The sequence below is a fragment of the Pelophylax lessonae genome, assembly GCF_965119305.1.
Source record: "Pelophylax lessonae genome assembly, chromosome: 2".
NCBI lineage: Eukaryota > Metazoa > Chordata > Amphibia > Anura > Ranidae > Pelophylax > Pelophylax lessonae.
The window spans coordinates 256,342,254-256,414,342 of NC_138769.1; the positions used below are offsets into that span (position 1 = coordinate 256,342,254).

Genomic DNA, 72,089 nt, shown 5'->3' on the forward strand with positions numbered 1-72,089 from the left:
ATTGAGTACTATGTATGAGCTCACCGCTTTGAGAAATGTGGTAGATGAATTGCGTACGGACTGTGAAAGTTGGAAAGATGAAGCCCAACGTGTCCAGCAGCAGTTAAAGGAGAAAGAAGCCTGTGTGGCAGAATTACATTCCCAGAAACTAGCCAATGAGGTGAAGGCTCTTATGCAGGGAAAAGGAGATTCTGAACACAAGAGAAAAAAAGTAGAGGCACAGCTGCAGGAATCGCAAGTCAAGGTGTCAGAAGGTGACCGAGTGTGTGCTAAGCTGTCAGAGAAGGCAAACCGACTGCAGGTTGAGTTGGACAATGTTACAAATCAGCTTTCTCAAGCAGACAGCATATCTAGAGAAATTGCCAAGGATTTCTCTATCTTGGAATCACAGCTGCAAGACACGCAGGAACTCTTACAGGAAGAGAGATGTCAAAGGCTGAGTTTTAGCACAAAGCTCAAACAAATGGAAGATGAGAAAAATGGCTTCCTGGAACAATTAAAAGAGGAAGAGGAAGCAAAGAAAAACCTATCAGAGCAAGTCGCAACATTGCAAGCTCAGATAGGAGATATGAAAAAACGCATGGAAGAAAGCGTTGCTTCATTAGAAAATGTTGAAGATATTAAAAAGAAGTTTGATCAGATGTTTGGTGAGGAGAAGACTGTGTCTGCAAAATATGCAGAAGAACGTGACCGCGCAAAAGCAGAGGCGCGTGATAAAGAGAGCAAAGCCCTGTTCTTGGCTCGCTCCTTGGAGGAAGCTCTAGAGGCTAAGGCTGAACTAGATAGAGTTAACAAACAGCTGTGTACAGAGATGGAAGATTTGGTCAGCTCCAAGGATGATGTTGGGAAAAGCGTTCAAGAGCTAGAAAAGTCTAAGCGAGCCTTAGAACAGCAAGTAGAAGAGATGAAGACTCAGTTGCAGGAATTTGAAGAGGAATTACAGGCAACAGAGGATCTGTCCCAAAGAGGGGATAGTGTGCCTGATGCAGTATATAAAAGGATCAGTGTTTTGGGGTCTGTCCTGAGTGAGCATCAGAAATTTGACATGTTGCTTGACTCACCCCTTTGGAATAAACCGTTCCTTCAAAAACTTCAAGCATTGGAAAATGTATCATTAGAGCTTCAGCAAACAAAGGAGCTGTGTAAGAAATGTGGTGATTTCTCAGTTCAGGCTGAAAACCTAGTGGAGAAAACTAAAGCAAGTGATATAAAACTTGGAGAAAAAAACAAACACCACCTAGTGGAGAAAACTAAGGCTGTTGATGAAAACGTGAAGCAAATGAATTTCAAGTGCCTTTCAGGGAATATTTCCAAAATGGAACTGGTGAAAAACAGGTGGCAGAAGTTTGAACGTGATCTTGAGATACATTCCATGGGGAGTTCAGATAAAGAAAAGGAACTAGGTGACCTTGAACGGTCAAATAGTTCAGCAGAAAGTGCATTGAAGAAACCTGTAATAGACTGTGTTGTTGCCTTTGACCCATATGTTGGTGGAAGGAAAGTTGATGATCTGGTTGGCTACTTCTGTGAAGAGTTTGGCAAGAAATATAAACTGGATATCAAATCAAATAGTAGGCCTTTACTGCGACTCGCTCAGGAGGGCGAAAAGCTTAAGAAGTTGATGAGTGCAAATGCTTCAGATCTGCCTCTAAATATGAAATGTTTGGTGAATGATATTGATGTCTCTGGAAAAAGGAACGGGGGTCACTTTGAAGAAATGGGTGACAACCTGTTGTCGCAAATGGAAGATCCTCTGCACAGCATCTTAGAGCAAGCCAAGCTCAACAAGGAAGATCATTCCCTTTTACAACAAAAAGTCAATGATTGTGTACAGCTGTATGGAGAGGCAATTCAAGTCACAGAGGGACGTCAAGAGTCCCTGTCCAAATTAGGAGAATTCTTAAGAATACATGCAGACTCTCTAGGGGTCCTTTAAACCTTAAAAGAAACAGTAGTGGGAACAGTCAGCGTGGATAAAGACAAAACGGGTCCACCAGAAAAAGTACAGATATTACTTGGAACAAAGCTAAGTGAAGCAGAGGTTCTCAAAGTTTTGTGGAAATCATTTATTGATTGCAGAGAAAGGCGGCTCAAGACTGTTGAAGACATTAAGACTAGCACAATTGAGTTGCCTTTGGATCACGGTCCTCCATGGCGGATAGGACAGACGGTTATGCAGGACAAGCTGTCTGACATTTATGAGAAATCTGTCAATGAAGATGACAGAAATAGTTTCATCCTGAAGCTTGAAGGTACAGAGAAATGGCTATATGAAGATGGAGAGGATCAGCCAAAACAAGTGTATATAGACAAGCTAACGGACTTCAAGAAAGAGCCACCCCTACAAGCATTTCAACAAAGGTTAGCAGTTGTTAATGAACTGGGGAGGGAAATAATTTCATATCAGCATAAAAGACAGTGGCTGATGGAAAAAGCAAAGCAGGTTGCTCAGAAGGATGTATCTCTGGCAGCTGAAGCAGGCAAAGATTTGAGAGCCAAGCATAGACTGAACATTACTTGGGAAGATACTAGGAGGCTTATCAGTGAGAGTCAAGAGCAGTGCCAGACACATGCGTGCCTGGAAAACTGTGTCCCAACCCCAGGGTTGAGACAAGGGGGGGGGGATATGTGACAGGAAGTCAGGTAAATCTGTGAGTGTTGTCACAGATTGGAGATACAATTCACCAATTACTATAGGGTGTCGGCTGCAGAAGCCAGCAGAACTGTCTAAGGACATTGAACAGACTTCAGCTGTTCAGAATGAGGAAGTTAAGGCCTCTATAATTTGTCCAAAAAAAGTCTATGGATGCTGCCTCCGGAAGCTGTCTCCTGAAGCCGTGTGAGCTGGGGACAGGAGAGCAGTCAGACGTGTGCCCCTGAAAGCTGTGTGAGCATGGGGAAATTAACAAGTGTGAAGACGACTTAAGGTGAGGTCTTGAACTATTTCTATGTGGAAGAAATAAATGAACTGTTTTGCTATGTGAAGAGACAAGCAAAGGGACATGTTCAATGAGAAGAGGAAAAGGGACCTGTTAAATGAACATGTGCTGTGTGAAGAGATAAAACATGGACTATTGAGAGTCTGCTGTACGATCAGCCAAGTCTGCCCAACAGTAGGTTGGGGACAGACTCTTAGGTAGGTTCCAGTGTGAGAAGGTAGCCGCCCACAGAGGCAAGGATTTATTTTGGTGTTTTATTTTATTTTGCTGTTTTTGACGCTTGCAGTCAGGTGAAGAAAATTGCATTAATAAACCAAACTGTTGTTTGCAACCACTTCTCGGAAATCTTCTTGTGAAAACACACCCCCCAAGGGGTCATCCACGCCTACCACTGAGCTAATCTTCACAATGTGTATATAAGAGGTGACCCTCGTCACACCTCCCTCTCACTCTCACTCTCACTCTCACTCCAGCATATAGTAGTCCACCAAGTAGAGAAGCTAAATTTAAATTTCTTCACTGAGTTACCTGCTGTATACTGTCTCAAAAGAGTATGGCACACTCTCACAGTTGCAACATAACATCATTTACAGTTTCTCACAAAAGTGAGTGTAAATATTTTATTATATCTTTTCATGTGACAACACTGAAGAAATTACACATTGCTACAATGCAAAGTAGTGAGTGTACAGCTTGTATAACAGTGTAAATTTTCTGTACCCTCAAAATAACTCAACACACAGCCATTAATGTCTAAACTGCTGGCAACAAAAGTGAGTACACCCCTAAGTGACAATGTCCAAATTAGACCCAAAGTGTCAATATTTTGTGTGGCCACCATTATTTTGCAGCACTGCCTTAACCCTCCTGGGCATAGAGTTCACCAGAGCTTCACAGATTGCCACTGGAGTCCCCTTCCATTCCTCCATGACAACATCACGGAGCTGGTGGATGTTAGAGACCTTGCACTCCTCCACCTTCCGTTTGAGGATGCCCCATAGATGTTTAATATGGTTTAGGTCTGGAGACATACTTGGCCAGTCCATCACCTTTACCCACACCTTCTTTAGCAAGGCAGTGGTCATCTTGGAGGTTTGTTTGGGGTCATTATGTTGGAATACTACCCTGCAGCCCAGTCTCCAAAGGGAGCATTCATGGCATTCATGGTTCCCTCAATGAACTGGAGCTCCCCAGTGTCAGCAGCACTCATGCAGCCCTAGACCATGTCACTCGCACCACCATGCTTGTCTGTAGGCAAGACACCCTTGTCTTTGGTTCAGATGGTGTCAAGTGTATGTGGCAGCAACCAGGTGAGGAGTACAAATTAGTTTATCTTGGTCTCATCAGACCACAGGACATGGCTCCAGTAATCCATGTCCTTAGCCTGCTTATCTTCAGCAAACTGTTTGCGGTCTTCTTGTGCATCATCTTTAGAAGAGCTTCCTTCTGGGAAGACAGCCATGCAGACTGAAAATGGCTAATTGGGCCCAATTTAGACATTGTCACTTTGGGGTGTACTCACTTTTGTTGCCGGCGGTTTAGACATTAATGGCTTGAGTGTGTTGAGTTATTTTGAGGGGACAGCAAATTTGAACTAATATAGAAGCTGAACACTCACTACTTTACACTGTAGCAAAGTGTAATTTCTTCAGTGTTGTCACATGAAAAGATATAATAAAATATTTACAAAAATGTGAGGGGTGTAATTACTTTTGTGAGATACTGTATATGGATACATACATGGAACTGTAACCTTCTGGAATTTTGTAGGAATCCACAACTTGGGAAGTTACCACTGCTTTGTGGGTTTATAATGGGTTTTATGGAATAGGTTAATCCCAGTATTATTACCAAATGGCACACTACATTGACCCAGCTTTAATTACACCCTAGAGATTGGAAAAGGATAATAATAAGTATTGGAAAATATATGGTTACAACAGAGATTTGAACATAACTTTCTACACTGTGATGAAATGTAAGAGAAGGGCATTCTGCCATGTTTTTAACTTTATTTTCTGTGAATATGTTTTTATGTAGCAGGATTTCCAGGCATTGTGCCTCATGTGGGTCTGCCATGATTACCGTTAACACCAACAGCACATTTTAGCTGATTGCCCAAGTGTGAGACAATGAACAGTCCGGCATCTTTGGTTTGTTTTGTTTATTTTATATGGGGATGGGAGAAGGGAATGAGTGGGATACTCCTCTGGCTCAACTAGGTACAAATCGGTAGAGAAAATGGGGTTTCCACCCGCTGTATCATGTTTTCATACACTGCATTCTGGTCCTGTACCCGGGAAATATTAGCAGGAGGGGTTAAATCAGGAATTTTTCTTACATAAATCTCGCAGAATCCTAGCTTCTGTGCTAATTCCTCTCTTTCCATGGCTTCCTTAGCCTATTGGTCAAAGGTCACAGCAACTTCAGGACCTGGGGAGCTGCTCCCAGCTTCCGACCCCCAGTCCCACTCCGTCTCATCAGCTGACCCCCAATCGTCAATTCCCTCCTCTATGGTTCCATGTCTGCATTGGAAGGATGGGGATCCAGTATTTATTATTCCAACCTCTTCCTCCTTACCGCTAGTACTCGTGGGTGAGGCCTTAATAGCCGCAGGCTTGGTAGGCTGCGGAATTACGATGGGAGCAGACCCTGCCACTGCTGCAGTGGATGCATCTTAGGGCCACTCACCGGCTGTTTTCATTGGCATGCATCCTCTCCCAAGAGAGCTTTGTGATCGAATCCCCCCTTACAGATAATGCTGGCCTACTGTCCACTGGCATGGCCTCCAGCTTCATTATTAGCCGTAGCATGCCCCTCCCGCCTCCACAGAGGAACCTGGACTCTGTACCGGTCACCTCCTGAGTGAGTCCGGACTCCAAAGTAACATGCAACTTCTTGGACCGGCCCTCGCTCCTCTCTGCCCACAGCAGCACATAACCACACTACCCACATTAGACCCATGCTTGCACCTTCAAGGTTATGTTTACACATTGGGGACATACCGCTCCTAGGTATTCCAGACCGCCTCCAATGCACAGTGCAAGTCCTCCTTCAAGCACTATCCAGATGCCTGTATCCCACACAATAGTTTGGCTGGGCTGGTGGGTCTGCTCCGGTAGCTGATGGCTGCATTGATAGCGGTCACACTCTTCTGCTCTCTCACAAACGCCATGTCTCTCTCTCCTACACATGTCTCCCTCGCAGCCACACTCAAAGGAGGAGGTATTAATAGGACTCCCTTGGTCACTCCTGATTGGCTGGATGTTCCCGCTATCTCCACCCTTTTGCCATGTTGGGCGGTGACTCCTCCTGCTAGGCAGGTCTGTGTGAAGCGCGCTTTCCCGCGCGGTACAGTAACTCTTCCCCTGCCATGCTCTCTCACTCTAGCCCAGAGGGAAGTTGCTGTAAAGCGGACCACATCACTTGCCAGACGTGCATCCGCTCCCCTTACTTGCACCCATGCCACAACTGCGCCTTCCTCTCCTGAAGCCAGCTGCCCTTCCTTGCTAGACAAGAGTAATATTCCACTGTCATAAGCACGGTCATTAGTCCTCTCCCCAGCCACACATGTGCAAGTAAGGTCCTCCAAACTGTCTCCGAGGTTAGTACCACTGCCTCTCCCGGCTGACTGCAATCCTCACAGTATCCGTGCACTCGCTATACAGAATAAATGTCCCGCTGGCAGCAGCACAGTCAACATCAATCCATATAGCTTGTACACACACCTGGCCCCTGACACCTCGCTCCCCGTGCCCCCTGCCACCATCTTCTCCATCTTCACTAGGACCTCTGACGCCATTTTCTCCGTCCCCACCGGGACCTCTCCCTGTTAAGCAGTTGCAGCATTTGTACACTTTCACACCTTTTTCCCCTGCTTTCCAGTGCCTGATAGAGTACATGTCACAGTCCATGTGGAAGGTTCCCATCATTTTACAGGATTTGCTTGGACATTTGCATTGCCATGGGCAACCTTCCATGTGCACTTTTATCTTTATGCCACTCTCCCTGCCTCCCACAGATCCGGCCTCATACTTGGCTTGATACTTGAACAACAGTTCTGGGCACAAAAATTGACTTTTCAGACTTTTTCTTTGGCCGTTGCTAGGGGCAACCAACCCAGTAACCAATGGCAAAATCCTGGACGAGCCCCCAAATATAGCAGGATTTTCAGGCATTGGGCCTCATGTGGGTCTGCCATGGTTACCCTTAACACCAACAGCACATTTATAAGCTGATTGCCCAAGTGTGAGATCTGAGACAATGAACAGTCCGGCATCTTTGGTTTGTTTTGTTTATTTTATATGGGGATAGGAGAAGGTAAGGAGTGGGATACTACTCTGGCTCAACTAGGAACAAATCGGGACACTTTGAAGAAAAATGCCTTTCAGTGCTGTCTTGACACCGGCTGAATGCCGACCAACGCTTGCTGGCGCTTGAAATCACTGACTTGCTGTACTGTACTGAAAACTGACTTCTGCTCAAAAGTCCTTGACACGGCTTCCTCCAGTCCTTCCTGACTGAGGTGGCCTCTTGTAGATACTGCTGCAACTCTCAACACTAACACTGAACACTTCCTGGCTTGGAACCCCTTTTACTCTTCAGGGTTAAACTCTGGCACCCCCCTTTACACTATTTCTCCACCGGCTAGCTAGCTCCTGGATCCCTCTGACCTTCTCCGGAGTGTTCCCCTCTGACTAGGCAGACCCCCAGGGACAATTCACAGTACTCACGTCTCAGAATGCTTTCCTGGAACTCGACCCCCACAGCTCCGCTGGTCCTCAGCACACTGGATCCTTCCTGCAGCTCAGCTCAGCCACCTGGGATACCCGATTCTTCCTGACAGGAGGAAAGACAGCCATACCTTCCCTCCTGGGACTCTGCTTCCTGCCAAAACCACCTGTCATGTGCTCCCCACAGACTTATACCCCCCTCCCAGAAGGCTCTGCAGCAGAATCTGCCCTTCCAGGATGGATACAAGCCCTGGGGTGCTATTGGTCAGGTTTCCTCCACTGTCCAATGAGAGACCTCATTGGGACACAGTGGGGAGACTCCCCAACTCAACAGGCACACCTGGGAACACATGCCAGCCTAGCTGAAAATCATGGCCATGCTGATAGGCAGACAAGGTCCACTATACTTTACTTAGCACCTACCTTGGAGGGTGCTACATCTATATATGTTTAAAAACAATTTTGTAGTTTTCATCTGTTGGGTGGAGCCTTCGGTAGTGTAAATCATTATAAGCATTTTTGTATTCATACATGTATGAAGGGGTGCAAGTTGGGAGGTAAAGACCTAAACCAAGTTTTTAATGGTTTCCACAAAAAAATCACTATCACCTCATCAATGACAAATCTGGCCAAACCAAAACCAGTAAGGAGAAAGAAAAACACTCTAATAGTGTAGATTACCCAAGGCTCATTTAATATTACAATTGTATTAAAAACATTTCCAAAAGTCCTCAGGGCTTTGGGAACTGAGCTTACTTTCCTCCATATGAATATCAATGGGCAGATGTGATCCACCTACCTCATCTTTGAATGCTTTCCAGCTAAGTTTCTCTGGGCCCACAAACAGATTTTTGAACCACTTGTCAGTGATGAAAATACTTTCCTTAATCCTGACACCAGTCATTCTTGGAAGCATCTGTACTAAATAATGAAAACCTTACCCTCCTTGTTCATCATCACTTATATGAAGCAGAGGCAAAATTATCATTGTAATTCACAAGTAGTTCACGTGCCACGTTTTTATTTCCCAGAGCCACATTTTTTCTGCGTAGCCAGTTCTTTATAAAATAATGCGACTCTCTTTCCAGCTGTACAATTTGCATACGCAACAACAGTACTTGGGATATCCGAGTTGCATTTCAACCAGCAGAACCACTACTTTTCGATCCCCACAAAATATTCCAGTTATAATTATTGTACTGGATGTGCTTCAACAACAGTTCCATGTTTTTGCATTTTTTTGTTCATGTGTGCAGCATGGTCAACAGGAACTGCAAATTTCAAAGGAAATTTATTTGAAACAGTACTTGATTTGATAAGGTAAATCACAGGTTATTTTTGTGATTGGCAGCCAAAAAATTTATAAGATACACAAAAAGTGTTCAGGAAAAAGAATCGTTGTTGTCCAGTGTGATGATGGAGAGGTTTCAAGGGGATCTCCAAAATCCCAAAATGTTGCAGAGCTTAACTTTAGTCCCAAGCCCAGGCAAGTCTTTTAGGCTTATCGCATATACTTCTATTACCCAATATATACTAAATTCCCCAGTAGAATTGTTTTTTTTTTGCTAGTGACTTTTAATAAATGTAATGCCTAAACCTAACTTTCTGCTGTGTACAAAGAAAATGTTTTCACCCACAATTCTTCCATAAGCAATAAATACTTAAGAAGTGGTTTAAACCAATCATGTCCAAAGTCCGGCCTGCGGGCCAGTTGCGGCCCGTCCTTTAGTTCCATATGGCCCCCAGAGACACCGCTGACTTTTGTTAATGTCTCTCTCTGAGACATCTCACATCCCTGCCCTGATGCCGATGTGATGGCTCGGGGGCGGGGCCTCGGGCCTCCCTCGGCAGCTCGGCTGATCCCGAGTCCCTCTCCGCCCCCCCGCTCTGCTCTATCTGGCTGGCGCTGCCCACGACTGCGCGGGAGTGCAGAATGAATTTGAAAACTGCATTCCTTCTCTCCTTCATCGCACACAGCCACCTGTAGAAGCCGACCGAGGATCTTGTGGAGCTGACCGAGGAGCTGTCATCTCTACAATTCTACTGCCAGTTTATGTAAGTGTGATTCTATTCATAAAGCACTGATGCTTTTTATTAAATATATATTTTTATATATTATATTAATATATATATATATATATATATATATATATATATATATATATATAGTCGGCCCTCACGCATGTTCACTTCATCAAGTCTGGCCATCTTTGAAAAAAGTTTGGACACCACTGGTTTAAACTCTTCTCATCAGTATAGTCTAAGAGGGTTATGAAACAATATGAAGGCGCTTGGTATGTTCTTATAGGTAAAAGCTGGAAACAACCTGCTGCCCCTTTAAAAAAAAAGTGGGCGCTGGTTCTAAATATACCAATGACCAAATATTGTGCAGAATGCTCAAATAATTATGACGTGACAGTGCGTCAAATCAATTACTACACTTTTAGTGCTCTAAACCTTCACGATAAGATATACTAAAAATAATATTGTGCCATATCAAAAAGAAAATGCAATACTGTGATTCAAAATAAAGATCAATTAATCACTCAATATTAGTGTGCTGCATAATAATGTTCCAAAATCAAACAAGTCAAAAATCAATCTATCAAAATAGGTGTAAAAAATTAAAAAAATATTAAGGGATAGTGAGTCCAAGAAAATTTCCATAAAAGTATTTCCAACACCGTGTAGTGACAAAGGATAAGGAAAGCAATACACTTTGTGAGCTGTGATATATAGAATGTGCCCCAGAAATCAGCAGGTCCCAGGGACCTATATCACTCTGCACACAATCCAGGCACAATATGGATGGATGTATACAGAAAATCCTGGCGCTGTGGTGCCGGTAATCAGAAGGCGGGGCTGGAACAATGAGGTCGGACAATGCCCAAAGGGGTCCACCATGAATTACATGTCCGTGTCCGGGCTGCTGCCTACCCTAACCCAGATCCCAACTGAGAAAAGAAAGTAGCCACAAAAAACGGGTATGATGGCGCTCCCGGACAAAATGGCACAAAAATGATAAATTGAGGATTGATCCCTGATGCCTGAGTGGTAAGTGTAGCCAACATCCCAATTGTTAATCTTAAAGCAGGGTTTGGTGCCTCAAGCCAAGGGGGTGGGACTTTATGGGCTAGTCAGGTAGTAAACTTGTAGTAAAATTGTATAACAATTTATTTGAAAAATAATAAAAAATTCATACAATGATAATCATCATAATTGTGCCAATGGGTTATAGACCCATGTGAGAAGGTGAGAAGGAAAATAAAGTAATAAGTGACAGTGTGAAGGGTGACTTTGATATAGATCTCTGTCTGTAAGTGCTCAGCCAAGTGAGCTGTTTAGAGAGAGACTGTATATCTGGAGCTTCCGACGCGTTTCGGCCTGTATTGCCTTTATCAAGGAAGCGAGAGGGCCACCATCTCTGAAAGATATATGGTGGATATATATTAGAAATTCAATTCTTCGAGGATAATGTTTATTTTGAGAGAAAATAAATGTACACATACTTGTGACTAAAAGTTGAATCCCGGACCTTTCTGTTTGTTCACCCAAAGCTAATCACACAGGATTTGTTGTGGACTTGCTGTCTGTAGTGTAGAGAATATATGGTATTCAAAATGAATTTAATTTGCGAGTAAAGAAGGTGATAAAGTGCCACAACTTACATGAAAAGTATAGATGCTTTGGTTTATTGTGGTCAAGAGCCCTTCATGGATCACCTGAAATGTTTGTGAATGATATCACATTGTCAGGAGTTGAAAGTGACTTTTATGTGAGCTACTGTATAACAGGTAAATTCACTTACAATTGTGAGAGTAGTTTAGGTGTGCCAGCAGGGGGAGCCCCGGTTTTCTGTTTCGGTTTTTCTCCCTGATGGATAATATACAAGTGAGCCTTAAATGAGGCATTTTTAGCACTTGGAAAATACATCCAGTAACGCATGAATATTGCATTAGTGGATGGGTAACTCACTGTTGGTGGTAGAAGAGTAAATGGAAGTGTCCAGGGTGGCTCGTCCTAGGGCGTCCGTCACGTTCCCTCGGTGGGAGGGAAGTGGCGCCCTATTGAAAATCCCCGGCTATTTATATCCCCTGACGCATGCGCATAGCGCATCGAGGACGTCACAGCGCCTGCCCGGCTCCGGGTCGGCGCAACGGCGTGGTGCGTACCAGGATGGTGCGTGCGCATCCAGCCAGTGACGTGGGGAAAAAAGACGATGTTCCGTAGCCGCCGACACAGAGATTGGATGGGGAAAGTTGCTCCCTGACCGGGTGCATTTCCGGCGGGTGCGAGCCGCTGGAATTTCCTCCATACTTCCCCCAGAGATTGGGTTCTCTGGGGTTACCTGTGCCGGGTGGGTTTGGGAAAGAACAAAAAGTTGGGTTTGCGGGATAAGAACTTGATTGTCACTGTGTGTGAAACATATAATAAATCGTGAATCTTTGAAGCCATTAAAGACCTTAATTTGTTCGCCCGCAACCTTCTCTTGAAAGTATCGTACAGCAAAAAACCTGTGACAGAACCCACACCCACACCACTCACAGCCGCCGAATACTGAGCGATCAGAGACCTTAACCTACTCCTGGATGAAGGAGGGTTAGATGACACAGAAAACCTGGACTCATCCTCAGACAGTGAAGAGGAAGAAGCAACCAACACAGAATCAGCCACAAATACTAAATTTAAGAAAAAATCGCACATCTTTCCCCCACTCAACACAAATCCCGCAATCGCACTATTCGTACGACAAACTACCAAAGACATCGAACAACTACGCAAAACAACCTACCCAAACAACTTAACACCACAACAAAGACAGGCCTTAAAAGAACTACAAGAAAATGACTCCATCACTATAAAACCCTCTGACAAAGGGGGTAATGTAGTAATAATGAGTAACGAAAAATATATGGAAATGTGTCTCAACATATTACAAAACAAAAAATATTACCAACAAATCTCCCCTGTGATGGTACACAGCTTCAATAAAGAATTTTACACCTTGGTCGACAAAGCATACAATAATAAAATTATCACACAAACCCTTTGGGAATTCATTCGAACCAAACATCCTCGGGTACCAACATTTTATGCTCTTCCCAAAGTGCACAAAGACCTGCTAAATCCGCCTGGACGACCTATCATCTCCGGCAACGGCTGCATTACTGAAAAAGTCAGCCAAGTAATTGATGCCCATCTTAAGCCTCATGTCACGAAATTGGCCTCGTACATCAAAGATACTGGACACCTCCTCCAAATCCTGGATAATATCACCATACCAACAGACGCCATCCTTGTTACCATTGATGTTGAAACACTTTATAACAACATCCCTCACAGCAAAGGCCTACAAACAGTTGAAAAAGTACTCAGACAACAAAGCAGATATGATACCAACTTTAATACCTTCATCATCCAAATGCTTAAATTCATACTTCATCATAACATTTTTTCCTTCTGCGGTACGTATTACGTCCAATCATGCGGAGTTGCTATGGGCACCAGCTGTGCAGCCACCTATGCAAACATCTATCTGGGTGAATGGGAAGAAGACTTTTTAACATCAGAAGACACTCAACAATATACCAACTACATAATGTTATGGCAAAGATACATCGACGACGTACTTCTCATATGGAACGGACCGGAAAAACTATTACAAGAATGTCTCAATAAAATGAATCAAAATACATTCAATATGTACTTCACCATGACATACAGCTCAACAAAAATACCATTCCTAGATACGTACATCTACAAGGATCAATCTGGTAATCTAATGACAACTCTTTTCCGAAAGGAAACAGCCGGCAACACGGTGCTACATGCTAAAAGCTTTCACCCAGAACCACTAAAGAGATCGATACCATACAGTCAGTTCTTAAGACTTAAAAGGATTTGCACCAATCACACAAAGTTCCAAATGGAAGCCAACGCCCTCACAAACAGACTATTACAAAGAGGATACTCCAAAACATGCCTTAAAAAGGCCTTCAATCGTGTCAACAAACAAGACAGACAAGAGATCATATACAAAAAAAGGCAGGACACAAAAAAAGAACCTCCTCCAACCCGAATTATCATGCGATTCTCCAATGAACACAATAAAATTAGAAACATTTTACAGAAAAATTGGTCTATCCTCACAGAAGACCCCACACTCAAAGATCTGGTACCTGACCACCCATTAATCACCTATAAAAAGAGCCGTTCTGTACACCAAACACTAATACATAGTGAAATGAAAACAAGAAAAGAGCCATGCAAAACCAGAGGCACTTTTCCGTGCGGGTCCTGCGCTCAGTGTAAAGTAATACCAAAAACTACTCACCTCATTCTCCCTAATGGCGAAAACTTTACCCCCCGTCATTTTGCTAACTGCAAAACCATGGGGGTAGTATATATTATGAACTGCCAGTGTGGTGCGTTTTACATTGGAAAAACACGTCAAGAATTTGGACTAAGAGTCAACAAACACGTACAAAGTATGAGTATTGGCAATTTTCATCTTCCATTAGGCCGTCACGTAGCCTACTATCACAAACACAAGATGCCAAAAGTATCCTTCTCAGTACTAGATCGCATCCACATCCCAGCCAGAGGAGGGGACTGGAATAAGTCCCTCCTACAGATTGAGATGCATTGGATAAGGAAATTAAACGCCACTAGACCACCAGGACTGAACGAAAGTGAAAGTTACCGCCCCTTCCTAGAGGGCTTTGCATCTGGCAAAACTGATTAAGCAAAAATTACATCAAAACTGTCCTTTTTTTTTACACAAACTAAAAAACCCCCCTGCCCCCCTCCCCCTATGTTTAGCATTTCCAGAAGGGACCATCCCATCCCTACCCACAACGTCTCCCCGCTTAGGTCCCCCTGCCCCTCTTGTTGTAATTAACATTGCTGTAATATATTACTCTATTATATTGGTTATGCATTTATTACAATTTCATTTTATGTACATGTTATTTTTTGCATTTTGCACAATATCCTGAAAAGATTCACGATTTATTATATGTTTCACACACAGTGACAATCAAGTTATTATCCCGCAAACCCAACTTTTTGTTCTTTCCCAAACCCACCCGGCACAGGTAACCCCAGAGAACCCAATCTCTGGGGGAAGTATGGAGGAAATTCCAGCGGCTCGCACCCGCCGGAAATGCACCCGGTCAGGGAGCAACTTTCCCCATCCAATCTCTGTGTCGGCGGCTACGGAACATCGTCTTTTTTCCCCACGTCACTGGCTGGATGCGCGCGCACCATCCTGGCACGCACCACGCCGTTGCGCCGACCCGGAGCCGGGCAGGCGCTGTGACGTCCTCGATGCGCTATGCGCATGCGTCAGGGGATATAAATAGCCGGGGATTTTCAATAGGGCGCCACTTCCCTCCCACCGAGGGAACGTGACGGACGCCCTAGGACGAGCCACCCTGGACACTTCCATTTACTCTTCTACCACCAACAGTGAGTTACCTATCCACTAATGCAATATTCATGCGTTACTGGATGTATTTTCCAAGTGCTAAAAATGCCTCATTTAAGGCTCACTTGTATATTATCCATCAGGGAGAAAAACTGAAACAGAAAACCGGGGCTCCCCCTGTTGGCACACCTAAACTACTCTCACAATTGTAAGTGAATTTACCTGTTATACAGTAGCTCACATAAAAGTCACTTTCAACTCCTGACAATGTGATATCATTCACAAACATTTCAGGTGATCCATGAAGGGCTCTTGACCACAATAAACCAAAGCATCTATACTTTTCATGTAAGTTGTGGCACTTTATCCCCTTCTTTACTCGCAAATTAAATTCATTTTGAATACCATATATTCTCTACAATACAGACAGCAAGTCCACAACAAATCCTGTGTGATTAGCTTTGGGTGAACAAACAGAAAGGTCCGGGATTCAACTTTTAGTCACAAGTATGTGTACATTTATTTTCTCTCAAAATAAACATTATCCTCGAAGAATTGAATTTCTAATATATATCCACCATATATCTTTCAGAGATGGTGGCCCTCTCGCTTCCTTGATAAAGGCAATACAGGCCGAAACGCGTCAGAAGCTCCAGATATACAGTCTCTCTCTAAACAGCTCACTTGGCTGAGCACTTACAGACAGAGATCTATATCAAAGTCACCCTTCACACTGTCACTTATTACTTTATTTTCCTTCTCACCTTCTCACATGGGTCTATAACCCATTGGCACAATTATGATGATTATCTTTGTATGAATTTTTTATTATTTTTCAAATAAATTGTTATACAATTTTACTACAAGTTTACTACCTGACTAGCCCATAAAGTCCCACCCCCTTGGCTTGAGGCACCAAACCCTGCTTTAAAATGGCACAAAAATAACTTGGATACTGCTTGGGATCTTAAATCATTGGACTTGTTTATTAAAATCAGTTAAAAATAAGCTCCTAGACAGGAAAAACCAGTGGTATGCAGAGGGTGCAGCACTCAGCAGACAGGTGTAACACCGGAAGAGACACCTCAAAAGCAAGGAGGACCCAGGAGCGGGGAAGCAACGTCTTACCACCTGTGGAGCCTGGATGGTATGGCACTTGTGGGTGGAATGACAGCCTCGATCCAGCCGGGTAACTTCTCTGCCGATGTGCCTCCGGGCTGGGCGATGCCTGAGATGTAGAGAAGAGGCTGGGGGGGGGAGTAGAGTACTCAACCCCCACAGACAGCTCCGGTGGCGGTGCACTCCCGAGGCGGCAGCGGCCGCTGCTCGTCGGACCCTACTGACGTGGCGCCGGAAGATGACGTCACCGGGCGCCTGGCGCAGAAATGCGCACTGGGGACTGCAGCACCGATGTAGCTTCTACGGCCGCCGGAGGGATGTGGGAGCGGCTCACCGACGGCTGTACTATGCAACCAAAGGGTCAACAGCTCTGCCAGTTGACCCTTTGGTCTAGGAGCTTATTTTTAACTGATTTTAATAAACAAGTCCAATGATTTAAGATCCCGAGCAGTATCCAAGTTATTTTTGTGCCATTTTGTCCGGGAGCGCCATCATACCCGTTTTTTGTGGCTACAATATGGATGGACACTCTCCCCCTCCTTCCTTCGTTTGGTGAATATAAGTATCGCCTCTATCCTCCAGAAAATGTCAGAACAGCTCTCCAAATATATACAACAAATAGAAAACAGGAAAGCCAAATAAATAGTGTAATCCTGTTTATTAAATAATTGAATAAAAAAAATTAAAAAGGTATGCACTTACATACAAAGTGCCCTCCTGGCACAGGAAAGGTTTGCCAAAATTGTAATGGTGTCTCCTTATCAGAAATAATGCTGGTCACTTCTATTCAATCAGCTGGTCACTTCTGTACAAACATTCAAGTGCCGTGGACGCGGCCGGCATGCTTTCCATGGCTAAGGGGAAGTGACATCAGTGGTTAGCAGGAAGTCCGGGTGATGTTCAGACCACAATGCATTTCGCATATCGCGTCATCAGGAAGTCTCTTTTTTATTTTTTTGCTTTATAGTATAAGAGGGTGTTGCATACATACCTTTTGCCATTGGTTTGTGGTCTTGTTTGCTGTTTTCTTGTAAAGCAATGTCAATAAAGTGTTCATCTGGCATCTACTTTAAAATTTGCACCTAGTGGAATCCCTCAAAGGACTAGTGTGTCCTAGGCTATGGATTCCTGGTGAAATCTTGGGGAAGCCTGGGTCTTATTAAACACAGAGTTTCCATGAGATTTTGGTGACTATGTTTGGACACCAGCATGCTATAAATATAGCATGATCTGCATCATGATGGGGTCTTTAAGTGGGAAGTGGATTAAGGGAAAGTGTGCTGTTTTGAGTAGGGAAAGATAGGTGCTGCAGATGACTTCTCTGCCTCACCTGGAAACTGTCTGAGAATAGGAGCTTCTGAGAAAATGGTTATTCTGTGTAAGCCCTTTCTGTGCAATGGTCTACCCAAAAAGAAGATTGTACATCCTATGGTGGTCTCTTGTCTTGGGAAACCGTATTGTCTGGGAAAATAGTACAAGGGAACTTCTAATTGATTCCCAGGGAATAATAGTTTTACTTAAGGGAAGCGCTCATTATCCTCAATTTTGAAAGTCTTGAGCCCCAACACTTGTACTGTATGTACTGATAAGTAATTTCCTAATTTAGGAATGCAAAGCTGAAAGAACAACAACAGTTTTTTATATTCACCAATTAAAGTTTTTTTTTGTAAAAATAATTGCCGTTTCCTGTTGTACCTTAGTTACAATAGGTCTTCCTTACTCTACATAGAACCATTCTGCAATTCCCCTTCACCTACTGATGATGTAATTGTGACAAATTAGTTGTTGAAACACAAACATGACTGCTGGGGAAAAACGCTGGTGGCCTCCGAAACTGCACCCTTCAGCTCTGGGAACTACAGTGCCACAAGCAGGTGATCCAGTTCCTAACACTAGGTTTCAAATGTGCCTAGATTTACCCCAGTTGCAAAAAAACTATTGAGGGATGGAGCAGTGTGCCATTCCCTTGTGTCTCCCTCTGCAATTTATACAATCTGTATTCTCTGTGACCCTGTTCATTAACACAGCTGTCACCTGAGGCACAAGAAAGCTACTGACTTTGCTTAGAACTAACCATATAGTTGGCTGATAGTGGTCAATATGATATATTTGTATCTAATATCCTTTATAATATTTTTGTAAAATATACTTTATTGTTAAACATGCAAAAAAAAATACAAAAACAAATACATAAAAATAAATTCCCTATGCTTAATGGTTTATTAGAAGTTGTAAAACACCATTATCTGTTTTTAGTACATTGGAAGTAAACAACATATATCCCATTGTATTCTTATAACTCTGTATTGAATTCTCTGTTCTATTTCCTGATTGGTGTTTCCATAGAGTCTTATAGAATTTGAATTTTGTGATGTCAGAGGTAGGGACAGAGAACAGACAGAAGTAAATTAATATAGGTATGGTTAATTGGGTTGTGCTTTAGACCTGCACCTGCACTTCAATACTCTGCTGATTTTGTTCTCTTCGAAAAATATGGACTGCCACTAATTCTTCTGGTTGTTAAACAAGTACCAGTCTCCTCTGTGTATTACCAGCAATTCAAAACAAATACACCCATGTACCTTAACATCAGTATATGACTGGACATATGCATCAAAACTTTCAAGTCAACTTTGCAAAGAAATATCATTAAGGAACACTACAAAACATTGTTACAATAATGGAAACTGCCTTTATCAGGACTATCCATTTTACTGTATAATTTGCAATGATGTCTCTCAATTTGGATCACAATAGTAGTAGTAAAACTCTGTTTTCTAAAAACATTTGAAGTGAACTGTTGTTTGTAGGCATTTTTGGAAATATACTACGACTCTGCATAACTACTGGATTCTCGGTTCTACTGCTTGCAGGAATATGAGTTCTAATTATAACAGTACTGCTTTGGATTTGGACCGTTATCCTCTGTATTCGTCAGTGAAATTGTACAATATTGTGAATTCCTCAGACTTGAGAGATGAAGATCTTGCTAAAGCTGAAGTGGCAGTCTTAAGTATTATTTTTGCCATCACCATGCTAGGAAATGTAGGAGTATTGTTTGCTATATACAGAAGAGTCAAGAAGATGACCAGGATGCATCTCTTTATTGTTCACCTTGCTATCACTGACTTGGCAGTAGCCCTGTTTCAGATCTTACCCCAGTTGATCTGGGACATTACTTTTCGATTCATTGGATCTGATTTCCTTTGTAGGATTGTGAAATATACCCAAGTGATGAGCATGTTTGCATCTACTTATATGCTTATGATGATGACTATAGACAGGTACATTGCAGTATGTCATCCACTAAAGACTTTGCAACAGCCAACACAACATGCTTATATCATGATTGGGGCTACGTGGATTATCAGTAGCCTTTTAAGCCTCCCTCAAATCTTCATTTTCTCTCTAAAGGAAATTGAACAGTACACAGGAATTGTTGATTGTTGGGCTGACTTTAGATATCCATGGGGTGCTAAAGCCTACATTACATGGACTACCATTTCTTTATTTGCTGTGCCCGTCGGAATCCTTGTAGTATGCTACAGTTTAATTTGCTGTGAGATCTGCAAGAACCTGAAAGGGAAGATTCAGACATCAAGACAGAGACAAGTGATGCCTTCTAGAGTAAGCAGCATACAAACTATTTCCAGAGCCAAGATCAGGACAGTGAAAATGACTTTTGTTATTGTAATTTCATATATCATATGCTGGACACCCTTCTTCAGTGTTCAGATGTGGTCTGTATGGGATGAAAATGCTCCAAATGATGGTAAGTATTATGGTGTTAATTAAATATTTTTATAGTTAAATTTGTGTTATTATTGTAGTATAATTTTATTATTTACATAAGAATGTACAAATTATCAAATATCGTTAGAACTGATTTATATTGAGCTTGACAAGTTAGTCTTAGCCCCCATTCACACTGGGGCGACGCTACTTCGCACCGCGACCTCGGAGGTCGCGGTGCGAGCAGCGCGCCGCGACCTAGGAGCGGCCGCCACGGACTTCCTAACATTGAAGTCTATGGCGGTCGCCTCCTGGTCGCCCCAAAGAAGCTCCGGACCCTTTTTCTGAGTCGGAGCGACTTGTGTCGCTCCTATCAGAACGGGTCCGCAGCTTCCCTATGGGAGGCGACCTGCGGCGACCTGTGAGGCGACCAGGTCGCCTCACAGGTCGCCCCAGTGTGAACGGGGGCTTAAGCAGCCCATAGATGTCAGTTTTTTTTATTCAACCAGCGGGTTGAACAAAGAAAACATACTCAATTACCCCATCCACACACTTATTGTGGATGGGGGGAATCCTGGCTGCTGAGCTATTGTATTCTGCAATGTCAGGCTCCTGCAGACTCACCCTCCAGCTTTCTGCCCGTATCTCCATACAGGCTTTCAGTTAGAAATTGAGTGCAATAAACAGAGCAATCGTAGTCCATTTACACTCTATTTAGAACTACAAGCCATCTGCCATGGTAGAACATTCTGAATGAAATGGAGATTATGGTTAAGATTTATTGTTTTATTTAGACTTGTTTTTAATCTGTATTCTCCTAACAAAGGTTTGATATTTTTTATTAATTTATGAACTATATATTTGTTTTCTTTTGTATTGTGGTTCACCTTTTTATTCTTTTCCCTACGAGGCATGTGACAGATTTGTACTTTATTTGACCAACTTGTGCCCTGTGTGTGAGTATTTGCTTTAATTATTGGTGGCTGCACCATATAGGCTGCAGGGGTTAACATGTTAGTGTGGGAGGGTAGAGCTGCTCAAATAAGATAAATTCTGATAAAGAACAGCATTATCTGACTAAAACCTGTCAGTTTGAGTGTAAAGATGTCACCCGGGTAGGGGAGTTCTTTTTTGTGCTCTCTGAATAGCGGCACTGTCAACTGACTCATCCATAGCCAGAATCTGGCTGGCACTGCAAACTCTCATGTCCAAGCCTACTTGCCTTTACTGGCAGCTGTCATTGCAGTGCTTCTGTGTTTACCACCTGACAGTTTGATTGTGAGTATTGCACTCTTGACTCTTGAGCTCCATCTAGAATGTATGCATGGGTATCGCTGTTTTCTACATTCTATTACCCCATTGAGCGCTCTGATTTATCATGTTGTGAATGTCTGCTTGTGGTTTGCTGTCTCATTATTAATAGTTATATTGTTGCCAACCCTTTTTATTTGTAATTAACTTTATCATTGATTTTGATATAATATTTTTTTTATATATTTAAAGGGAATTTAGCATTCATTTAATTCAATATATACAGACTCATTTTAATGCTAGATTAATCCAGGATAGTGCGAGCATGCCATATTATTATTTGTTCTGTATCTATTTTAACACCCATAGGAGGGAAGTCACTATAGGTAACAAACAGAACACAGATGAAAACCATTATCACTCTATCTACTGTATGTCTGTCTGTGAGAATCAGTATAGTATTGTATAAAATTATCTAGAAGTGATTATCTTCGTAAAAGGTGAAAAATATACATTGTTTTTTATTGAACATAAAGAGTTACACTTAATAGTTGGGATCTGTGTGCATTCCTACAGCCTATTTTTCCACCTTTTAGATAATTTGACAAAACATGTGAAAAATTACAGTGATAAGCTTTGTATACTTCTTGTACACTGGTAAATGTGATTTTGGATAGGAAATGTCTTGGTATACATTGTGCCTATATAATAAGTGGCAGAGCTAGGAATACACACTTCATGTAGATATGTGTGTATAAATATGAGCAGAATGTACAATGCAATATCATATAAATCAGGGCTCAAAATTTCAAGTCCTGAGCTACTAGCCAGGCCTTAAGGGTTACTCGCCACCAGTTGCCCCGCCCCTAAATGTGCCCTCAAAAAATTATTTTATAAAATTACACTGGTAAATGTTTTTGCATGAATGCAGAAGTCGCACAAATAAATATTAATAACAACAGTGTTCTTGTATGTGCGTTTTACCTGGATTTTAGGTGCATTTCTATTGAATTCTATTACACAGTGCATTTCTATTGAATTCTATTACACAGTGTATTTTCTGAACTTGCATCAAAGATGCAGCATGCAGGACTTTAAAGCGCTTTCATGAAAACGCACTTTGTAATAGAAATTCAATAGAAATGCACCTTAAATCCAGGTAAAACACACATACAATCACACTGGCCAAACCACAGTTCACCAGTTATTAGGGATAAGAGAGTGAATAGGGGGGGGGGGGGGGTCTGGGTTGTAAGAATATATGTTAATGAAGAGCAGAGTGAAGGACTGTAGAGAAAGTGCTAGGCTGTATTTTGGGACAGGACAGGGTCAGCTAAATGGCTGCTTGGAATGCTCAGAGCTGGGACCAGAGGCTGCAGGACATACAGTACAGACTTATGGAGGGGACAGCTGAAAGATAGAAGTAGGTGAAGGGTTAATGTGAACAGGAGAGAGGAGCACAAGAATTGCTGCTGACTTACGATTGTGCAGGGAAGATAAAGACTTGTGCGAGGAGACAGACAAAGTGAAAGTTACCAATTCAAGTGACCTGGCCAGGAAGGAGAACAAACCAACAGGGGGGGGGAGCTTGGAAGGAGAGAAGTGATTAACGGCTGCAGGAGAGATAAGTGGCTGGAACGGAGGAGTCCAGAAATCATGCATTGTGCAATAACAGGAGGGAGAATTACATTCACTCCTGTCAAGCAGGTGAAGGCAGAAGCTCCTAGTGCGCCCCCCCCCATCACAGATATGGACACTGCCCACCCCTGCACGTACCGACAGTGTTCTGTCTCTTCCTCTCCTCTTTCGCCTTCAATCATTTTCCACTCACAAAATGCGAGCAGGCGAGTTGAAAATTTGAGGGCTGATATAAATGCTGACATATTTTGGGTCATATTTCATTCTTTGGGTCGTTTTCAGAGGGAGGCTTATTGTGTGTGTGTGTGTCTGTGTCTGTGTCTGTGTGTCTGTGTGTATATATATATATATATATATATATATATATTGTGGGAGATTAGCTCACAGGGATCACCTTTTTCAGGAAAAGTAAGGCCAGCATGCAGGTAATTTCTTTAAAGTCTGGTGGATTGCCAGCTTTATTTAGCAGAGGTTTGCAAATATGCAAAAACAACAAAACAGTAAAATAAATCCTCGCCATCCGGCGCTAAACTAAACAACAGTTTTTCTCACTATACAGTGTGGGGCTGGTCCCCATCACCCACAAAAACACATGGTAAAGCAAACCTGTTCTTTTGAAAGTCCAAACAGAGCTCCTCTCTGATTCCCTTCTGAGTCTCAGGCCAGAGCATTCCTGTGCTCTCTTCCTGTTCATTTAAAGTCCACCTGAGCATGGACTCAGGTAACCCACAATCTCTGGACCGCAACCTAGCCTGTCACAGAGGCTGGAAAAACTCGGGCCGGATTCCGGTTCAGTCTCTCACTACAGAACATATGCGAGGTGAAATATAGCGATTATCTACTACCTCACCTCGCATACCGTCACAATATATATATATATATATATATATATATATATATATATATATATATATATATACATACATACATACATACATACACACACACAAACACACACACACACGTGCATCTCATAAAATTAGAATATAATCAAAAAGTTAATTTATTTCAGTAGATGAGAGACACCAGACCCAACAATGCAGATGAGCAGAAACCCAATATCAAAGAAAACATCCAACCATCCTTCCATAACACCTCAGCAGTGCCACAGGCTGATTGCCTCCATGCCATGCAGCATTGTTGCAGTAATTCATGCAAAAGGAACCCTGGCCAAGTATTAAGTACATACTATACTGTACATGGTCATACTTTTCAGTAAGCCAACATTTCTGTATTAAAAAAAAAAAAACTTTTTTTATTGGTCCTATTTAATATTCTTATTTTCTGAGATGGATTTTCACTAGCTGTAAGCCATAATCATCGAAATTAAGATAAAGAAATGCTTGAAATATATCACTCTGTGTGTAACGCATCTATATCAAATATATGAGTTTCCCTTTTTGAATTGAATTACCGAAATAAATTATCTTTTAGATGATTTTCTAATTTTTGAGGTGTGTGTGTGTGTGTATATATATATATATATATATATATATATATATATATATATATATATATATATATATATATATGTGTGTGAGTGAGTGTGTGTGTATGTATACATGTGTGTGTACATATGGTACAGCCCTACTATTCTTGGACTGGGAATTATCACCATTACAGTCTGTATCACACAAAAATTATCACTCCGCCATATACTGGGATGCTTGATGTTAGATTATACCCATATAACAACCACCACTAACATTAACAACACAAACTAAAACTTTATGCATAATTTATTATACATATATCCATTACACTTTTTAACTTTGTTTTTTGTACATTTTATCTACAATGACCACAACTAAAGGGCCTTTTTAACACTTTTTAAATCTTATATATTTTTTTACAGTATATCCTCCACTCTTTGGATCCACATTGAAAATGTTTTACTATATTTTTATGTATTTTATCCAGTGTGCTCTACCCCTTTTCCTGATGAAGTGGCCATTAAAGAGTCACAAAACGCGTTAATGGTGTTTTAACCTGGAATTAATTGATACCTTTCGGTATCAATAAATACCGACCTTCCTGATGAATCCACTTGGAAGCACCTTTTTATTGAATGGGCACCTCTGCTGACCAGACACCGGTTCCATTTTGGGGCCTTATTCTATCTACCTTCCTAGGAACGATGGGCAGGCTCCAGCCTGACAGAGCCAGATTAAACAGTGCCGCTACCAAACCCTACACTTTTTACATGTATCTGCTCTCAAAATTTTCTGCAGGTTTTTGCTATCAAGTGAACTCCCCAAGCAAAATAATGAATGTCCAAATGGGACTGTCATTCATGGCAAATCTTTACTTTTAGTTGTAGAAACAACATAGCATTGTAGTGCCAACAGAGACAAATAAAGCTGTTCCTTCACAGAAATCCAGTTTAATTTCTTTCAACAATATGATGACACTAGGAGAACTTCAGTGCTCACACAGTTCAATTAAAACATGACACAACACCCTCCTCCCAATGAAGGGCTTCATATAGCCCTAATCTCCCATTTCCACTAAGCATCAGTCCCAACACTTCCTCCGAAGGGGAGTGTCCACATGCAGAGTGTTAAATAGAGTTCTGCTTTAATCCCTTTCCCAATTGCACAACTATTCACACTCCTTTATATACCCCTAAGTATGAGAGATTGTGAATGCTGTTCAGTAACACTCTGGTTAGGGCTATCCCTGGAAGGGTCAAACATCAAAGATCTGTGGGGACATCTAGGGGTACCTAAAATAATTACAATTTGAATCCCCTCTATAAAAATAATAATAGGGCCCTAAAAACAGCTCACAGGCCCTTAGATGGCATGGCAGAAGTTTGTGTTTTTTTTTTTATGTTATTGCCATTCACTAAAAATTAGCCTGCTAATTATATCATGTGTAGGACACTATGTCTTGGACAATCAAAGGGTATAATGGATAGCTCAAAATATGATGAGTTATAGAAACTCATTAAAAATATTTTCATGGCTGCACTTCTAATAAAGCACAAATGTGTGCCTGGTGCACCACTTTGTAGGTGTAATTTTTCTGGTGCCTGTAGACACATAAAGCAACACAAAACTTGTCATGAAATGTCTGTATGTGTACGTTTAACCTTTTTCGCTTTCTTTTTCTACCCAGCCTGCAGCTGTTTCTATTTTATATATAGGATGTGCTAAATTACATTACCACTGTTTTGCTGCAATTAGGTTTGGGAGGACCTAGTACAGGCACTGAATACATCCAATACATTAAGGGTTGGCCTTCAGCCACCAAAAATATGAACACAAAAAGGCATCAAAACACAAATCATGTATGGTCATTCTTTACAAATGGGTACATTCACTGTATAAATAGTTTGCCCCTCCAGAAAATGAGTGTGATCTGTCATTCATCATCACTAATATCATCCATTCCGCAAAGAAGTATGATTAGATCATTAAACTTCTTCAAAAAAAAGTAACAATGACTTAATATGACCAAATATGCATATGTTAGAAATTCATAGTCATTAAATTGTTTATATTATTATTTCAAGCCAAATATGTTGTGATATTAATAAAAATGCCTACCTTATACATATTGTACTGATTATTTCTTAGCCCAGCAAGGATTAAAGCTAATGCTGGCAGGGTGCTTTCTCCACTTGGCTCAGCACTGGGGATTCTCAATTTCCGAAAGCTGTAAATCACCCACAGTGACAGTGTGCTCACAATCCTGACATCGAGGGCCGACTTGCTGACCTGTCCAGCTGCAACTTTCCAAAGTACACATCCAAGAATGACGAGGCTGATCCTCAGACATCCTCAGAAGTCAGGCAAGTGCTGGTGCAGGTCAGGGCAGCTCACACTTACCTCTTGCAGAACTTGTTCAGACGTGCTCCCTTCAGGCTCTCAGCCATGCAGGAGGAGGTGGGTGGAGCCAAAACTGACTAGGCGCGGAGGGGGAAGAATTTCCTCCTTCGCTCTGAATGCTGGGTCCTCTCCTCAGCCTCATAATGTGACGTTACTGGTTTCTAGACGCTAAACGGCAGGTGATTCTAGCAACCAGTGCTGGAGGAAGCAGAGAGGCCAGCGGACATTGTGGAATATTTTATCTTGTGTTAGACTGTGCATGATGTCATTAGCCTAGGCTTTTTACCAGACAAGAAAGAGGAAGTGGGCTGTAAAAGATTTTTACTGGCAGAAAAAAGATGTTTTACTATCCAAAGTTAAACAACAAGAGCAGAGGATTACATAATGGAAAGATGAAAAAATTACTGCTTTAAGGTGTTAGGAGCCAATTCCAAGTCTGTACCCTTCTGCAGAAAATCCAGTACTATGGGTCCAGAAATCCTGTTATTTTCTTTTTACCAGTCACAGAATCTTTTCCAAATTTTGGAGTAGATTAAATTGGTTGATTTCTTTCTACTGCCTAAAATTGTGTCAATCACCTTTTCTGAGAGCCCCTTGTTCCTCAGCAATTCCCGCTCAGAAGCCAAGCCATCAGACAAAGACTACCCCACCTGTGGATGACACAAACCCCCCTGGACTAGCAGGTCGTCCCTCTCTGGAAGTTTCCAAGGAGTTGCTACGGAGAGTTTCTGAAGAGCTGAAAACCATGACCTTTTCGGCCACGCTGCAGCTATCAGAATTATCTTCTCTTTTAAGGACTTGATCTTATGAATGACCTTTGGGATGAGTCCGAATGGAGGAAAAGCATAAAGGGGTCCCTCTGTCCCAAGGGAAAGCAAACATATCCAACCCTAGACTGTTTGGGTCCCTGTAAATTGTTTTACTTTTGTGTTGTTTGAAGAGGCAAAAAGGTCTATTAATGGTAGGCCCCATTTTTCCATGATCATGCTGAACACCTCTTGCTTCAGACTCCATTCTGTGTGTCAAATTTGCTCTCTACTCAAGAAGACTGCCAGCGTCGTTACAGTTCTGTTCATAAGTTTACATACCCTGGCAGAATTTATGATTTCTTGGCCAATTTTCTGAGAATATGAATGAGAACACAAAAACTTTTCTTTCACTCATGGTTAGTGTTTGGCTGAAGCCACTTATTATCAATCAACTGTGTTTACTCTTTTTAAATCATAATGACAACAGAAACTACCCAAATGACCCTGATCAAAAGTTTACATACCCCAGTTCTTAATATCGTGTATTGCCCCCTTTAACATCAATGACAGCTTGAAGTCTTTTGTGGTATTTGTGGATGACAGCTTGATGTCTTTTGTGATATTTGGGGACGAGGCTCTTTATCTTCTCAGATGGTAAAGCTGCCCATTCTTTCTGGCAAATAGCCACCAGTTCCTGTAAATTCTTGGGCTGTCTTGCATGAACTGCACGTTTGAGATCTCCCCAGAGTGGCTCAATGATATTTAGTTCAGGAGACTGAGATGGCCACTCCAGAAGCTTCACTTTATTCAGCTGTAGCCAATGACAGGTCGACTTGGCCTTGTGTTTAGAATCATTGTCATGTGGGAATGTCCAAGTACGTCCCATGCGCAGCTTCGGGCTGATGAATGCAAATTTTCCTCCAGTATGTTTTGATAACATACTGCATTCATCTTGCCATCAATTCTGACCAAATTTCCTGTGCCTTTGTAGCTCACACATTCCCAAAACACCTCCGTGTTTCACAGTAAGAATGGTGTACCTTTCATCATAGGCCTTGTTTACTCCTCTCCAAATGTGGCGTTGGTGGTTGTGGCCAAAAAGCTACATTTTGATCTCACCACTCTAAATTACTTTGTTCCAGAAGGTTTGAAGTTTGTCTCTGTGCTGTTTGGCGTATTGTAAGCGGGATACTTTGTGGCATTTGCGACACTGGCGACTCGAACCATGCAGCCCATCTTTCTTCAAGTACCTCCTTATTGTACATCTTGAAACAAACCACATGCTTTCAGAGAGTCCTGCATTTCACCTGAAGTTATTTGTGGGTTTTTCTTTGCATCCCAAACAATTTTCCTGGCAGTTGTGGCTGAAATTTTAGTTGGTCTACCTGACCGTGGTCTGGTTTCAACAGAACCCCCCATTTTCGACTTCTTGATTAGAGTTTGAACACTGCTGATTGGCATTCTCAATTCTTTGGATATATTTTTATATCCCCTTCCTGTTTTATACAGTTCAATTACCTTTTCCCACAGATTCTTTGAAAATACTCTTGCTTTCCCTATGATTCAGAATCCAGAAACGTCAGTGCAGCACTGGATGAAAGATGCAAGGGTCTGTCAGGAGTCCAGAAACTCATTGACCTTTTGTACACACACACTAATTACAAGCAAACAGTTTACAGGTGAGGATGGCTACCTTTAATAGCCATTAAAATCCCTTTGTGTCAACTTTTGTGCATGTTATCAAGCCAAAATCACCAGGGTATGTAAAATTTTGATCATGGTAATTTGGATAGTTTCTGTTGTCATTATGATTTATAAAGAGTAAACACAGTTGATTGACAATAAATGGCTTCAGGCAAACACTAACCATGAGTGAAAGAAAAGTTTTTGTGTTATCATTCAAATTCTGGGAAAAATGACCAAGAAATCAAATTCTGCCAGGGTATGTAAACTTATGAGCACAACTGTAATTCTCCTTTGAGGTGAATGGCTGTTGAAGATAGAACATTTTCCTCCGCCCAGAAAAATATTTGATTTGCCAATTCCATGAGGGTAGGTGCCCAAGTGCCTCCCTGTATGTTTATATTGGAGTCTACAGCTACGTTGTCTGAAAATATCAGAACAGGTCTGCCTTTTATGTTTGGGGAGAAAGGAGAGGAGAGCTTTTCATATTGCTTTTAACTCTCTCCCGTTCGAGGAACAGCAGGCCTCTATTTCCTCCCATTTTCCCTGGGTTGCAAAATGATCCATGTGGGCTCCCATCCCCACGCACTTGCATCCAATGTTGTCCATGCTGGATTCACTTGTTTCCAGGGCCTTCCCAACAAAAGATTCTCTTCCTGTGGCCACCCGGATCCGGCAGGCCCACATGGTTGCTCAGAGAACTCTGTAGACTGTCCCAGACTGACAGTGTGAAATTCTGCAGCGATCTCATGTGAAACTGAGCCCAGGTTACTGCTGGAATTGCTGCTGTCATAGGTCCCAAGAGTATCATCATTTCACTGATAGACACTGTATGGCACAGGAGGAGATTGGAGGTCTCTACCAGTAACACATTTTTGCTTCTATAGCATCCACTAAGTAACCGAGGAAGGTAACTTTTTGGGCCGGCTGTAGGTTGACCTTCTCTGTGTTTATAATCCAACACAGAGCTTTAAGATGATTTAGCGTATGGTTTAAACTCTTCTCCAGCACTGCTGGGGAGCCCGTAAACAAGAGGAGGTCATCCAGATAAGGTATTATCTTTAGACTTGCTGACCTTAACAACTTTACCACCGGAGGATTTTGCTGTCTTACGTCTTGGGCCACTTTTTGCGATTCGGCGATTTCGCGGTCATGCAACGCCGTACCCAAACAAAATTTACGTCCTTTTTTTCCCTTAAACAGAGCTTTCTTTTGGTGTTTTTTTTTACTTTTTGCGCTATAAACATAAAGGGAGCGTAAATTTTGAAAAAATAACAATATTTTTAAAAAAATTTTATATGAAATTCCCCCCCCCCAATGTAAAAATCTAATTTTTAAAAAATTTTTGGCCAATTAGTTTTCTGCTACCTATGTTTGGTAAAAAAAATCACAATAAGCGTATTTTGATTGGTTCGCACAAAATTTATGGCGTTTACTAACTAAGGGAAAGATTTCTGTCATTTTTGGTGTTTTTTTTTAATGGCGTAATGGCGGCGATCTGCGATTTTTCTTGCGGGACTGCGACATTGCGGCGGACAGATCGGACCCTTGACTGACATTTTTGACACTTTTGGGGGTACCAGTGACATTACTACAGTAATCAGTGTTATACATATGCACTGTTACTGTAAAAATGACACCGGCAGGGAAGGGGTTAATTTTATTGGAGAGGGAGGGGTTAATGTATGCCTGGTGCTTACTGACATGTGTGGGGGGAGGTGACTGAGTGACACAAGGACAGAACGCAGGTTCAGCTAAGCTGAACCCTGCAATCTGACCCTGCCTGTCACTTAGGAGATCCGCCCGCTCTGTTTACACAAGCGGGCGGATCTCGAGACTCGATTCCCCGATGATCGGGGAAGAGCAGCGACGATTGCCGCTACTCCTCCCCAGGCCCGACTCCCGCTGTGACTGAATACAGCGGGAGCGAGCCTCCAGCGGCGCGCGCATGCCGCCGAGAAAGGGGAGTGTCTGGCGACGTAGGTCGCCAGATGATAACGAACCACTTTGCCGCAGTAGAGCTCTAGTGAGCAGTGGCAAAGTGGTTAAAGTTGGAAGGCTTTTGCCAGGACCTTTGTGAAAATTTTGGGTGCTGACCCTAGCCCAAACAGAAGGGCGTTGCCCTGGAAGAACATAGTTTGGCTGGGACCTTTCACTGCAAACCTGAGAAAAGGTTTTGAACAATCCCTGATGGTTATATGAAGATATGCGTCCTTCAAGTCGAATGTTCCAATGAATCCCCCCCTGAACAGAAGTTCCCTCATTGTGAATATTGTCCTTGAGTGACCCCGCATCTTCAAAGGACAGGTCCTAGTTCTTAGCCACCTTAGACAGAGCAGCATCTAGTTTTGGGCATTTATCCCACAATGCAGAGTCTTCTTCTTTAAAAAGGAATCTCCTTTTCAAATTCTGGGGAGAATAATAGAGTTATTACCTGATAACTCCTTTTCCAGGAATCCTCCAGGACGGTCACATGAGAGATAGGCTCCACAGGAAACACAAGCACACAAGTTTAAAACAAGCCGCCCTAGGCAGCCCCTTCAGTTGTATAAAGATTTCCTTGTCGTCTAACACGCATGTGCTGATATATGGACTTAGTATCTCATTTCTATAAGGGTGGGGGTCTATCGTCCTGGAGGATTCCTGGAAAAGGAGTTATCAGGTAATAACTATTATTCCCCAGTCATCCTCCAGGACGGTCACATGAGACCCCAAAGATTCATACCTAGGGTGGGACTACCGCTTGCAGGACCTTTCGACCAAAGGTTAGGTCTTGGGCGGAGACCAAGTCGATAGTGATTCACGAATGTGGAGTCACTGGGCCAGATGGCTGCTCGGCAGATCTGGTCAATAGACGCCCCAGCTCTCTCTGCCCAGGAAGTGGCTATGGAGCGTGTGGAATGAGCTTTTATGTTTGTTGGTATGGCTGATTCCTGGCTGTCGTATGCTACTTTGATTAAATTTCTGATCCATCTTGCGATAGAGCTTTTAGATGCTGTTTTCCCTTTGTGGGTACCTCCAAATAATACAAACAGATTTGAGGATTTTCTAAATTGCTTGGTGGCTTCAAGGTAGGCCAAAGTGCACCTCCTGACATCCAGGGTTGAAAATTTTTCTTCCCCCTGGTTCGTTGGGTTTTGACAGAAGGATGGTAGTATGACTTCTTGTGTACGATGGAAGTCTGAAGAGACTTTAGGGAGGAACAATGGATCCGTTTTGAGTATCAGTTTATCTGGGAATACCGTGAGAAACAGTTCTTTTATGGAAAAAGCTTGGATTTCGCTGATCCTTCTGGCTGATGTGATTGCCACCAGGAAAGCCGTTTTCAGTGTTAGGTTTTTTGTGGAAGATTCCGAAATTGGCTCGAAGGGTGCTTGGGTAAGTGCCCTGAGTACCAGAGAGAGGTCCCATGGGGCCACGTTTGTGGTTTCCACTGGGCATGTTCTGGCAATTGATTTGAAAAATCGTTTGATTAGCGGGTTTACGCTGAGTTGGTTGTCCAGAAAGACTCAGAGAGCTGCCGTATGCACTTTAAGGGTGCGTATCGCCAGCCCTGCTTCGGCTCCGTCTAGTAGGAATTCTAGTACTGTACCAACCTCGTGTAGGTCTTTGTTCCTCTGGCGCATGTTATTGGAGTATTTGTTCCAAATTTTTCCATTGATTTTTTGCGTAACCGGTTTTCTGCTTTTCAGCAGAGTTTCTACCACCCTTGGGGTAAGTCCCTTTCCCCGTAGGATGCCCCGTTCAACAGCCAGGCCGTCAACTTTAAGGTTTGGAGTTGGGGGTGGTAAGCTCCTGACTGTAGGAGAAGATCTTCTTGCGTTGGTAGGGTCCAGGGTTTTTCTTCTGTCATGTTTCCCTTGACTGAGAACCAAGACCTTTTTTGCCAGTAGGGCGTTATCAGGATTATCCTCGCCCTCTCCGTATCTTCCAAAGTGTTTTGGGGATTAGCTGTATGGGCGGAAAAGCGTACCCCAGTTTGAAAGACCATGGGAAGCCCAGTGCGTCTACTCCTAGGGAGTCTTTCTCCCTCTTTAGGGAGAAGTATTGCTTTGTCTTCCTGTTGCTTGCTGAGGCGAAGAGGTCCACCTCCGGGGTTCCCCACCTTTTGGTTATTCGGGAAAGAAAACCCCTGTTCAGCTCCCACTCTGTTGGGTCTAGCTGTTGTCGACTTAATATGTCTGCTAGCGTGTTGAGTGAGCCCTTTATATGTATTGCTGATATCGACTGGAGGTGTACTTCTGCCCAGGAAAGGAGCAAGTATGTCGTCTTCATTAGGGTTTTTGACCTTGTGCCCCCTTGACGGTTGATGTAAGCCCCCGTCGTTGCATTGTCCGACAGGACCTGGACATGTTTTCCTAGTATCATCTCCTGAAATGCCTGCAGGGCCTCGCATACTGCTGACAATTCCCGCAGGTTGGAAGATGCTTTTGCTAGCTGGGGTTCCCAGGGCCCCTGTCTGACTTGCTGCCCTATATGTGCCCCCCACCCTGAGGCGCTTGCGTCCGTGGTGACCCGAACTTGTGTGTGAGGTAGCCACAGTCTGCCTCTGCCTAGGGTGATCTTCCCGGTCCACCAGTTTAGGGTTTCCCTGACCGTTCTTGGAATTGGAATGACTTCTTCCAGGGAGTCTTAATTTTTGTCCCAGCCTTGCAGCAGATGATGTTGTAGAGCTCTCATATGCAGTTGGCTCCACTGGACCCCCGGGATTGCTGCCGCCATCAGTCCCAGGAGTGACATGACTGCTCTCCTTTTCCCCTGTTTTTCGGTTATAAGTTGGTTTGCTTTGTTGCCCAGCTTCGTTATTTTTTCCTCCGGGAGGATAATTTTCTGCTCTATGGTGTTGATGGTGTAACCCAGGAACGTGGTCACTTGGGAGGGAACTCTGCTTGATTTTTTTGATTTGAGTTGATTTGCCACCCCAGATAAGTTAGGAACTCTTCTGTCTTCTGTAGGTTTGCCAGGGTTTCTTCTCTGAAGACCCCATAAATTAGGAAATCGTCCAGGTATGGGATTATCTGGACTCCCTTTAACCTCAGTTCCTGCGCTACCTGCGTGGGGCTGAAGAGATGCCAAAGGGAAGCGCTTGGTATTGAAAATGGCGTGTTTTCGCACCTTCCTGTGTGGCGAAACGCAGGAACTTTTGGTGATCGGGATGGATTGGCACGTGAAGATAAGCGTCCTTCAGATCTAGTGTTACTAGGAAGGCTGATGGTGGTAGAATTGTTCTTATCGAAAAGATGGTTTCCATCTTGAACTTTCTGTATTTTATGGATTTGTTTAAATTCTTTAAATTCAGAATTAAACGAGACCTGCCCGAGGGTTTCTCTCTGATGAATATGTGAGAGTAGTGCCCTCTGGTGTGAAGTGTTGTTTGTATCTCCACTATCACGCCTTCGCTTAGAAGGTCTTTTTGATTGCTAGGTCCATGAGTTTTTTGCCTTTTGATCCTACTTGGACCTTTGTAGTTTTGAATGTGTACTGGGGTGCTGATTCGAATTCTATCATGTAACCCAGTGCGATTATCTGTAAAATAAATTGGTTTGAACAAAACGTTTTCCATTGTGGGAGGAAATGACGTAGTCTGCCTCCCACCGCCATCCGGCTGGCGTCATTGGGTTTTGCTGGTGGATGCGGGTTTGGGGAACAGAAAATTGGTCCTGCCCTTGTTCCGGCTGAAGTTCCACCGGCGTTGAGTCTGGGGTCTTTCCCTTTTCGCCTGGTTTTCTCGTCTTGGTTGACGAAAGGACTGTTTTCCCCCTGTTTGGGTTTTTTGAACGGGAAGCCCTTTGTTCTATCGGCTGATCTTTCTAGCACTTTCTCTAACTCTGAGCCAAAGAGTAGGTTGCCGTCAAAGGGGATGTTACATAGTTTGTTCTTTGAGGCATAGTCGCCCTCCCAGGTCTTTAGCCATAGTGCTCTCCTGGTTGCGTTGATTAAGCCCGTTGTTTGGGCGGCGAATCTTACCGCTTCTGCTGAGGCGTCCGCCATGTATGCCACTCCTTTCTCGATGAGTAGGAGGGAGTCAAGGGCTTCTTCTGTCCCTGGAACCTTGCTCAGATGACCTCTGAGTTGTTCCAGCCAGAATGAAACATTTCTGGCCACACAGGTATTCGCGATATTAGGCTGAAACCCCGCAGCCCCTGCCTCATAGGCTCGCCGGAGTACCACCTCCATTTTTTTATCGCCAAAGATGCGTCCAGTTTTGGGCATTTTGGGCATTTGGTCGCGGTGATCAGGTTCTCCTCGAATGGGAATCGTCTCTTCAGCGCCTTGGGGAAGAAAAGTTTATTTTCAGGATTCTTCCATTCTTTTTCTATCATGTTCTTGATTGCCTGGTGTATCGGAAACGTTTTGCGTTTCTCTTCCTGGAGTCCCCTGTAAAGTCTGTCCCTGATGGAGACTGTGGGGAGTGTTTCTGGGATGTCTTCGGTTATATATATAGCCTGTAGTAATTCTTCAGTTTCCTCCGCCGGGAAAAGGTGTTTGGTCGTTCTTTGGGTTTCCGCCGTTCCTGGATTGTCCTCTGAATCAGAGCTGCTTTTATCTAGCAGTTCCCCCTCTTCCGATTCCGAATCGGAGTCGGAGGAGCTTGGTTGGGGTACCGGTTTGGGTTTCCCCTTAAGTTTGGGGGTTTTGCCTTTTGCTGCCGTGGAGGGCTGGTCTTCTCCTTTCATGGCATTAATTGTAGCCTGCAGGGACTGCATTGTGGCTGTCATTTCTTTTTTGAAATCCAAAAAATCCTTTGCTAATGGATTTGCTTCATCGTTGACAATCTTTTTAATGCATTTACTGCATAAAAGTTTGTCGCTTTCTGTTGGCAGTTTTGTGCCGCATGTACAGCAGTATTTTCTCTTTTTAGGTTTATTGAGACTGTCCGTCTGTTCCTGGCTTTTGGTCTGCAGGGATGCAGGCGGAAAGTAGGGGAGAGAGGAAGAGTAGGTGGGAGAGGATTGGGTGAAAGAAAAAGCAGGGGTAAGCAATTTAGTCTTACTTCTGTAAGTCCCCTCATTTTTCTATCTGCCCCTTGCTCACTTACCGAGTGAGAGCTGGAGCTGGGTTCCGCAGCCTCTGGCAACATTGTGCCGCCTGGAGGGGTTCACTGCAGGAGCTGTATGCAGTATTTTCCTGTAGTGACCACTGCTGCTTTGTTTTGGGTTCTTTTTATTTTAAAATTCGGGCCAAAATCGGTCCCGGGGTCCGCCCAGTGGAAGTAAGGGCATCCGCCCCCATTCTGTGCTGATTTGCGTGTAACTTTCCCTAAACCAAGATGGCTGCCGAGGCACTTCCTGTGCGGGCGCCATCTTGGTGATGTCACTTCCTCTCCCGAAGGTCCTGAGTAGTTTTGCCTTTTTCCAAGATGGCTGCCGAGACACTTCCTGTGCGGGCGCCATCTTGGTGATGTCACTTCCGGTCCGGGAGACGGAGACCTTGCTGTTTGTTATGGCGGGAGATGTGCTCAGCCTCTGCAGCTGCCATCTCCTGCCTGAGCCCGCCCGGAGGCTGACGAAATGCCGATCACACTGGGGAGAACCATCTGGAGTCCCGGTGAGTGGCGTCAGGGCTGTGTAGCCATCCCCTACATAGCCTAAAGCGGGGATGGCTTCTTTTGGAAACCCCTTGGTTCAGCTCCCCGTCCATAACTTACCTGTGTCTCAGGGGAGGGTTGCTGTGGGGTTTCCGTGTTGGGGGGCTGCGCTGGTCTCCCCCCACTTTTGTCCCCCTTTTCCTGGTGTCTGAGACTGACGGCCTCACCAGTCGTAGTTCAGTTGGTCTCAGGGGGTACCCAGGGACGCCTGCCCTGGGTAATAAGAACCTGTTTCCAGGTCCTAAAAAAAACAAACTGGGGAGTTATCCCCTGGTGCTGTGCTTGCAGGACGTAGGAAACACAAGAACTGAAGGGGCAGCCTAGGGCGGCTTGTTTTAAACTTGTGTGCTTGTGTTTCCTGCAGGAGGTGGAGCCTATCTCTCATGTGACCGTCCTGGAGGATGACTGGGGAAAAACTTTCTTCTCTGGTTCCTTCCATTCCTGGAGTATTGGAGGTTTAAGAGCTGTATGCACTGTGAATGTTCTGGACTGTTTTATCTGCAACCCTGCATAGAATCTGTCGTGTATAAATTGATCCAGACTCCCTTTTTCTTCCAGTTCTCGAATATTAAACATCATTTTCAGTAGATCGTCTGTATCATAAGAACCTCTGCATACAGCTATTTTATTCTTTTCTGACTTCACCCTCTTCTGAACTAGAATCCTCTCTAGAACAACCTTCTAGTTCTTCCATCGTACCCTGCTGGAATGGCAGCCAGGGGCACTGGGTTGGAACCTGAAGTGCTGGGCACATATATATTAGGGGGACCTGAATCCTGCAGAGCTGACCTGAATGTTTTAAAGATTTTGACCATAGAGCTTGCTTCTTTCTTGGCTATGGCATCTATGCAGTCTTGACATAGGACCTTCTTCCAAGAAGATGGCAGTTTTTGTTTGCACAAAGCACATTTTTTTTGGGGGGGAGGGGGGTTCAGATGGGCCTGCTACATCTTTATCATTGGGGCTCTTAGAAACAAGAAAGGGAGGGTGACCACCCAGTGACACCCTGGAACCTTATACTTTAAAAAAACAACAAACATACACCCCACTAGTACCCCCTCCACCAGTGGCAGGTAAGGACCAGCTGATGTATCAACATCACTCTTCTACCTTAGGGCCAGGATCTACTTGCCCCCCCAACTAACCTCCTCTGCAGCAGCCACCTCCATCCTGATGTGCAGGGTCACAGGGTATAAAGCGTCCTTAAGTGCTTGCAGGCCATGCCAAGCACAGCTCCCATCCAACCCTGTGGGTTCTGGACCACCACCTGTGGAATGGGGTGCCGGTTATTCACCGCAGAGAACACCACACTGCCCCCTTCCTCGGCCGTTCCAGAGCTTGTCGGCAGTCCATAACCAAGATGGACACCGCTGACATCCACTGCATCACTTCCGCTAGAAGGAGCCTTCACTTTACCAGAAGTGACGTTCTCAGCAACTCCAAGTTTCAAAACCACAGCAGGGAGCCGCCATGCAGCAGTGGGAGGGGAACAACATTCACTCGGCACCAGGTAGGCAGAAGCTGCACACCCCCCAGGGACTGGGCTAACCTCCACTGTGGCCATTTATAAAGAACAGAAGGGAGGAAAGGGGTCCCCAACCCCCCCCCCCCCAAAAAGCCTCAAAGCCTGAGGGGAGCCCAGATGCCAGGGAGCACCTCTCACGGAGCACTGCCCCAATAAAGGAAGCTCCATGGTTGGGAAGCCTCTGGCATGAAGGCCTGAAAGAAAACAAAAACATTTGGTTCTAAATACTAAAACTCTAAGGCTCACACCTGTGTTTTTTACAAATGTGGATTGTGTTTCCTGTGCTAGGTGGGAGACGCCCTCTATCTCTCTCATTAAGTCATCATGGAAGATGACTGGGGAGAAAATAATTTCACTTTGTAAAAATTCAGTAGGTTTAAAAAGAACCTCAAATTTTTTGTAAGGAGATTTTGTCCTCATGCATTAAAATGTGGGTCTAGATATAAAACATGTAAATAATCTAGTTGTTATATCATCACATGCCTCTAACCTTTTTATTTTGTTCTTTTGTTTTTTTCAGATTCTTCAGATGTTGCATTTACCATCACTATGCTCCTGGCCTGTCTAAGTAGTTGTAGTAACCCTTGGATCTATATGTTCTACAGTAGTCCCCAGTTGTGTCCACGGATTCGACTCCCTCATTCCCACAGGCAGAATTCTACAGGCAGTGCATCAAGCCATCGGGATACCCTTCTGATTCAGATTCGGACACACTCAATGCAGATGCAAGCCACATGCCAGAGCATTAGGGACCTGTACCCAGCATTTGATGACACAGTAATAGAAACGGGACTCCTTTAAGCCCTATACAATTAAAAAAAATAACTCTTTAGTAAATAATTATACAATACCAAAGGATTCTTAAATCTGTTCTTTAATATTTTGTGCTACATAGTTCTTTAGCTAACTGATTATCTATAGACAATGCATTGAGGAATGCACATTAGGACTGTTGCTTATGCTACCTAATAATGTTTATTTAAAACATATATAATTATCAGAGATGTATAGTAACTAAGTAGAACTACTTCACTACTGTACTTAAGTACCGAAAGGCGGTATCTGTACTTTCCTAGAGTATAATTTTTTTCTCCTACTTCCACTTTTACTTCACTACATTTTTTCAATGATTTCAATACTTCTACTCCGATATTTTTTTTTTTGTGCTGCATAGTTACTCGTTACAATTATAAAAATTACCACTGCCAGAACAGTAGATGGCAGGTTTCATGAAGTTCAAAACATGTGTATTATCAGCGCATACGAAAATAAATGCTACTGTATGTATAAATAAAATCTGCATTTGAAATAATAAAAAACAATATGATGTTCAAACTTTTGACTTCTTTCTTTAATAACTACATAAAACAGTACTTGTACTTTTACTTTCAGTACTTGAGTAGCAATTTTTTTTTCAAAACTACTGGTACTTTTACTTTCAGTACTTGAGTAGAAAATTTTTAAAAAAAACTACTTGCAATACTTAAGTACAAAAAATGTTGAATACTTTAGTACTTCTACTCAAGTCACTTTTTGATCGAGCACTTCCACTTCTACTCAAGTCATTTTTTGATCGAGCACTTGTACTTTTACTCAAGTATGGGTTTCGAGTACTTTATACAACTCTGATAATTATATATTTCTGTGTATCTACATATAATGTATACTTATTTAAGCAAACTTGCCTCTTGCCCATTTAGGGCAATGTAAAAGATTTATTTTAGAGCAGGATGGGTTCTAAGCATTTACCTACATAGTGAATAAATAAAATGTATGGCTGTATAAATTAGATAAAGAATGTTTACATTACACACGTCTTTGCCAAGTTTTTGAATCACTGGAGCACTCTGTAAAACCCCTGTGTTAGTCCAGGCCCAAAACTTGTCAGCGCTTACAAAATGTTAAAGGCATAGCTCACCATTACCAAAAAACTGCCTGTGACGGTAAGGGGAACCTGTAGATAAAAACTGTGTAGCTTTAATTAAAATCGAATAATACCTTTGCTATAGGTGTGCGCCATTTACATACCTCAGAAAGCCTGACTAAAAAAAAGTCCCAGAGATCGCATCATTTCCTCCTTGCCTTGTTGCTAGGACATTGCTAAGAGATTCCTAGCTCTTACTGTACACCTTCACCATTAAATAAGCAAGCTCTTTCTCCAATTCAAACCCTCTCACATATACTTTCTCTCCCATGATGCAGTTGCTCTTAAGTAGGGTTGAGCGGACACCTAGATGTCCGTGTTCGACGGGTTCGGCCGAACTTTAAAAAAAAGTCCGGGTCCGTGTCCCGGACTTTTACCGAACTTTTCCCGGACACCGAACCCCATTGAAGTCAATGGGGACCCGAACTTTAAGGCACTAAAATGGCTCTAAAACACCAAAGGAAAGGGCTAGAGTGCTGCAAATGGCAGCAAAACGTAATTAAGAGCATGGCAAGTGCTCTGCAAACAAATGTGGATAGGGAAATAACTTAAAACAACAAAAAAAAACAGAAAAATAAAACAATGTTCTTCTTCATCTCTGAAGGACGAGGCCCATATGGAGTAGGAGGGAGGTTGAGGTGGTGGTGGATGTGGCGGTGACATAGGCGTGCGCACAGGGTGTGCTGGGTGTGCCTGGGCACACCCTAATCACCTAGGGCACATAGCATTGCCAGTGAGGAGATGGGAAAGATCTCCCTGGGACCTGCTCTGCTCTATTTCTCCTTGCCTACAGGTACATGGCCCCGATACATTACTCTCCCTGCTGGCAAACACATGCATGTGTATTTCAACTTTGGGGTGCACACCTTAATGCAATAGGCTGCGCACACCTATGGGCGGTGTAGGTGGAAGCGGCGGTGGAGGAGGACCAGGGCCGGATTAACAGCATCATGGGCTTGGTGCTGAGGATTTTGAAGGGCCTTAAGGGCCGTGCCTTGCCATGCACCCAGAGGAGGAAGGGTGCAGCCATGCATGCCTAATTCAACATGGGATGCTGTCTCTGAAGCCCATAAACACATCCATGCATCGCCAACTGTCCCTCCTTGTCCGGCCTTCACGCTGTGTGGGGAGGTTCTGAGGGTGCTGCCTGGGGAAGCGAGCATAGAAGCCAGACTTCTGTGTTTACAAGTGACAGAAGAGCGGTAACAGTGAATATGGCCAACCCGGGGCCTATATAAAAGGTAGGGGCCTGGAGCTGCAGCTCCAATAGCCCCTACATTAATCTGGCCCTGAGGAGGAGGACGAGGTAGCCAACACTGCTTCTTTTCAAAAATTTTAAATGAGGGTACACCCCAAAAGAGTGAGAAAGAGCAAAAATGGAACAATGGGTGGGTAAGGTCGGTATCCATTGCTATTCTGCATAAGGTACGGAAAAGTCCCGTGGGATCCATGCCTGGTTCATTTTAATGAACGTGAGCTTGTCCACATTGTCTCTGGACAGGCGGCTGCGCTTGTCTGTTATAACGCCCCCAGCCGTGCTAAATACCCGTTCAGATAATACACTGGCTGCAGGGCACGCCAGCACCTCCAAGGCGTAAAGGGCAAGCTCAGGCCATGTGCCCAATTTGGAGACCCAGAAGTTGAAGGGGGCAGACCCGTCATTCACTACATGTAGGCGTGTGCACACATACTGCTCCACCATGTTGGTTAAATGCTGCCTCCTGCTAAGACGTTCCATCTGAGCTGCTGGTGCTGCTGTTTGTTGTGGCGTGCTGACAAAGCTTTTCCACATTTCGGCCATGCTAACCCTGCCTTCTGAGGTGCTGGCGGTGCCCTGGTTGCGTTGGCGACCTCCTCCTCCTCCTCCTCTGCCTTGTGCTTCCACTGTGGCCCCGCTGTCAGATGGGAATGCCAGCAGCATGGCGTCTACCAGCGTGCGCTTGTACTCGCGCATCTTGCGATCGCGCTCCAGTGAGTGAATTAAGGACGGTACGTTGTCCTTGTAACGGGGATCCAGCAGCGTGGCCACCCAGTAATCAGCACAAGTTAGAATGTGGGCAACTCGGCGGTCGTTGTGGAGACACTGCAGCATGTAATCGCTCATGTGTGCCAGGCTGCCCAGAGGCAACGAAAGGCTGTCCTCTGTGGGAGGTGTATCGTCCGTGTCCTCTGTATCCCCCCAGCCACGCACCAGTGATGGCCATGAGCTGGCCTGGGTGCCACCCTGCTGTGAACATGGTTCCATCTCCTCCTCCAGCTCCTCCTCCTCCTCATCCTCCTCATCCTCCAGAACTGTGCCCCTGCTGGACAATTGCGTCCCTGGCGTTTGCGTGTGCAGGAACCCACCCTCGGAGCCCCTTGCGAATGACTGCCCTGAAAGCCTTGGAAATGTTACCTCTTCATCCTCCTCCTCCTCCTCATCCTGTGCCACATCCTCTTCCATCATCGCCCGAATTGTTTTTTCAAGGAGGCATAGAAGTGGGATAGTTAAGCTGAGAACGGCGTCATTGCCACTGGCCATGTTGGTGGAGTACTCAAAACAGCGCAACAAGGCACACAGGTCTCGCATGGAGGCCCAGTTAAATTAAATAGCGGAATAGAAAATATGATCCAAAAAAAGTGTATGTATATCACACGTACACAACCACACTGGGCCCCAATTACTATTGTTTGTACCCCTAAAAGGCTAGATGAGGAGTAGGGGGAGTATGGAACAGGCAGCACCCTCAAACCTTCAGAAGTATGAGATGAACCCCAACAACTTGGAAAGGTGGATCTCTCTCACACGTACCAACACAGACTATCCCCCAATTTAACTGATCCCCAAAGGTTTTTGATTAAATAGCGGAATAGAAAATATGATCCAAAAAAAGTGTATGTATATCACACGTACACAACCACACTAGGCCCCAATTACTATTGTTTGTACCCCTAAAAGGCTAGGAGTAGGGGGAGTATGGAACAGGCAGCACCCTCAAACCTTCAGAAGTATGAGATGAACCCCAACAACTTGGAAAGGTGGATCTCTCTCACACGTACCAACACAGACTATCCCCCAATTTAACTGATCCCCAAAGGTTTTTGATTAAATAGCGGAATAGAAAATATGATCCAAAAAAAGTGTATGTATATCACACGTACACAACCACACTAGGCCCCAATTACTATTGTTTGTACCCCTAAAAGGCTAGGAGTAGGGGGAGTATGGAACAGGCAGCACCCTCAAACCTTCAGAAGTATGAGATGAACCCCAACAACTTGGAAAGGTGGATCTCTCTCACACGTACCAACACAGACTATCCCCCAATTTAACTGATCCCTAAAGGTTTTTGATTAAATAGCGGAATAGAAAATATGATCCAAAAAAAGTGTATGTATATCACACGTACACAACCACACTGGGCCCCAATTACTATTGTTTGTACCCCTAAAAGGCTAGATGAGGAGTAGGGGGAGTATGGAACAGGCAGCACCCTCAAACCTTCAGAAGTATGAGATGAACCCCAACAACTTGGAAAGGTGGATCTCTCTCACACGTACCAACACAGACTATCCCCCAATTTAACTGATCCCCAAAGGTTTTTGATTAAATAGCGGAATAGAAAATATGATCCAAAAAAAGTGTATGTATATCACACGTACACAACCACACTAGGCCCCAATTACTATTGTTTGTACCCCTAAAAGGCTAGGAGTAGGGGGAGTATGGAACAGGCAGCACCCTCAAACCTTCAGAAGTATGAGATGAACCCCAACAACTTGGAAAGGTGGATCTCTCTCACACGTACCAACACAGACTATCCCCCAATTTAACTGATCCCCAAAGGTTTTTGATTAAATAGCGGAATAGAAAATATGATCCAAAAAAAGTGTATGTATATCACACGTACACAACCACACTAGGCCCCAATTACTATTGTTTGTACCCCTAAAAGGCTAGATGAGGAGTAGGGGGGGTATGGAACAGGCAGCACCCTCAAACCTTCAGAAGTATGAGATGAACCCCAACAACTTGGAAAGGTGGATCTCTCTCACACGTACCAACACAGACTATCCCCCAATTTAACTGATCCCCAAAGGTTTTTGATTAAATAGCGGAATAGAAAATATGATCCAAAAAAAGTGTATGTATATCACACGTACACAACCACACTAGGCCCCAATTACTATTGTTTGTACCCCTAAAAGGCTAGATGAGGAGTAGGGGGGGTATGGAACAGGCAGCACCCTCAAACCTTCAGAAGTATGAGATGAACCCCAACAACTTGGAAAGGTGGATCTCTCTCACACGTACCAACACAGACTATCCCCCAATTTAACTGATCCCCAAAGGTTTTTGATTAAATAGCGGAATAGAAAATATGATCCAAAAAAAGTGTATGTATATCACACGTACACAACCACACTAGGCCCCAATTACTATTGTTTGTACCCCTAAAAGGCTAGATGAGGAGTAGGGGGGGTATGGAACAGGCAGCACCCTCAAACCTTCAGAAGTATGAGATGAACCCCAACAACTTGGAAAGGTGGATCTCTCTCACACGTACCAACACAGACTATCCCCCAATTTAACTGATCCCCAAAGGTTTTTGATTAAATAGCGGAATAGAAAATATGATCCAAAAAAAGTGTATGTATATCACACGTACACAACCACACTAGGCCCCAATTACCATTGTTTGTACCCCTAAAAGGCTAGGAGTAGGGGGAGTATGGAACAGGCAGCACCCTCAAACCTTCAGAAGTATGAGATGAACCCCAACAACTTGGAAAGGTGGATCTCTCTCACACGTACCAACACAGACTATCCCCCAATTTAACTGATCCCCAAAGGTTTTTGATTAAATAGCGGAATAGAAAATATGATCCAAAAAAAGTGTATGTATATCACACGTACACAACCACACTGGGCCCCAATTACTATTGTTTGTACCCCTAAAAGGCTAGATGAGGAGTAGGGGGAGTATGGAACAGGCAGCACCCTCAAACCTTCAGAAGTATGAGATGAACCCCAACAACTTGGAAAGGTGGATCTCTCTCACACGTACCAACACAGACTATCCCCCAATTTAACTGATCCCCAAAGGTTTTTGATTAAATAGCGGAATAGAAAATATGATCCAAAAAAAGTGTATGTATATCACACGTACACAACCACACTAGGCCCCAATTACTATTGTTTGTACCCCTAAAAGGCTAGGAGTAGGGGGAGTATGGAACAGGCAGCACCCTCAAACCTTCAGAAGTATGAGATGAACCCCAACAACTTGGAAAGGTGGATCTCTCTAACACGTACCAACACAGACTATCCCCCAATTTAACTGATCCCCAAAGGTTTTTGATTAAATAGCGGAATAGAAAATATGATCCAAAAAAAGTGTATGTATATCACACGTACACAACCACACTAGGCCCCAATTACTATTGTTTGTACCCCTAAAAGGCTAGATGAGGAGTAGGGGGGGTATGGAACAGGCAGCACCCTCAAACCTTCAGAAGTATGAGATGAACCCCAACAACTTGGAAAGGTGGATCTCTCTAACACGTACCAACACAGACTATCCCCCAATTTAACTGATCCCCAAAGGTTTTTGATTAAATAGCGGAATAGAAAATATGATCCAAAAAAAGTGTATGTATATCACACGTACACAACCACACTAGGCCCCAATTACTATTGTTTGTACCCCTAAAAGGCTAGATGAGTAGGGGGGGTATGGAACAGGCAGCACCCTCAAACCTTCAGAAGTATGAGATGAACCCCAACAACTTGGAAAGGTGGATCTCTCTCACACGTACCAACACAGACTATCCCCCAATTTAACTGATCCCCAAAGGTTTTTGATTAAATAGCGGAATAGAAAATATGATCCAAAAAAAGTGTATGTATATCACACGTACACAACCACACTAGGCCCCAATTACTATTGTTTGTACCCCTAAAAGGCTAGGAGTAGGGGGAGTATGGAACAGGCAGCACCCTCAAACCTTCAGAAGTATGAGATGAACCCCAACAACTTGGAAAGGTGGATCTCTCTCACACGTACCAACACAGACTATCCCCCAATTTAACTGATCCCCAAAGGTTTTTGATTAAATAGCGGAATAGAAAATATGATCCAAAAAAAGTGTATGTATATCACACGTACACAACCACACTAGGCCCCAATTACTATTGTTTGTACCCCTAAAAGGCTAGATGAGGAGTAGGGGGAGTATGCAACAGGCAGCACCCTCAAATCTTCAGAAGTATGAGATTGTGTTCACTGTACCCCACAAAGATTGAGTTCACTGCACCCCACAATGATTGTGTTCACTGCACCCCACAAAGATTGTGTTCACTGCACCTCACAAAGATTGTGTTCACTGTACCCCCCAAAGATTGTGTTCACTGCACCCCACAAAGATTCTGTTCACTGTACCCCACAAAGATTGTGTTCACTGCACCCTAAAAGGATGTTGTTCACTGCACCCCACAAAGATTGTGTTCACTGCACCCTAAAAGGATGTTGTTCACTGCACCCCAAAAAGATTGTGTTCACTGTACCCCCCCAAAGATTGTGTTCACTGCACCCCACAAAGATTGTGTTCACTGCACCCCAAAAAGATTGTGTTCACTGTACCCCCCAAAGATTGTGTTCACTGCACCCCAAAAAGATTGTGTTCACTGTACCCCCAAAGATTGTGTTCACTGCACCCCACAAAGATTCTGTTCACTGTACCCCACAAAGATTGTGTTCACTGCACCCCACAAAGATTGTGTTCACTGTACCCCCCCAAAGATTGTGTTCACTGCACCCCACAAAGATTCTGTTCACTGCACCCCACAAAGGATTTTGTTCACTGCACCCCAAAAAGATTGTGTTCACTGCACCCCAAAAAGGATTTTGATCACTGCACCCCAAAAAGGATGTTGTTCACTGCACCCCAAAAATGATTTTGTTCACTCCACCCCAAAAAGATTGTGTTCACTGCACCCCACAAAGATTGTGTTCACTGCACCCCAAAAAGATTGTGTTCACTGTACCCCCCAAAGATTGTGTTCACTGCACCCCACAAAGATTCTGTTCACTGTACCCCACAAAGATTGTGTTCACTGCACCCCAAAAAGATTGTGTTCACTGCACCCCAAAAAGGATGTTGTTCACTGCACCCCAAAAAGGATGTTGTTCACTCCACCCCAAAAAGATTGTGTTCACTGCACCCCACAAAGATTGTGTTCACTGCACCCCAAAAAGATTGTGTTCACTGCACCCCAAAAATGATTTTGTTCACTGCACCCCAAAAAGGATTTTGTTCACTGCACCCCAAAAAGGATGTTGTTCACTCCACCCCAAAAAGATTGTGTTCACTGCACCCCAAAAAGATTGTGTTCACTGCACCCCACAAAGGATTTTGTTCACTGCACCCCAAAAAGATTGTGTTCACTGCACCCCAAAAAGGATGTTGTTCACTGCACCCCAAAAAGGATTTTGTTCACTGCACCCCAAAAAGATTGTGTTCACTGCACCCCACAAAGGATTTTGTTCACTGCACCCCACAAAGATTGTGTTCACTGCACACCAAAAAGGATTGTGTTCACTGCACCCCAAAAAGATTTTGTTCACTGCACCCCAAAAAGATTGTGTTCACTGCAGCCCAAAAAGATTGTGTTCACTGCAGCTCACACACAGAAAAATGGATGTGGATCACTGACACCTGCCTATCTCCAATCCCACACCACACAGCAATATCGATTGTAGTTTGTAGAACACAGTTTCCCTAAAATTCAGCAGACTCTGCCCCTAACAGGATTGAGAAGAGATCGTAGATCAGGATTGAGTGCAGATTCACCCCACCCCCCACACAGCAATATCGATTGTAGTTTGTAGAAGACACTGACCCTATAATTCAGCAGACTCTATCCCTAAAATGCCTACAACTCGCCCTGCCTAAACACTCCGACCTGTCCCTCAATTCTATCCGGACACAAATGGTTTTTTCCTGCCTATCTTTCCCTAATCAGCAGCCAGCACATTGATGTGTGCTCTGTCCCTTAGCTAAGCAGCAGAATGACGCTGCTGCGGCGGCTGCCTCGAACTTATAAAGACTTGGTCACATGCTTCAGACGGCCAATCACAGCTACTAAGACATTTGCAGGCATGGCTGGGATGGCTTAAGGCACACCAGTTAAACGATTGTTGATTGGCTGTTGAAAGCCCGCCATGAAAAGAGCGCCAAAGCATGCAAAACCCGGAAATAAAACGACCGAACACGGATTTTTACCCGAACATACAGTAAAGTGTCCGTGTCCGTGTTCGGGTAAAAAAAAATCCAATTATTCGGTACGAACACGAATAATACAGTCCGTGTTCGCTCAACACTACTCTTAAGCTCAATGTTTAAGAGCTCGCTCCTGTGATGCTCACTCTTGCTCTGGGCAGACTTTACAGTGGCACATGAGATTTCTACTAAATGGAAGCATTATTTTAGAAAAATATAGTCAGGTCTGTTTCTATGACCTAGAAATAATGCAGAATAATTGTAACACACTAAGCTATGTCGAAGAAAGAAACCAGTCCATTTCTGCCTCTCACAAATTGTAGCTGAGGCCATGTTTGCTTCATATGGGAAAAAACGCATTCTTTCTTATCCCATGAAGTATCAGTTTCCTGAGCCAAAATATCGAAATATTTCCACACTATCTTTTAGTAATCATACCTATGAATATAATTACTTGTATCGAGGGATGAGCCAGACCTTATAGCATATCTGGCTGGTTAATTCACACTACGATTTACAAATGAGTACTCCATGATTCTATTCCCTGAAATCTCTATCGTCCCCTCTGAACCATTTTACCCAACGTATGCACCAGCTAATCAGCAAAGGTGAAATGTATAGTACCTCCCCTATCGAAAAGCCCAGCATTCAAATTCAGGTTGTGTGGGGTGGAAGTGGGAAGTGTGAACTGGGTAACCAAGCTAGCAGGTAGCCAATACAAGTAAATGTATTTATTCTTTATTTTGTTTTAGTCTGAGGAGGGAAAATTCATTTTCAATGTAAGTGTACTAAAAGCTGCTCTTTTGGACATGGTTTGGCAAAATATTTGGCCGTTTTGTTTTACTGGGGTGCTTATTTACAAACCCAGTTAACTAAAAACTGCACATGTTCTGGACATTTTCTCACAAAATCTGCTGCTGTTTTAGGCCCAGGAACGGACTATTTATTTTTAGACTCTGTCAGATCACTTCTTGGTAGAGGCCGAAATGCTGAGAGGGCTTCCCTTGCAGCTCGGTGCGAATTACCCCTGGAAGTGGGACAGGAGGTGACGCGTCCCAAGGAGCACTGGATGCTTGTGGAGTGCAGGTAAAGGTTCACAAGGGTATCTGGAACAACTTGCAGGGCCTCCAGGGAATCAAGCAATGTGCAGGTAAAAGCCAGGCCGAGGGTCATACACAGGTATCAGTCCAAACAGGTCACCAAGACAAGGGGATTGAGCAGAAGCAAGTCCGTTGAGCAAGCCGGGATGGGTACACTAGAAGTCAGGCAGAGGACAAAAGAGCAAGGATGGTCACACAAGCCGAGGGTCAAACACTGGAGCAGGATCGAAAGGTCAGACGAAGCCGTGGGTCAAAGCCAGGAGAGAGAGCAGACAGGTCAGGAACAAGCCGGGTCAAATGGGAATCCAGGAAGTAGCAATGCTCAGGAAACAGGAAGAGCTGAAGACAATCCAGCAATCTGATGGGCTGAGCAGAGTCATTTTATAGGCCAGTGAATTAGTCTATGGCCTGAGTCCATTGCAGCCATGGGAAGTACTGGCAAAGTTGCCAGTTGCAGCACAGCCATTTCACTGACAATGAGTCTATGGCCTGAGTCCATTGCGGCCATTGGAAGTACTGGCGGAGTTGCCAGTTGCAGCATGGCCGTTTCTCTGACAGACTCAAAGTGCCAAAGGTTTCACAAAATAAGCAAATGCTTTAAAGTAACCTGTGCTTTGCCCATGTAGAGCAAAGCAACAGGCCCACTCATCTGCCACCTTCCATATATTCATCTTCCTTTTGCTCCCCTGGAGCTCCATTTGGCTGCTGGAAATAAAGGGCTAGATTTCTGAATACACCAGTAATGTCACATGTAAGGAAAAGAAGGGAGTCAAATGCTATATACACTATATTGTCAAAAGCATTGGGACACCTGTCTTTACACCCACATGAACTTTAATGGCATCCTAGTCTAAGTCTGTAGGGTTTTATATTGAGTTGGCCCACCCTTTGCAGCTATAAACAGCTTCAACTCTTCGGGGAAGGCTGGCCACAAGGTTTAGGAGTGTGTCTATGGGAAGGTTTGACCATTCTTCCAGAAGCACATTTGTGAGGTCAGACACTGATGTTGGAAGATAAGACCTGGCTCACAGTCTCTGCTCTAATTCATCCCAAAGATGTTCTATCGGGTTGAGGTCAGGACTCTGTGCAGGCCAGTCAAGTTCCTCCACCCCAAACACGCTCATCCATGTCTTTATGGACCTTGCTTTGTGCACTGGCCCAAATCATTTGGTGGAATGAGGATTATGGTGTGGGGTTGTTTTTCAAGGGTTGGTCTTGGCCCCTTAATTCCAGTAAAGGGAAATACTAAGGCATCAGCATACCAAGATATTTTGATCAATGTTATGCTCCTAACTTTGTGGGAACAGTTTGGGGATGACAGTTCCTGTTCCAACATGATGCGCACCAGTGCACAAAGCAAGGTCCATAAAGATATGGATGAGCGAGTTTGGGGTGGAGAAACTTGACTGGCCTGCGCAGAGTCCTAACCTCAACCCAATAGAACACCTTTTGGATAAATTATAAATTAGAGTGGAGACTGTGGGCCAGGTCTTCTCATCTAACATCAGTGCCTGACCTCACAAATGCGCTTCTGGAAGAATGGTCAAACATTCTCATGGACACACTTCTAAACCTTGTGGTCAGTCTTTCCAGAAGAGTTGAAGCTGTTATAGCTGCAAAGGGTGCGCCAACTCAATATTGAACCCTACAGACTAAGATTGGGATGCCATTACAGTTCATGTGTGTATAAAGGCATGCGTCACAATACTTTTGACAATATAGTGTATGTGAAAGATCCAATTATTTCCCTATGCTAAGGCCTAGCAGAGGAGGTAGTGTGAAGAAATGTTAGTATGTGTGAACATGGAAAAGATGGCATTTAAGTGGATTTGTTTTTTTTCCCTGTTTGGGAAGAACACAGATTTAGTACAATTCTTTTTTTCAGTTCCTTGGCCTAACAACTGCACTTATTTAGACAAATACTGTATAGTGGTTTGTTTTCACCATATACATAGTGGTTTGAGGCCAGCCAAACACAGGGCAAACTTCTTTCCTGCAGTCACGGGTTGCACAGACAGTAATGATGGTAATCCCTCCTGTGGGGCCATTGTCTGGGTGCGGGTGGGAGAAGCCGTCCCTGCCAGGAGAAGACAGTGTCTATTGCTAGTGCCTACAGCAGCCGCTAGCGATAATCGCAAGTGAATCCGGCAGGCTGGTTCTACCCAAGTTGACCCCTAAGTCTCAGGATTTGACAATTTATTTTTAAACTTTGTACTTTTCTGGAAAAAAAAAAAAAAGTCCTATTTTTTTCAAAACAATTTGCGGTTTTAGCCTCAGGAGCTGACTGTCCTTACCCTCAGTAAATACAGTAAAACTTTTATTTTTTTTGAAAGTAGGTGTTTCTTTTTCAGAAAATATATCACTATTTTAGACCTATGTAAAGGAGCAAAAGTGATAAGCTACTGAATAAATGTGATGGACACCTGTAAAAGTGGAATAAAAAAATAAATATTCTTGTTTACTTGGAGGGAAAACTATAAAAGTGGATGCTTCGGCTCTTAGGTGCCCAGTGTAATAACCCAGCATTGTTGTTTTATGGCCATGGCATGTATAAGACACTTCCAGGTGTTTTGAATACCTGCTTCCCTGCCAAGGGATGCAGTTCCTCCCAAGATTCATACACTATGTCAAAATTATTGGGACGTTTGCCTTTACACGCACATGAACTTTAACGGCTTCCCAGTCTTATTCTGTAGTGTTGAATATTAAGTTGGCCCACCCTTTGCGGCTATAACAGCTTCAACTCTTGTGGTAAGGCTGTCCACAAGATTTAGGAGTGTGTCTATGGGAATGTTTGACCATTCTTCCAGAAGCGCATTTGTAAGGTAAGGCACTGATGTTGGACAAGAAGGCCTGGCTCGCAGTCATCTCAAAGATGTTCTATCGGGTTGAGGTCAGGACTCTGTGCAGGCCAGTCAAGTTCCCCCACCCCAAACTTGCTCATCCATGTCTTTACCTTCCTAGCGGTATTCCCGAGCGTGACTCGGGGTTAGATTTTAGAGCCAAAAGCGGTAACCCCGAGCCACACTCGGGGTAGCGCTAGGAAGATCGCTGGATCCTGGTAGAGGTTTTACTTACCTTTTCTCCAGGATCCAGCGAAGTATGCGGGCGGTATGCGGCGGCGGAGCTTCCTCCCGATCGTCTGCGAGCCCCCTGTTTCCGTCTCTGGCGACGTGACGTTCGCAGGGGGGTGGAACCGGCGGCAAATTCAAATGTAAAACACACTGATACCATTCAAAATAAAATAAATTCACATTACATTGCCCCCCAGTGCCCTTTCCTGCAGTTTTACTGTACTTTTTATGTATGTATATATATATATATATATATATATATATATATATATATACACACACACACACGTGTATATATATATATATATATATATATATATACATAATATATGTATACATACATATATATATATATAATATATATAATAAATGTATACAGTTGGTTTGGGCTGCTCATTCACAAGAATTACATGCAAAATAATGGTACCGCTTTCAGCACCTAAAATCCAAAAGAATCATACCGCCAGGGAGGATAATGACCTTGCTTTACATGATTCTCACTAGAATATTATTTTAGACCAGTTCTGATTCAAACATTAAAAATGAATAAATGAATAAATTATACATCCTTTTGCTCATTTTCCATAGTGTACTATTTATCATCACTAAGTTAAGGCATTTATAATGCAACACTAATCTTGCCAGTAATTTCACAAAATGTAACATACCAAGAAATATTAGTAAAGTACAATGTATTTCTTGTTTAAACATGCGGTCATTTCTGAAAGTTGCATTTTTAAAATTACAAAATGCTAAGCAAGATTACCTCTGTGACAGCAAACACAATTTTTTTAAAATCTTAATAACTCATAACTGCAATTCAGCAAATGTAAGTCTTTCTTTATGGTTACAGGAGAGAAGGCTGCACAGGGCACATTGGTTACAAGTAACCGACTCAATAAACAGGATAGAAGATTCACCTACTTAATTGATGGTCACATTTGATTAAAGAATTTTTTTTTTTTATGTGTCTAAAGCTGTTGACAGTGCAAAAGTGTTAGTAAGTGGAGGGGGGGGGGGGGGGGGTGATGTTTAGGAGTTTTTTTATAGTAGCCACAGACTTACATACAAACCTATTTCTTCTATTTGCTACCATTTTAAGCAAATATTGTACATTATTAAGGGTATTTAGACTTATTAAGGGCTCTTTGGCTTATCTATGTTTTCCACTGATACTAATATTTCTGTGCTCTCTCACTAGTTTTGCAAGACATGTACAGAATACCAATGAATGATGAAACATTTTTTTTTAATCGCTTTATTAACTAACTCTGTTACACCATAAGTTTTTCTCGATGTTTAATTTTCAAAAATTGTTTGTCAAACTCAGTAACACTGACTGTAATGTAACCTCAACTCTTATTGCTAGCAGTTTACTTTGGTTAATCAAAATAAAAATACCAATTCAATATTTTAACTGTTGTACTTCTATTTATTGTATGTATCCTTTCAAAAGGTCAATCAACAGCTTTCCAAGAAACATGTCACAGTAACAACAGTTGCTAACTTGTTTTGTAACACTAATGTGTAAACCCAGTATAGGCCCCTTTCCCGCGGCTCCGTTCCTTCAACTGAGCCATTCTGCTCAGCGGGGCTCGATCTGCCGATGCCCGCTGAGCAGGCGGATGACAGCTCCGTCTCTGCTTTGTGTGCGGAGATGGAGGTGTCAGATCCCCGCTGTCCCCTATGGGGGAATCGGATGAGAACGGGCCGCCTGTCCGTTCTCATCCAATCCGATCTGCCAGACGGATGGAAAATAGGTTTTCCATCCGTCCGGATTTGATGGACAGGATCGGATCGGATGTCAGCGGACATGTCTCCGCTGACATCTGCTGCCCCATAGAGATGCATGGGGCATCCGTTCAGATCCGCCTGAAAAACTGAAAAACTTACAAATGGATCTAAATGGTCCGCATGTGTGAAAGGGGCCTTATATGTTACTCCTGTGCTCAAAGTTACATTCAGTTATTAAACTTCAAGTATCAATCACACAATTTACCTACTGCTAGCTTCAAGGGATTGTTGCATAAAAAAGTTGCAGCTTAACAAGAAACTTTAGTCTGTATCATCAACTGGTATACTCTCCTTCATGCCACTAGACCAAGAAAAAGGTGAAAAACAGCATTAGCTTAACATATAAACCATATTGTAGTGTATAGTTTTTATTTAAATCAGTTTCTTCCTTACCTCTAAATACTTACCTAAAAAAAAAAAAAAAAAAAAAAGGTCCTTATAATGTTGGAATTATTGTCTGATGCTATGCATCTACAATTACCTTTTCTGGCTTTCTAATGGGAGCAATGTTTAACACGAACTCTATTCATAGGGAAACCTTCATAGATTGTGGGTTTCTATGTAATGCATGCCATGTGAGACATCATTGGAGAAGTGTGATCTATCCAAATTTTTCATACACTTTATCAGTTTCTTCTTCACAATGAAGGGACACACTAAGCCATTTGCAACTTTCTTGATATGAGGGCCTCAACTGTGGCCCCAAATATCACCAATAGGCTGCAGACACACAACAAAATATAGTCAAAGACTGCAGACATGATACATAAGTTGGCCAGAAACTGCGTGCGGACATGATAGAAGAGATAAATAGGCACTACAAATATGATACAATAGATGGTTACAGACTGTTGTCATCATACAAGAGATGGAAAAGACTGCGGATATTCTTCAGAGGACTGTCAGAGACTGTGAACATGATATACAAATTGTTGGGGACCAGAACCATGCTTTAAGAGAGTCATATTTGGAGACACGTTACATGAGTTTGCCAGAGACTGCTGCTACAATGGGGCAATAGGGAAACACAAAAAGTGGCAAAGGGCTGTATGTGGCCTAAGGGCCACAGGTTGGGCACCAAGGCACTAAGAGAACAAGAATGTGGGAAACTGAACATGTTCCTACTTGCCATGAATTAAAAAAGAATTAAAAAAAAAGAATTAAAAAAATAAATTTCAGTTTCTATGATATCCCTTTGTTGTGAATCTTCATGATATACTGACCAAAAAGGGCTTGACTGACACCTGGATATGGCAAAGGATTATTAGACATAAATCCACCTGAAGCAATATGAGCATGTGCATATACTCTTTCTTCCTGTGGAAAACTCCAGTTTTTACATGAGATCCCCCTTGCATATTTTCGAAGTTAATAGTGCGTACTACAGCGCTGCCTTAATAAAGTGCATTCATATAATGAGCAAAACATTCATCTGTTGTGATACAAAAAAAACATTTGATAAAGTGCTAAGGATAAAATGCGAATGGAGTTAAAACGTGATGGTAATAATGCTGAGTGCAAAATCAAATCAAATAGTCCATATATATGAAAACAAAGTCCATAAACTTTAGAAGAGTTTTGCTGCAATGTGAATCCAAAGTGGCGTGTTCCACTCCTATGTGCCCCCACTCACCATCTGTATGTATAAAACATGCTTTGATTATATTTGCTTCTTCCTCCACGTCTGCTTTTATTGAGCGTTTTTATGTAAGTGCAATTGCATTTTATTCTTTAATAAAAGTCAACAGTTTTACACTATAGAAACATAGGAACATAGAAACATAGAATGTGTCGGCAGATAAGAACCATTTGGCCCATCTAGTCTGCCCAATATATCTGAATCCTATGAATAGTCCCTGGCCCTATCTTATATGAAGGATAGCCTTATGCCTATCCCATGCATGCTTAAACTCCTTCACTGTATTTGCAGCTACCACTTCTGCAGGAAGGTTATTCCATGCATCCACTACTCTCTCAGTAAAGTAATACTTCCTCATATTACTTTTAAACCTTTGTCCCTCTAATTTAAAACTGTGTCCTCTTGTGGTAGTTTTTCTTCTTTTAAATATGCTCTCCTCCTTTACCGAGTTGATTCCCTTTATGTATTTAAAAGTTTCTATCATATCCCCTCTGTCTCTTCTTTCTTCCAAGCTATACATGTTAAGGTCCTTTAACCTTTCCTGGTAAGTTTTTTCCTGCAATCCATGTACTAGTTTAGTAGCTCTTCTCTGAACTCTCTCTAGAGTATCTATATCCTTCTGGAGATATGGCCTCCAGTACTGCGCACAATACTCCAAGTGAGGTCTCACCAGTGTTCTGTACAGCAGCATAAGCACTTCTCTCTTTCTACTGCTTATACCTCTCCCTATACATCCAAGCATTCTGCTGGCATTTCGTGCTGCTCTATTACATTGTCTTCCCACCTTTAAGTCTTCTGAAATAATTACTCCAAAATCCCTTTCCTCAGATACTGAGGTCAGGACTGTGTCAAATATTCTATATTCTGCCCTTGGGTTTTTACGCCCCAGGTGCATTATCTTGCACTTATCCACATTAAATTTCAGTTGCCAGAGTTCTGACCATTCTTCTATTTTTCCTAAATCCTTTTCCATTTGGCGTTTCCCTCCAGGAACATCAACCCTGTTACATATCTTTGTGTCATCAGCAAAAAGACAAACCTTACCATCGAGGCCTTTTGCAATATCACTTATGAAGATATTAAACAAAATTGGTCCCAGTACAGATCCCTGAGGTACCCCACTGGTAACATGACCTTGTTCTGAATGTTCTCCATTGACTACAACCCTCTGTTGTCTGTCACTCAGCCACTGCCTAATCCACTCAACAATATGGGAGTCCATGCTCAATGACTGCAGTTTATTGATAAGTCTTCTATGTGGGACAGTGTCAAAAGCATTACTAAAATCTAGATATGCAATGTCTACTGCACCTCCACCGTCTATTATTTTAGTCACCCAGTCAAAAAAATCTATAAGATTTGTTTGACATGATCTCCCTGAAGTAAACCCATGTTGTTTTTCATCTTGCAATCCATGGGATTTAAGATGTTCCACAATCCTATCCTTTAATAGGGTTTCCATTAATTTGCCTACTATTGATGTCAGACTCACTGGTCTATAGTTGCTCGATTCCTCCCTACTACCTTTCTTGTGAATGGGCACGACATTTGCCAATTTCCAATCTTCCGTGACGACTCCTGTTACTAATGATTGGTTAAATAAATCTGTTAATGGTTTTGCCAGCTCACCACTAAGCTCTTTTAATAATTTTGGGTGTATCTCATCAGGACCCTGTGACTTGTCTTCACTTTAGACAGCAATCTTAGAACGTCTTCCTCTGTAAAGACACATGCATCAAACGATTCATTAGTCATCCTTTCAAGTGGAGGTCCTTCTCCTTTTTCTTCTGTAAAAACTGAACAGAAGTATTCATTAAGGCAGTTGGCTAGCCCTTTATTCTCTTCTACATACCTTCCGTCCTTTGTTTTTAATTTAGTTATTCCTTGTTTTAATTTCCTTTTTTCATTTATATATCTGAAGAATGTCTTATCCCCCTTTTTCATAGACTGAGCTAGTTTTTCTTCTGCCTGCGCTTTAGAAGTTCTTATAACTTGCTTGGCCTCTTTCTGCCTAATCTTGTAGATTTCCTTATCTTCATTGCTCTGGGTTTTTTTATAATTACAAAATGCTAGCTTTTTATTTTTAATGATTTGGGCCACTTCTGCTGAGTACCACAGTGGTCTCTTCCTTTTTTTGCTTTTACTGACAAGTCTAATGCAATTTTCTGTTGCCTTCAATAACGCACCCTTTAAGTAGTCCCACTTCTCCTGGACTCCATGTAATCCGTTCCAGTCTGATAAGGACTCATTTATGACTAATTTCATTTTTGAAAAGTCTGAATGTTCTCTCGTCCTTTTCATGGTGATACCTACGTTGGTTCACATTTGGAGAGTGAAATGGAGGAGAGGAGGTGGTGATAAGGAGTGATTATATACGGTCATATGCCTAATTTGCATACCACTAACAGCCAAACAGCAAAACGTTGGTGGAAGGAGCAGAGAAAGAAGCATATATAATCAAAGCCTGTTTTATACATACAGCTGGTGAGTGGGGGCACGTAGGAGGGGAGCACGCCACTAAAGTTTATGGACTTTTTTCATGTACATGGATTATTTGATTTGATACTGCACTCAGCAGTTTTATTACTAGCACTTTTGAACGCAGTTAGCACTTTAGCACTTTACCAAATGTTTATTTTGTATTACAATAGATGAATGTTTTGCTCATTATATGAATGCACTTTATTAGGGCAGCGCTGTACTCACTACATACTATTAGACTAGGTTATTTAACCATCAACACAGCAGCCTGATTAATTAATTAACTACTTACCCAAAAAGGATTCACAGACCATTGCGCAGGGTCCACACGCATTAAATATTTTCAGAGTTGCTTTAGTCCTTATTACATTACTGTTGTGTGTAATGTCCAGCAGTTTAATTCTTTCCTTCATATAGTCAAGACTGTAATTGATCTTCTTCTATTATTTTTTTTAACACATGAAGTTTTGCAAAGCAGGGCTCTTTTTTTATAATTTTTTGTAAAAAAAATAATATTTGTTAAATGTTGTAAAATTGATCCCCATCTTTACTTAAAGGTATCTTTACTGCTTTAAAAGTTAGCAGGTCAATCCATGATAAAGTGTGAAAACTGCATGTCCGTTTTTTTAGATAGTTGTTCGAGTTTCTTTTTCAAACCTTTAACATAGTTGGTTAATGCATTTGAATAGGTAAGTAGCCATTGATTTCTGTACCTCTGTATGGCGATAGGCATCTACAAATTGAATGTAGGAGTCCTCTTGCTTAATAAGCTTCAAGCAATTTTCACAAGCATTCTCCACGGATATTTTATACTGGGTAAAGTGAACCAAAATCAAGAATCTGTAGTGAGACATATCCATAAAGGAGTAAGCACAATAAAACTAGGACTGCCAAACTGACCATAAACAGAGAGAAATAATACATTAAGGCCTATTTCTCAGTTTTTCTTTCTGTCAGTGGTAGACATTCCAGGCAATTAAAGCTCTTCAGACCTGCTAGGCACAACAGAGGCCGCAAGAGTTAGGCCCCGTTCACATAGGGGCGACGCTACTTCGCACCGTGACCTCCGAGGTTGCGGTGCTCTCTATGGGGGATCGGATGAGAGCGGACCGCCTGTCTGCTCTCATCCGATCTGATCCCTGAACGGATGGAAAAATAGGGTTTCCATCCGTCCAGATTTTTCACGGACAGGATCAGATACGGGTGGCAGCGGGTGTCAGCGGAGGTGTCTCCGCTGACATCCGCTGCCCCATAGAGCTGCATGGAGGATCCGATCAGATCCGCCTAAAAAACTAACAGGCGGATCTGATCGGACCGCCCGTGTGAAAGAGCCCTAAAGCAGGACTCTCTGCCTTACTCGTGGTCAGAAGATGAAATGTAAGGTCTAGGTATCTGAACAGAGGCACTAAATTAAACTCCTTATTGCAAGAGGCAAATTCCTTACCATGGTTCATGTGGGCTAACCTGTTTGTGGATGGTTATCGAACTAAACATTTCCAAGGAGAATATTTGCAAGGTTATCTACAAGGGATTGTAAAATACAATACTTAAAGATTCAGGGGGCGAGTTAAATGTTTATGTCCTTGTTTGTGATAAACTGCTTTTTCAAAGAGTAAATTATTTACCTATCTAGGGTGATGCAATTTAGCCATAAACAAGAAGTATCTAATGATGATCATAAGACATGAAAGGGGTTTTAGGTATTTATGGGGTACTTGTTTATGGTAAATACCATTTTTTAAAGGGTACCTTGTTTATCGAATTAGGAGTGGTAAAATAATGCAATTTAGCCCTAAACAATAAGGAAATATCTGGACAACTTTAATTTAAATTTATACCTGCAGCTGTTCCAGGGCAAAGAGGCATTATTTGCCACACAGGAGATCAAAGGTGCCAGTGAGACCAACCAATCAGATTTCTCTACATTTTAGTAAACGGGGAGAGGGTGTATATTGGGAGAGGTTATTTTGGCTGGACTATTTTAAGGGATTTGTGTTCTCTGAAGACTTCTGATCATTGTACGAATATTATATGCAAGTACCCTGTCACATAGTTACATAGTTAGTCAGGTTGAAAAAAAGACACAAGTCCATCTGGTTCAACGAAAAAAAAAAAAAAAAAACAGTATTGAAAACCCAGCCATACCATCCCATATACACAATCCTACACCCACAGTTGATCCACGTACATCTATTTTGGGATTGAATAAAGGCTAAACTCTCTAGAGAACCAAGTTGCTGTGGAAATTCATTCGGATATTATTCTGGATTTGAAGAACACTAATTATAACAATAATAGTTATTAGTCATCATCATCTAGAACAACTGACATATCTAAAATTTTCACCAAGATTTTTTTTCAGTCTTGGAAATAGAGGTCTCCACTGTCATTAAATCAGAAAGAGTACACACCTAAAGTAGTAGCTCTTGATAGTCCAAAAAATACAACATGCCGTCTTTGTGAATTCTATTTGAAAAAGATAAAAACCTCACCAAACCTATTCTGTGGGTGTTAAAGGCAAGAACATCACAATAGCTTAGAATAAGTTCACGTATGTGTTTTGAATTGACTGCTGTACACGCAGAAAAGAATGTGCCTGACCCTTTTTTTAAAAACGCAGCACACAGAACCGCACGGTGCTGCAGTACCCTGTGGTTTTGTGCAAATAAAAATGCGCCACATTTACTAATACATAGACATGCCAATTATTATTGATGACACCATTTTGCCTGCAGGTCAGGAAGACACACGGTTTCATGTGTTCCTGACCCACACATGTTAACCTAAAGACTTCTCCAGAATTCTCCTAAAGAGAAGGAATCCACTATAACCACTATAAAAACTTTAAGGAATGTAATCTTAAATGCAGTTGGCTTAATCCATTTGGACTCTTAATCCACTTGCAAGAAAAAAATCCATATTATTCACAACTATTCGGATTTTACAAAAATCTTGGGAAAGCTTATTAACACCTTTCCACCCGGCCTATAGCAGATTGACAGCCAGGCAGGACTTTTCTCCTTTGGAGTGGATGTCATTCGACGTCCTCTCAGAAGACGCCGACGACTGATCACTATACCTGCCTACTGCCCAGCTGACCAATCACAGCAGACTGTGGACTCTTTAACTTTACTACAAACTAAATAATATACACTGATTTGGGTTATTTTCACCAGGGAAATGTAGCAGAATACGTTTTGACCTAATTTATGAAGAAAGGTCATTTATTTGCAAAATTTTATAACAGAAATGAAGAAAAACGTATTTTCTTTCAAAAGTTTCGGTCTTTTTTTGTTTATTTAGCAAAAAGTAAAAAACCCAGTGGTGAATAAATACCATCAAAAAAAAGTTCTATTTGTGTGAAACAAATGCAAAAAAAAGATGAAAATTGGCCTGGGCAGGAAGAGGGTAAAAGTGCACAGAATTGAAGGGGTTAAAAATACATTGTTTGGCAAACTGAAGTACACCGCAAGACAACGTTTTCCTTATTTATGGATGATGGAGCTAGTTTTATGAAGATAAAAGTGTAAGTGTCCTGCGCTATGGATAATAATCAACAACCTATAAGTGCTGCTGTTCAAAAATCCTGCGATTTTATGCTAATAGGTAGTACATAGTGCAAAAATAGGTCTGCTTGGAAAAAAGTGCAAGAGATACGTCTGTGATAACGCCCAATAGGCGGGCGAAACGTGTCGATGCAATTTCCGACTGACGGCTTCACCATTGTATCGCTTCCAGTACGGTGGAACGCAAACAGGGACCAGGGAGACCCGATCGGCCACACGTAATCCAGAAGCCTCCATTGTACTTACTGCGGTCTTATATCTGGAACCTTTGTGAGTGTACATTTTTATTCTATTTAATAAATGGCTTGCTTTGAATATATTACACGATGGGAGCATTTTTCTCTTTATATGGCCACTAAATACCCATTCATCTGGGGAGACCGGTGATACAGAGAGGTCCATAAGGAAATCCTATCCTGTATGAGATTTAAAGGCACCCCACCCCACACCGGACTATAGCATTTTTGACCCACATGCAATATTGCTATGGGGTCCTGGCAGTCTGGTAAGTGGATCACCAAAATGGAGTGGAACCGCATATGTTTGCACCTTATTGGCACGGATTGGCACTAATCTGTTTATTAAGGAGCACAGAGCACATTGCACTTTCTCTTCACTGGATACTTGTTTGAATTTGACTCTTTTGGGACTTTTAAGAATAAGAGAAGATTTTGCACATATTTATTTTTCTATTTGTTTATATCTGTAAATATATTCAATATGGAGAATTAGCACTGTTTTGCACTTCATGTTGACCTGTTACATCAGCACTGTTTTGCACTTTAATTGAAATCAGCATTTAAGGTTATTTATTCATTTATACATTTAGGGTTTATGATTTCTTATCAGATTACTGTCCCACACAATTTGCATATTTGCACTTTTTCCAAGCAGACCTATTTTTGCACTGTGTACTACCTATTAATTAGTTTTATGAAGATAGCTGAAAATTTTGATCTTTCTTGGTTAAATTGAAATCTTGGTTAAAGTCACCTAAAACTTAAAAACTTTAAAACTTCAGAATTACTACAGCAGCCTGTTTTCAGGATATTCAGGATTTTTCTTCCAATAGTCTATGTGTTGTGTATAAGTACAAATATACATAAAGATGCCTTTAAAATATAGAAATACCTTTTTGTGAAAGAAATATGGTGTACAATGCAGTAAATGACCACTAGATGTCAGACTCATATCACAGAAAGCTTTAACACGACCATAAAAATATCAAATAGTTGCTGCCATGCCCTGTGCTTCACTTTAAACCTAAGGTGGGCAGGCAATTTTTGCAATTTTTTTTCCTTTTTTATTTTTTACTTAGAGCTTTCAGAGTTTGTAAAAGACTCCCTAATCCATACATTTTATAAAAAGCATAGGACTGTTAAAATAAAAATGACAGCTGCGCAAATGTTTACCAAATACAATATTTTCAATAAAAGTACATAAAATCGAAAAGTACAAAAATCATCATTAGCGCTCACAAACAAGACAGAACGTACAAAATTTCTTCAAAATCAAAAAGCTAAAATTGTATTGAATTAATAAATAAATATTTGTGAATTCTAAATTATTGCCCTTACAGCTACTGTGTTCTCAGAGTAACATAGGCTGCCTGTACACAGCTCCAGCCACATAAACAAACAGCTAATTCATGCCATAGCATCCACGTGAATAAGCCCTTCGTTTAAGGTGACCAGATTTTTAAAATTAAATCTGGGGACTTTTTTTTTATTGGCAAGTGGTAAACTATTTTATAAGCATATTTTCCTTAAATTATATATGCAGTGTATTTGGTATGTGTTTATGAATGATTGTATGATATATACGTTATTTCTCACATTTCCTCCATGAGATAAAAAAAAAAAAAAGATACTTATTAGAATTTTTAATCGGGATTAGAATTTTTTGGGATAGGACTACAAAATGTTAAAGTGGAGTTCCACCCATTTTCGTAACTTTAGCTGTATGTAATCCCCTTTAAAACGACTTTTACCAATGGAAACTTTTTTTTTTTTTTTGCTAGTAAATACCTTATTTTCTGGTTTATTCCTCCTCTCCTCACTTCCGGGTCTCTGCCCCGCCTCCGCCCCGCCTCCTCTCAGTGAGTTGTACTGTATGTATTGTATTCAGGCCATGCTCTGCCCCGCCTCCTCTCAGTGAGCTCAGTGAGGATATAATGCTTTCAGTCCTCGCTCACTGAGAGGAGGCGGGGCAGAGGTGGGGCAGAGAACAGCCTGAATACAATACATACAGTACAACTCACTGAGAGGAGGCGGGGCGGAGGCGGGGCAGGTCACGGCCTGAATACACACAGTACAGCTCAGCTCCTGGGTAATACTGCGAGATTTCTGGCATGGAATACATCCCAGCAGACACTGCGAATCGCCGGATGACGTCATCGCCGATCGGACCCGGAAGTGAGGAGAGGAGGAATAAACCAGAAAATAAGGTATTTACTAGCACTTGGTAAAAGTCGTTTTAAAGGGGATTACATACAGCTATGTAATCCAACATATTAAAAATGGGTGTAACTCCGCTTTAAGAAGATAAGATAGACAAAAACCTTTTCAATGCATATTTTGTGAATAAAAATATAAATCTGGAGCTGCGCTGATCAAAGAAAAAGTGATTAAACCTTTCAAAAAATATAAAAAGTGTATGACAATCAAACATGGATAAACTGTAAAAATTCCAAAAATTAAAAACAGTGCACATCCCCAAAAAGAGGAATCGGTATTGTGAAAATAAATGCTAAAATTTGAGGTGCACTTAAAATATGTGATGAAAATCAATAGTGAGCAATAAATAAGTGCTAATAGATCAATAAATAAATTTGTTTCATAAGAAGTCCATCATAGTGAATAATGTGATAAGTTCAAACAGGTAACAGTGAGCACTCAATAGTGTAAGAAGTAAGTGAAAATAAGCTCCAGTGCCAGATGAAATAACTCACATTTGAGTAGGGGAAAATCGGCAACAACATCGATTATATATCCTCCAGACAGACAACCGGCCGCATTTCCGGGTTCGCCTATCACCTACATCCCGACCCGTATTGTCACGGTCACGTGACTTTCTCAGGGGATCATCCACCTTGAAGGAGGTCCAATGTTTCATCAGCTTCTGTAACTACTATCGGAAGTTCATTAAAAACTTTTCCAAAATTCTGGCTCCCATCTCGGCCCTCACTAAGAAAGGAGCTAACTGTTTTCTGTGGCCTCTGGAAGCTTTGGAAGCCTTTGACCGCCTCAAATCTGCCTTCTGCTCCGCACCCGTTCTTCGCCATCTGCAACCATCAGCCCAATATATCTTGGAAGTTGATACCTCCGAAATAGGCGTCAGAGCGGTATTATCACAATGAGACCACACTACCAACAAGTTACACCCAGTCACCTTTTCCAAGAAGTTTTTTTTGGCCGAACAAAATTATGACGTTGGGATTCGTGAGCTTCACTTGGTTTAACTTAGTTGTAACTTACATCCCAGGCACCAAGAACACCCCCCAGCCAGACGCTCTATCCTGGCATTTCCATTGCAAGATTCTTCAAGGTTCTCCGGATCATATAGACCCTCATGAAGGAATCATCGCACTACTGGACACCGTCCTGCAAAGAAATCTGTTGGCGGCACAGTCTCGTGTCCCTACTAATCTTTCGATTCCACCTAATACCTTATGTGTTCCTCCGGAACTATAAGGAAGTCTTGCAATGGGCCCATGGACAAAGGATTTCTGGGCACCCGGGTGGTAAAAGAACCCTTTTATACCTAAAACCCCTAGTTTGGTGGCCCACCCTAAACAAGGACGTTATAGCCTTTGTTAAAGCTTGTACAGTCTGTGAAACCATCAAAACCCCTCGATTTGCTCTTCTATAACTGTTGCCTGTCCCTTGTGCTCCCTGGACACATATCAGTATGGACTTCATCGTAGATTTGCCTGCCTCTAAAGGGAATATGGTCATCTGGGTTGTAGTAGACAGGTTTTTGAAACTGGCACTTTTCATTCCTCTACAGGCCCTATCTTTTATTGACAGTCGATATTGTTAGCGACAGAGGCCCCCAATTTATTTAGTCTTTCTGGAGAGCACACATCTGGGTGTCAAAAATTCCCTCTCCTCAGGATGCCACCCCCAATCTAATGGCTAGACAGAGAGTAATTCAGGATTTAGAAACTTATTTGAGGGCCTATGTTAACGTGGAACAGGATAACTGGAGTAAAATGTTCTCCCTAACTAAATTAGCGCACAACTCACAATGGCACTCTTCTATTAAATGCACCCCTTTCAATTATCAGCCCAAGGTCTTACCCTTTCAATCCACTCCAATAGATGTACCTGTGGCTGACCACATGGTAGCCAAGTTAACTAAATACTGTAAAGACATAAGGAAGGTACTACTCTGTTACGTTCGTAGGTTTTCGTCTCAACCAACTGGTGTGGTTATCTACTAAGAACGTCAAGCTGCATCAGTCTTCTCCCAAATTGGACCCGAAATACATAGGATCCTTCTGCATACTCCGTCAGGTTAACCCAGTGACCTATAAACTTTATCTACCCTCACACTTACGAATACCCAATACTTTTCACGTATCCTTGTTGAAACCTTTCTTCAAAAAAAGGTTTTCTCTACCCCTCCTGTCTTGGTTGATGGCAATCAAGAGTATGGGATTTGTAAAATTCTTGATTTCAGACGCAGTGGTTGGCAATTACAATATCTAGTGGACTGGAAAGGCTACCCCATTGCTGAAAGGCCTTGGGTCCCCACTTGCGATGTGCATGCATCGCAGCTAGTTAAGTCATTTTACGATAAACATCCCTCCAAGCCCAAGTAGCCGTGGGGGCTTCTTTGTGTGGGGGGTACTGTCACGCCTTGGCTGGCAGTCGATCTGGTGATCAGGTGTGTTTTGGGTCGTCTCCCTGCTGCCTCAACCCAGAGGGCCAGCTGTAGTCAGTTACCTGGTCATATGACCTATAAATACCTGCTTCCACTTCCTGCTGGTGCCTTAGTATAGGTTCTGCTTCCTATTTGACTGCTGCTAATGTTTTATTTTGTTTCTGATCTTGGCTTTCCTTGACCACTCTTCAGATCTATCCTTTGGATTGTAGCGACACTGATTATTGAACCCGGCTCGCTCTTGGCCACTCTTCGGATCACCCCTTTGGAGTGCACAGTCTCCTGTTTTGGATTTCGCTCAATTGGGATCTGACTTCTGACCTACTGCTCCTAACCATGAGTCTTTCTCATTCAGTTGTTCCCTGAGTTTGCTTATAGCACTTTCTTTGTGGTCCTGATATTTAGGCTGCAGGACCCTATCCGCTCCTCCACCTGATACCGGGATAATAAGACTACTGATCAGGAAACTGGAGGGGCAGTTGCCGTCTCTGGCAGGCCTAACAGATAGAGGCTGCTGACATGATACAGAAGATGTTAGAGGATGCGGACATGAAACAGGAGATGTCAGAGGCTGTGCAAACATGATACAGGAGATGTCATAGGCTGTGCAGACATGATACAGGAGATGTTATAGGCTGAGCAAACATGATACAGGAGATGTCAGAGGCTGTGAAGACATGGTACAGATTTCAGAGGCTGTGCATACATGGTACAGGAGAGTAACAGGAGGTGGTCAGAGGCTACGGAGGGGTCTGGTCTTACCTGGCCATGGTGTGGAGAGGTGCGTGCCACTGCTGAGCCTGAGACGAGTGTCTTACATTTAAAAATGGCGCCACCTGGCGTCATTACGTCACTGTGCATGTGCCCACTCGAAAATGGGTGAGCATGTACGGGCGCATGCGCAGTTGACATGTCGGCCCTGGCCTGCAGCCAAATATTTTACGGGCCTGGTCCCCCTACCCTAATTGTTTTTTTTTATTTTATTCTTTCCAGAATCCTCAATCTCTTTCTGTCGCAAAAGTGAACACTTTACATATAGAAAGAGATTGAGGACACAGAGTCCTGTGCGTTCACGGTGCATCAAGGATCAGGGTAAAGGGCCAATGTCAGCGGCCCTTTACTACATGACAGATCCATCCAATGCGGATGCGGAGTAATCTCTTGTCAACAAACCGGCGCATGTCCGGTTCAGTTCCTTCCCTCTCATTACACCAATTGGTAGAGTGTGTGAGGAGAGGAGGGAGCAGCAGCGCTTGTGGGCTGGATCTAAAAGGCCCAAAGCGCTGATCTGTGCCCATTTATGCCTCATTCATGCTAATCCATACCTCATTCATGTTTATCCATGCCTCATCTATGGCTCATCCATGGCCCATCCATGCCACTACAGTGCTCATCAGTGCCCTACAGTGCCGCACAAGTGTAATAGGTAGTCAGGAAATTAGATTTTAAATTTATGTCCCTAGAACACCTGATGGTGCTCCCTGCATGTTGGGCCTCTGTATGTAGCCAGGCTGTGTAAAGGTCTCACACATGTGGTATTGCCATACTCAGGAGTAGCAGAATGTATTTTGGGTGTAATTTTTATTATGTACATGCTATGTGTTATAAACATATTTTTTTTTCTTTTACACAAATTTGAAAATGTATAAGATTTTTTCTATTTTCTTTCCACATTTTCCAAAAACTTGTGGAAAAAAATGACATGTTCAAAAGACTCATTAAGCCTCCTAGATTATGTGTTGGGGTGCTTGCTTTCAAAAACGGGGTTATTTTTTTTTGGGCGTTTCTATTGTCCTGGTGTTCCAGGGCCTTCAAAAATGTAAGAGGTGGTCAACAAATGAAATGTGTAATTTATGTCCTTAGAACACCTGACGGTGCTCCCTGCATGTTGAGCTTCTGTATGTGGCCAGGCTGTGAAAAAATCTCATGTGGTATTGCCATACTCAGGAGGAGTAGCAGAATGTGTTTTGGGGTGCAGTTGCAAGTATTCATATACCATGTGAGGAAAAATACCCTGTCAGTATGTCAATTTTTTGGGAAAAAAATAACGGAATTTTTGTAAAATCTTACCGTAAAATTCCTTTCTCTGAGTCCTCTGACAGTCGCCGCCCACTCATTCAGTCTTCACCAATGGGTATTGACCTCTTATCCATAGGAGCAAGCTAGGCATAACACTTGTTAAAAAACAAAGTAATTTACATAGACACACCTATGGGGGCTGTCCCACTGGTCCAATACCCCCCTGCTATCAGCCATCCCAACTCAGTTTGGTAGCAAGCAGTTAAAGTCCAAAGAACCCCAAATAGAGGGGCGGGGGCGGCGACTGTCAGAGGACTCAGAGAAAGGAATTTTACGGTAAGATTTTACAAAAATTCAGTTTTCTCTTACGTCCTCTTGACAGTAGCCGCCCACTCATTCACCAATGGGATGTCCCAAAGCAGTGTAGACATGAGGGGTGGGAAATGTAACCTTCACAAAGGCAAAGCAGCACCCACGTCAGAGAAAGGAACATACGTGAACAGAAGGTATTCTCTGGGCAATAGAAAAGCTCAACTGGAGCAACAACCCAGGAAAGCAAACAAGGGGAAAAACAACCCCAACAGCCAGGGACCTGCAAAACTAGGGCCCCTTTAAGGCACTGTCGCACACAGAACTTTGCGGCCAAAGGAGGCATCTGCCGATGCCAGAACATAAAGTTTGTAGAATTTTGAAAAGGTGCGCACTGATGACCAAGTCGCAGCCTTGCACACCTGGGCCACGGAAGCCTCATGTCAGAAGGCCCAGGACGCACTCACCACTCTGGTAGAGTGCGCCTTGACAGGGAAGGGTGGTACCCTTTCCTTAATCGAATAGGCCTGTACAATCGTCTGTCTGATCCATTTTGAAATGGTCACCGCAGACGCAGCCATACCCTTCCGAGGTCCCTCAGGAAGGACAAAAAAGAGAATCCGACTTCCGAAAGGATTCAGTGGACGACAGGTAAACCCTGATCGCCCTGACAACATCCAAGGAATGTAAGGCAAACTCTTTAGGATGTTTAGGATTCGCACAAAGCGAAGGCAAAACAATGTCCTCATTAAGGTGAAATCAGAAACCACCTTTGGAAGGAAGGACTGGTTGGGTCGCAAAACCACCTAATCCCTATGAACCACCAGGTAAGGGGAGCGGCAAGACAAGGCCGCCAACTCCGACAAACTTTTTTGACAGCAGAGGCAAAGAAATTTGCCTGATGTTTGAAAAAGGAAGGACGTTGCAAAAGGACAGAACCAAATTCAAGTCCCAAGGAGGTAGAGGCGCCCTCTGAGGAGGGGCCATGTGACGCACACCTTGAATAAAGGTGCGAATCAAAGAGTTAGACGCCAAGGGGTGCTGAAAAAGGACAGCCAGTGCAGACAGCTGGCCCTTAATCGTGGTCAACGACAGGCGCTGATCCACACCAGTTTGTAGGAAGGTCAACACCCTCGCCACCAAGCAGGCACGAGGAGGGAAACCTCTGGATTCACACCAGGCAAAATAAGCCTTCCAAGTACGGTAATATATCTTACCGGACGAGGCTTTCCTAGCCTTGAGCAAAGTAGGAATGACCTCAGATGAGAGACCCCTGTCTCTCAGGACCTGGCTCAGAGCAAACTCTGAGGACGTCACCAGATGTGACGAAACGCGTCAGTTTGGACCGCATTACGTCATTACGCTACCCTGGGTGGAACGCAAGCCGGAAGTAGCCCGTTGATTCCGCGAGGACGCGCAGCCCGCACCGCTAACCACCAGGGAGTGTTTTATACCTTAATATTGTATTCGGAACCCGATGTACGGGTAATAAACTTTGCACGAGGCTGAACTAGGAAAAAAACAGTCTAAGGAAAAATCGTTGCCCATAGAAGTAATGGGAGGCTCCGGGAAAATGGCCGCCGACATGTGCACAGAAGAACACATTGCCACACACAAGAAGATCTTGAGAAGAAAGAAGAGAACTGTGTGAAGGGACTCAGATAGGCCTACCTGTCTGGTACTGTGTCTAGCATTTATTATACAAGAGTGTGGGGGTATTTTTAACTTTCTAAGTTGGTACAAGTAACTTCTTAAAGAGCCATATTTCATTGTATCTCACTTGTTCATTCTGATACATAGTAAATTAAGCCTTAATTTAACGCAACCCTGTGTGTTGTCCCATTGTGTCATCCAGAAGGACTGCAATTGGAGAAAGGTAACAAGTCATTATTACTTGCTGAAGTGTAATATTTTACGTTGTGTTCTCTTGTAGTTATTTGGTGTTCCAGTCCTATTCTGGGTCAGTTGTGCCTAGGGAGGGTTCGAGCCAATTCTGTGGGTTGTTAGGCAGGGTGTAGACCCAATAGCATAATCAGCATCTCCTGCGGGGGTGGTGCTACATAGATAACAGGGGGCGGAGGAACAATGTAAGAATTAGGGGGATCCCTGAGTCTGTGGAGAGGGAGCAGATTAAACCTGCATTGCGATCAGTGTTTAATAGTCTCCTTGAGCGCCCTGAAGAATCTCCCATCGATTTTGAAAGAGCTCACAGGGCCCTGCGTCCCAGAGCCTCTGACGACACACCACCCAGGGACATTATCTGCTGCCTCTCCAGCCATCCCCTGAAAGAGGAAATCCTCGCTAAAGCTAGGCAGAACGATCGCATACTCTTTAACGAAAGCACAATTCAACTATACCAGGACCTATCGCCTATTACACTTAAAAATAGACGCGATTTAAAACCCCTGCTAGAGATACTCAGAACCAAGAACATTCAATATCGTTGGAAGTTCCCCTTCGCATTACAAGCCTCCTTCGGGGGTAAACAATACCTACTATGCACCCCTGCAGACTTGTGCCAATCTACACCTAGAAGAAATTGAATTACCAGACTGGTACGCTGAATTCTTGTTCCCTCACCCACATGGTTCTATACCAGAAGAACCGGAGGCATCCACTTCTCGCTCCCCACAATACAAAAAAGGGAAGCAGCAAAGGAAGCGTGAACTGAACCCCTTCTTTGGATCATCCCCTAAGACCCCGAAAACTCCTAGATCCAGGGATCACCATTAAAGTGCTCTGACAGACTGTCTAATATACATGACTTTACTGCTCTACTATATCCTCTACCTCTTTTGCCACGACTTGCCTCCTT

General features: G+C 42.9%; 1 protein-coding gene across 1 annotated transcript; it reads left to right on the top strand.

The window, feature by feature from the left end:
- Positions 1 to 19,097: 19,097 nt before the first annotated feature.
- Positions 19,098 to 39,020, top strand: AVPR1B (arginine vasopressin receptor 1B; the record flags this gene model as incomplete). Its single annotated transcript, XM_082248019.1, has 2 exons — positions 19,098 to 19,992; positions 38,740 to 39,020. The coding sequence occupies 2 exons, from the start codon at positions 19,098 to 19,100 to the stop codon at positions 39,018 to 39,020; spliced, it is 1,176 nt and encodes a 391-aa protein (XP_082104145.1).
- Positions 39,021 to 72,089: the final 33,069 nt, after the last annotated feature.